This window comes from Onychostruthus taczanowskii, unplaced genomic scaffold (genome assembly GCF_017590055.1).
Source record: "Onychostruthus taczanowskii isolate IOZ18803 unplaced genomic scaffold, ASM1759005v1 scaffold59, whole genome shotgun sequence".
In the NCBI taxonomy this organism is placed as follows: Eukaryota; Metazoa; Chordata; class Aves; order Passeriformes; family Passeridae; genus Onychostruthus; species Onychostruthus taczanowskii.
Genome location: NW_024503568.1, coordinates 4,830,358 through 4,902,446, shown reverse-complemented (window position 1 = coordinate 4,902,446; position 72,089 = coordinate 4,830,358).

The following is a 72,089-nucleotide window of genomic DNA, read 5'->3' as shown; positions in this document are numbered from 1 at the left end:
TCCAGTGTTTTCTACTCCGTAGCTCGCCCACTGAAGCTTTGTGCTGTGCTGTTACTCCCTCACCTGCTCTTTCAGTTCATTGCAGGTTGATCATTTCTTAACACCTGGTTAAACAAAGGTCTGTCTACCAACAAAAGTCGAATGCATTCATGTTCCTGTAACCACAAAAAACAAGCCAAACTGCTTCGAAATGATACATGGACATTCTATTTGGAGTTTCAAAGGAAAACCAGGTTATTAATGAAGCTTTCAGAAGAATCATAAGCACGTTGAGCAGATGTCTGCTGCTTATATACAGATTTACATGTAAAGCTGCTTGAAAATATTTGATTTGCCTTAAGTAGATTTTAAAAATCCAGAAAGTATTTTTTAGATGTTCTTAGATTTCTAAGCAATAATGAAACATCAAAGAGAGTTTGGGTGCTTCATTGGGTTTCTTTGGAAACAAAAAAAAAAGAGCTTTAAAAAAGCAAAGAAAATTTCAAAGACTGTATTCTCCAGTTTTTGTCAACAAATTTAATGGAAATTAAAGTAATTTCTGAAATGTCTATTCATAAGAAACCAGGTGCTCACTTTTTTTTTTACATGTATATTTTTAATTATCATATGTATTACCAAATTACATTTATTCATAAAATCACTGCATGATCTGAGGAATTAAAGCTGCTTAGCCCTTTGAAGAGTTTCAAGCAATAAGATATTTAATGAAAAAGCAAAGTATCAGCAGTCTGACATTCAGTGCAAACACATACCAGACATATACTCTCCTCCAAGACATATTTGGGTAAAAGGGACCCTAAAATATTACAGCAGTTCTTTGCCAGTTACATTAGTACAAAGTAAGGTAATATTTATTTTGGATATCCCGCTCTATAAAGAAAAGTTTTGTGATTTTCATGAAATGGTGATTTACCAGTAGCATGGTAATACCACACCACTGAAAGCAGGAATGGCACTAGCTCAGACTTGCAAGTGTTATTAAAAGCTGCACTTTTGTTCCTTAATCCTGTATTCAGGGAATACTGCAAGTTCTGATAATCAGTCTGCTATTTCCTCTGACTTTGTTGTTATAAATGTATTAACTTTTTCATAAAGCAATCTGTATTTGCAATTAATCAAGTGAGTTGTCTCTTTAAGATAGTAGCCTAGCAACTTCCCTGAAGCCGGGGGAAGTCCCAGTTGGTGCCACAGACCAACAAAGTTATTATCACAAGGCTAATCTAACTCGTCAGAGAGTTTTAAAGCATCTCTCTGATTAAAAATGAGGAGAAATAAAAATGGTGAAAGCTCAAGAACAGTTACATGCAGGTGAGTATTCTCTATAAATGTGAGCTAAAGAATTTTTCAGTTGACAAGTAATATTTTTGTCTAGAAATTAATACAAATTTTTTTCTCAAAATTTAATACACATTTCCAAACAGGCCCAATGATGAAAAAGGTAGTATTTTCTTCATATTGTTTTGTTTCCTCTCCAAACTAACCACTTATTCAATGGGAGCAAGAGAAGGATTTTGGAAGCATCAAATTATACTTTCTAGGTGAGATGAACTGAGTGTGAACCCACCTAAATGGATTATACTGAATTCATCTCAAGGTGTCTAGATTACCAATTCCATGTCACACTAAAGACCTGATGATTTTGGTTTTGACTTAGCCTTTCACAAGTTTATGGCATAGAGTCTGGAAATACTGGGTTTCTGTGACTGCAAGGTTCCTCAATATTTTTCCTCAATCTGAGCTGCAGACTTTGGTTTTGTCTAAAAATGGCCACGAGGCCACCCTTGTATCAAGCATAGATAGATCTTTCAACAGGAGCAAAGGAAACCTCAGGGAAAGAACTTTATCACAATTTCACTTTTGCACACACGTGGTGCACAGGTATATTATTTTTAATGTCTTCTGTCAAATCTAAACCAAAATAATTTCTTTCCCTTTTGTAGCTACAGGAAATGTTGTATGGTAAAATAAGAAACAGTAAATATGCTTCTCTCTCCTGGGTAAACAATTCCTGCCAGCAGGCAATGGGCAACAGCTTACAAGACAGGTCTCTCTGCCTGTGCCTTCTCTGAGTGTGAGTCTAAAGCCTTTTGGCATGTTCAACAAGATGGACACAATTTATGTCTGTGCAGACAATTCAAAGGATCACAGTGCAAAGAAGTTTTTCTCATTGTTCTGTTTGCTTTCTCTGAGCATCTTACAATGATCAAAAGCCTCAAGATATGCAGGGCTAATTTCAAACTTTCAATTTAACTTCAGTTTACAGGGACTAACCTGAAGAAGAGTTCATCCCTCATGTAACATCATTGTGTTGTTCCCCTGAATATTCAATTGAGCAGCAGCTGTAACTCCTTTTCCAAAATCTTCTTGTATTCATTACCAGAGAAGCAGAACAGTTCTGATTCAAATTGCTGAAAGAATTTCATTTAAATCAATATATATTGTTTTGGGGCTTTCTGTATGGGATTGGGGATGAAGATTGTTGCAAGCAATAGTAACTCTCTACCAAAGACAGACTCACTGAATGTTGAGAAGCCTACACAACTGTTTTGTATAATCCCCTAAATTTGCATAGTTAATATTATGCTGAGTATGTTTTTCTTCTTTCAGTTCAACCTGATTATGAAATTGTCCTCCTACTACACAATCCTTTGAACTTAGTTTCAAAGGCAGTAAGTGACCAAGTGCTAACACCATTCTTGGAGGCTACAATTATTTAAAAAAAAAAAAAAAAAAAAAAAAAAACTACACCCTTTATTAACTTTTTGAAGGACTGCTTAAACTTTCAAATTTGTTTAATCCCAGTTTGACCATTTGTGGACCAGTTTGACCATTTGTATCATTGTTACATCTTTCTGCTTAATGCCTAGTATTTTCTCTCCACCTTCCAATGTGTTTTACTGCTAAAGACCAATGTCTCTGTTAACTGAGACAAAAAGGCAGATATTTTGTGTAATTTTTAATTATTTTTTTTTTTAGAAAATATGGATAAGACTCAGTGTTCCTTGCACAACAATCAGACAGTCCTCTCAAATTGCAAATAGCAGACAAGTGGTACAGATCCTAAAGCATGAAGTTTTATAAGGGGTAGGAAACAATAGGATGCAGTTGGAGTGGGAGTAATAAGTGAGTTAATAGACAGAGAGGGGGTGACGGAGGATATTTGCCTACCAGCTGTCTTCACTTGTGCAATTTACTTCTCAGCCTAGACCTAAAGAGTTCTACAGTCAAAAGTCTTTTGGGCTTGTATTCAGATGTATGGGAAGGCAGCAGAGAACTGCAGAGATGAGCATACATGATGTAGAAGAATCCAGCCCATCTTGCCATATTTAGATTCTTACCTGTTTATATGCTGTAGGAAAAGATAAAATTTATTCCATGGAATTAAACTAAATACTAAGAAAATCATAGTCTACTGAGTATAACCAAAAGAAAGGTGGACATTGGAACTGTAATATAAAAGTTCTATTAGTTCCTAAACATCACCCTAGTCTGGGAATCTCAGTGATGCCTACTAGAAGGCTACTGTGCTCCTGTGAGTAGCATAAGTTAAATATTCTTCATGGGTATGAACAGGGAAAAAAATTGTTTCATCAGTTTTGAGCACCTGTCATATAGCTGCACTATATGAACTGTTTACACTTTTGTTTTCTAAGACAGTTTTAAGAGAACAAAGGAAATCATCCCTGTGCTATGAATAGCACAGAACCTCTCACCTTTGAACTGAGTCATCTTGGAGGCAAGACAGCTGGTTTCTTTGCAAGCTGAGATATTCCAACAGTTTCTGCATAGTTGCTCTGTTTAATGGTAATTTTCTCCAGGAGACCAAGGGGCTGTGCGCTATCTTGGTATCATCTGCTGTGACATATGACACAAATTTTCTTATCTTTTTACACAAGGTGATAGGCTGTCAGTTTCCAGATATGTAGCAGGCCCACTGCCATGAGTCTGGAAATCCCAAACAAGTAAATAAGGTGGGTCAAATCATCACTAGTCTGTATCACAAGTTAACTGTCTTTACCAAAGTTTCTGAGGGATGTAATCTGAACAATGCTTCCGTAAGAAGATACTATCATTACAGGAACATAATTTTCATGGCTTGTATGTCTCCTTTCAGATGAGAATAGTAGAATATCACATACTGAAGAATAGCCCAGAATTGTAGGCTGTGTGGCCATTTACAAATTTGAAAAGAAATAGCATTTATTAATTTAGCTACTCATAGCTAATCATCAATAATTTAGCTACTCTGTTTCCCAAATTAATTAGAGAAACCAATGTTTAAAAGAATGTTAGGAATGCTTGGCTGGTTTGCAATGCTACTCTAAGTCCATGAATATCCACCTATAATACTCACAAATAAAATTTTTATGACCAAGAATTCACAACTCTTTCAAGGACTAGCAGTGAGCCATAGCTCCTCACCTGTAATTCACCACAATTCCAGTTGTGAAATCACTAGTTTGGAAACTGAGATAATCTGTGATGTAGAAATGCTACTTTTCAGATTAAGTTTAAAACTGAGAGGTCAGCTATTGTATGCTTTCACTCCCTATTCTATAGACAATTAGAAGAATTTCACCTGATAGCGGCTGAAATTTCAGCACCTTGTGAGAAAACCACGTTCTACAGATGTACTTCTAAAAAGCTGTCTTACATTTTAAGCACAGTGTTAAGAGCAAAACCTGTTCTTTGGGTTGTCAGGAGGGAAAATGTTCTAAACCAATGCATGGCAGGGCTAAAAAAGATTTTTTAAAAGTCTACAGTATCTGGATTTTTATTACTTCTTTTTTTCTTTTTCATTAAATTTCAGAAACAGACTACTGTTGAATCATAATGAAAATAAGCATACACTTGTGTTCTCACAAATACTGACTCAAGCAGTGATAATGGTTGTTTAATGGACTTGGTACTGGTATCGATTGCTCATTGCTTAAAAAGGAACTTGCAGGTTAATCAGATCTGCAAGTGTCTTTCTCATTATTTACATTGCTGAAGAGATTAAATATTAGGGGGAAAGACCAAGGTTTGCTTTGCCAGATAAATAAAAATCAATCTGTTGTCGTTAGCAAATGTGTTAAATGTAGCAAGGTAACAAATCCTGCAGCCCTCCAGAGGATTATTTTTCAAGACAGAATAGCCTTTAAAGGCAGTAAAGACATGGTAGTGAACATGGTACTATGTAGGAGGTACTGCTCACTCCCTCTTCTGGTTAATTCTTCTGTTAACCTCATTTCAAAATCTGATTTTTCATGTAATGTGTGATTTTAATCTCCACAGGGGATGGACAATTACACACAGCTGTTTCTTCTTTTAATCTTGTTTCCAATTCATAGCTTGAACATTTCTTATGCAAATTGTTTATGCTCATGACATTCAGGTACTCCAACAGATCTGGAGACAGCTAATGAGGCTGGAAGTAGATCTTGATGAGTTTCTATAATGCAGAACACCTTCATCACATATTGTTTTGCAGCTGTACTTGCAAGTTCCATATACTTGAGTATTTCCATCCCTCTGACTGCTTGCAACACAAGGTGTATTGCAGACAGCCAAGGTTCTTGTCAAGCTCTTTTGCTAAGTTCCAACAGATGTGGTACCAAGTACTTCATTCAGTAGTAATATCTGCATATTTGCATTAGGTTACAAATTACATGGAGTCATAGATTAAGGAGAGTTGAACTTGATGTGAGGCAAAGTTACAAGCAAAATTATTTTCAAGTTTAAGTCTGCTTTCTCTAAAATTGTCCTACTAGTTGTGCTGGAAATATTTTTCCTCTGAAAATGTGTGTTCCCAGCCTGGCAGGTCATGGATACACAAGATCTGTATGAGGGTATGTTGTTCTTCCTCACACAGTCGAGTCTAGTTCTGCAGCAAGTGCTGTACTGTGTGTAACAGTAGAACAGCTTCTTATCTCATTCAATTGCCTGACAGACAATGCAAGTCAGAGAGCATACCTTATCAGTGTTATGTTTGTTTACTTCTGTGTGTCCATATACTGTATAAATCTCTAAGCCATTTGGATGAGATTAGAATGGAAGAATTGACAAAGTGACATGGGTGAAATGCAGCTTACACTTTGATTGTGTGTGGAATAGGCTTCATTTTTAAGTATCTGAATAAACCAGATTGCAAACAGGAAAAAAAAAAAAAAAAAAGGTGCTTGTTCTGCAGTTTGTGAGCTCAATTTATTTCCCAAACTGGAAGCAGGTAGACGGTTTACCTTTTTGTAGTGGTAAAAATTAAGCAAAAACTGTAGGGCTACAGCACTGAGAAGGCTGAATTGAGTTGTAGCAAACAGCTTCATGCCATAGTGACAGAAGGATATACAGTACCATAGCTTGTCATCGCCCTTGGCATTCAACTCTCCTTTCCTTGGGGAGTAGCTGTTCCTGATGTTCTTGAATGTACCTTTAAGTACAGAAGGTTTTGAACAATCATTTTTAAATACTCTACAGCTAGAGCTGATTGAATGAACAGCTTTTGATTAAGTTTCTTTTAAGCATCTGTCTACTTCTAATTTCTGAATATTAATCCTTTTATCTTAAAAATTGACTAGTTAGCAACTTACCTATTACGCACACTATCATGAGATAACTGTGCAGATGAGCCTGCAGTATTGACAGCAAAGTCCCACCAAGAGTTGCTTTTAACATATCAGACCTATTTCCTTTGTTCAAATGCAAGAGAAAAACAATTCATCAGCAGTGGATATTTTGCTGAGATCTGATTTATGAAAATATATTGCACCTGTCTAGAAGAAATTAAATATACTTTAATTTTATGAATTCAATTAAAAGGCTTTGCAGTGTTTCACTGGTTTTGCACTGTAATCCTTTGTATAAAAATATGATGCTAACACTGCAGTTCCTCCTGCAAGCTTTCTCTGATGCCTCACTTTCATTCTGGGCAGGACATCAGTAATATCTGATCTTTTCAAACAAGTGTTTACTGTCTCAGCCCTTTTAACAGTTTCTCATTAAAATGGCTCCCATCACCTCTTACTTCCTGCAAGTTCTTTACCTCTGCCTAGAGCTTTCACAGGTCAAGGAAAGGGGAGGAGATATCTTATTGCTTCTAGGTACTTCTGAATGAACTGATTTGCATATTTGTTGTAATTACTTAGGGTAAACACAATGTCTCACTCATTCCCCTTGTAGTGCTAGAGCAGCCAGTGGGAAATCCACCTAGTTCTGGTCATCCTCACAAAGTCACAAGTCACAGAGTGCTGTTGTGACACTGAATGCTAACAGCATATTGACCTGCATTAATTGGTAAGAACAAAATCACCAGGATTAAGATATTATTTCCTTCAATTCAGCCCTCAGAAGATCACATCTGGAGCTTGTATCTGGATTTGGACCTTGTCAGAGGGATTGCAGAAGAGAGAAGAGAGTCAATCGAGAATCATTCCTACGATGGGAGTGCTGGAACTTGCAGAAATACAGGGCCAAGGCAGACAAGTTGTGCTCAGCCTCATGAGGGCACAAGAGAAGGTGAATTACTGCTGCTACACAGAAAAAAGAAAGAAGCTCAGGGAAACTCTCATCCTGAATCATTCTTTGCCAGAGAGAAGTAATAATCATGTAGTCTCTGTGGTTGCTTTATTTCATGAGTGGTGAAAAAACAGTTAAGGATTTAGCTTTGGTTTCCTGTTAGCACGAACAATTGTTGCTGTAGTTTACCTTCATACATAAACACTTTTTCTCACGCTTTATGTATGCTTCCAAGAAAAAGCAGTGAAGAGTGACTTTTTTGCTTCAAATAGTTAGTGGTAGAACTATTAGTGGTGGAACTGGGAGAAGATGCCAGCAAACAGTTGCAGGTTTTGAGAAAGTATGGCATTTACAAAAAATAAGGACTGCATAGAGCCTTTGTACATAGCGCAGTACAACAAAACTGAGAGTGACAATGGCTACTAAGTGCAGTGTCAGAAGCAGAAGAGTTACTTCAGCTCTGGACGGCAGAGCTCAGCCTGTGCAGATACAAGTACATTTTCTCAAATTAAAAATAAGATTTCCTGGTAAAAGTTTTCTTGATCCAGTGAGTATATTATTCATCATCACATACTCTGCTACTGTATATTTACACAGATAGATTTGCAAAAAGTTGTGCAGCAGAAATACAGAACATCCATATGGCCCCACGGAAATTTTTAGAATGAAGATCTATACCATATTAAAAAAAACAATAGCTACTCTTATATTGACATGAACCTGGAGTGATGCAACTGTTATTTTATTTTTAATCAGTTTGGAATTTGCATCCTCGAAATTATGATGAGCATTTTATTTATTTCCTTGATCTACCTGAAACCAATGAGCTTCATAGCAGCAGGTAAGACATTATATAGGATTGTAGCATAAGGGCATTTTCCCACAGAATATCACTATGCATGGCTTCTCCTAACAGAATTTGTAGGTGCAGATTCAAGACTAGCAGCAAAGAATCTGGACACAATACAGTAACCAAGGTTTTTCCTCATCCTTGGCAGCCTGTTGTGTTCCCTTTTCAGGTCTCTTCCAACCTAGTCATTCTGTGAAATGCTTGTTGCAGGTGACACATTTTCCTACTCTCCAGATCCTTCATGACTCTTGCTACAGCAACTCCTTTAGCATGCCTCAGAACTTTCCATAACACCTGGAAACTGAACAGGTTACAAAATGCATCCTGCCTGCTTCTGCACCTTAAGATTTTCTCACTTGAAAATAAAGATATTTCCCCCATCCAGTTGTGTCATTTCTGAAATGCTGAGAAGAGAAAATACAGAGGTTCTAATACTCCTACTGTTCTGTTAAAAATTTGGAGGCAAAAGGAGAGAATAAAAAACCACTCAATTTTGTAGATATACATGTCATAAAATTTTTTTGTGAGTCATGTTCAGCATGAAGGGGAAGGAACAGAGCGTGTTCTGTCCTGGACATGGGTCAGTGATTAAATGACTGGCTGTAAGCAGCAATTCCTGCTACTAAATTCCAGTCTTCCTGAGTAGGGCTTCTCTGCATTTTGGTTTATTTCCTTTTAATTCACAGCACATTTCTGTTCTGCCTCTGGTTCAAGGATACAATCACTGCAGGAATACTGTAGCACAGTAATTGTTGGGTAGACAAGCTGATTTATAGACCAGATTTCCTTTTCTTTTCTCTCTGCTTGTAAGGTAATATAAAAAGGAAATAAAAATGGAGTCATAAAATAATGGATTAACTGACATATACTAGCAAATGAACTCACAGTTCAAAAAGGCAGGGGAGCAGAACAGATGATTGTCACATCTAACAGTGACAAATGCCACTCAACAGTTATGAAATGAGGTTACTACTTAGTGTTACTTTCACAGCAGACAAAGAATAGGAGAATGCCAATGTGTTGCCTTCTTCTGAATGTGTTAATCCATTTCCCCGCCTCTTCGCTGACACTTTCTTTTGAGCTAATGGGCAAAAACTGATATTAAAGTTCTTATTTCATGGTGGTGGTGGTTTGGGTTTTTCTTAAACAAAGAAAGATCCCATTGATCATCTTCAGAGATTCAGCACTCCAGGTGCCTCTGTCATAATTTCAGTGCTTGCATAGCAGGAAGTGTCTTGAGAATCTGCATGCTGCAAAGAGTGCTGGATGGCTTTCATGTGGACTGGTTTACTCCACAGGATTATGTTTCATGGCACTGTCTCAGATTGGGGGCATAGAATGGTATTTAAACCAAATTATGAATAATTAACAATTTCTCAGAAGAAATTGATCAGACCACTGGATTTTGGGATCAGCAACAGCTTCCACTAGGTCCTTTATCATCTGAGTCAAATTGTCATAATAATTATTTTTTTAAATTTATACACATTTAGAGAGTTACTACAAATTTCTGTATAAAATTGCAGTAGAATTTGAATATTTTATTTCTTATGCACTGTTCCTCTGGTCAAACTCCATTTCTGAAATTCCGATCTTGAAAGCATGACCCAATATTTTTGACTTCTGATCTAGACCTTATTCTATTTATAACTGGGCAGATTTTTTTTCTCTGTTTATCCTAAGAATCTGTTGGTACTGTGATGTGTATAGTAGTTTCCAATCAAGATCCAAAATAATTTCTACTGATATGTTTTCATTAAGGTCAGTAGATGCAAAGGTAGATGGAGGTAGATATCGATAGATAGATACAGGTATAGATAGATATAGATACTTGGGGAATATCTTCTCTGATGTCATTTTTTGCTATCACACCTTTCTTACAGTTTCTAATTTTAGGAACTGCTACAGAGAATACTCACTAGGATATCTTAATGTTTTCAATACAAAACACTGAGACCAATTTCAAAATTCATCTAGATCCTTAAGATGTAAAATGTCAATAGCTAGAGATAAGACTTGACTTCTGGCCAACCTGCTCTGCAAACAGCATAGATTAGATGCAGGTCAATGTAAAATAAATGTCTCCTTGTCCTAATATGTAGTCAGTGCCCTCCCTGTTCACAAACCAAGGCCCTCTGTAAGTGTCCTGATCTCACTTGTTTCACTTTGGTCTTAATGAGAAAGTGAAATGTGTATGATACTACTCAAATTTTCATCATTTTTTCTCCTTCATAATATTTTCAGGTCTAAGCACATGACAAGGAATTGTGAAACAGACTTTCAAGGTTTCTTGAAACAGTATCCTTCAAAGTCTGGCCATCAGTTAATGGCTGGCAGCTCGATCAATACGAGATTGCATCAACAACCTATTTCCTGCAGGAGGTCACTAGAAATGTCTGCTCTGAATGGCTAACTAAAACCTTCTACTTATCTCATTACGTGTAGAAAGACACTAACTATGGCTTTATATTTTCTCTTGACTGGTGGAGTGATGATCAAAATACTAATTTTACAGGCTCAGGACTGCCAGTAGCACCTTATTTCTCCCTTACACGTGCACACTTTTTTTGGTTTTGCCTTCTGCCACAGAAGAGACAGAATAATGGCTTTTAAAGTTAGCATTTCATCTTCAGGTGATCACTGTCAGTTCATCCACATACTGGGCTAGTCAGGATTTAGCTAATGTAAAAGGACACTGATCCAGTTCTCCCAAAAAATCAATATGAGATTCACAAATCTCAATTGAAGATGGATCAAGCCTCATATGCACTGAGGGAGATATTTTCTGAAGCATAAAAGGATAGTGAGAAATAAAAGTCCCAATCCCTGTCCATTACCTAGAAAACCTCTTCTAATACTACTTTTCCCAATGTGAAATAAAAATATGGACCAGGAAATGTAAAAAACCTTTTACATCCCTGGACATAGAACATTGCCAGCTTGTTTTTCATCTTGAACTGAAGTTGCTATAAAAGTAATTTGAAAATTTCTACTGTCCTATTTAAGCTATCTGAAACTCAGACTTTCTTTTAATAGATTTGGCAGAAAAGACAAATTAGAGGTAAAGCAAAAAAATATGTGAAGGGCATTTTTTAAGACCTACCAAAGCAATATATTTTACTTGCATACCATCTTTTCCCAGCAGGTTCTCTCCAAATGTGTAAAGGTTTTATTTATATATAGATTGAGTAGATTTAGTTATTGAGAGAAAAAAAAAGAGAAAAAATATTTCTTATTATAATAAAATCACTTTTTCACCCTTTTTTGATGTTTTCCACACCTCTAATTACTGTTTGGAGTTATAGTAAGAGTGAAAATGCATCTTTGCCTTCAATGGACTGTGACACTGTAGCTTCATAATAAAAAGAAAGCTTTTTTTCTTAGCAGCTAAAGGTCTGGGTCTTTGTTTTGGAAGGTCATTTGTCTTCTCTACAGTACAAAGTAAAGAGGATAATCTCAGTTTGTTTAATTATGTTTACTGCTTCATCTTGCCTCTGAGCAAATATTTGTTAGAAAGGAGATATAGGCATTCATTGTGCCATCAAGGACCATAATTTTGAGCCATAGAATTATTAATCTGCAGAAAGTGAGCTTTCAAAGATATTTGTTCTTCAATTACATGCCTAGAGAAAAAAATCCACCAGACCAAATACTCTTATTCTATGGCCCCATAATGATCTCTGTTTCTTGGAGATTTTCTGTTTCTTGGAGAAATCTACATGTTTAAACAATTCTGAAATTTACTTGTTGATGTACAATCATAATGACCCTTAGGAATGTTCAATGTTCCAGTGGTTTTAGATGACAAGAAATGATCCAGAGGTATTGTAATTCTTATGAAACAATGGAGATGTCCATTGGCTATTGAGTCTAGAGATGATAAATGGATAGCAATTTCAAAATTTCAAGGCCATCTCTAGTAGGATAAGGGCTTAATCTTTAGTAGGATTCATCTTGCTGAACAGTAGACATTTACCATATAGATGTCTGCATCTGAATTACCTTGAGTCTCTACAGATAAATAATCAGTTCTCAGTATAATTAATATTGGACTCTTGTAGGCATCTAAAACCGTTCAAATTAACTGTGCTTTACAAGTGGCTATTCCTCTTGGCTGACTAGTTTAGCTACTGCCATACACATAATGCCTTATTAAAAATACCTAGGGACCCGAAAAAAGGATCTGATCTGTGACCCTCAGGATGTGATTTAAAAGGTGAACTTTTGGCCAGCTACATATTTTAGACTCTTCCAAGCTCCTCCTCAGGAAGGGAGAAATCAGCAGAGAACTGTTTGAAACTCCTCACCACTACAGGAACAATTTTGAGAGCTGCTGTGCAGCAATAGGACCCCCGTTCCCTTAGAATCCTATTTTGTTTGGAAGGTTTTCCTGCAGCTCAACTGCAGTTTTTCTGTCAAAGAATTAAACCTTTTCTGCCCTTTTTCCTTAGAGGCTAAAGATTTGGAATAACTTAGAAATGGCTAAATGTTATATACTTATGAATATACTAGCACAATACTAGTTGTCCTCTTAGAAAAACAGGCCGAATGGAATAAACAGTTTCTCTACCCAGCACTTACACTGATAGCATGCATTCATGGGTAGTATTAAAATGGAACATCTCAAACCTTTTGATTTATTAAATATTTCTGTCACAAAATTAAACATTTTTATGGCTAATCTTGAAGAAACATGACAAAATCAAGACTATATATATATACACAAATACTGTAAACACAAGTTATTTATCAGAATGGATTGTATACATGGGAATATTATTAAGGCTGCCCTAGATTATCCAGTCACACATCTTACTTTCAAAACCATAACTCCAAAGAAAACTCTAATGCAAGTTTCTTTGTCTCTATTGTTTTCATTCAGTATTCACAAATGACAGGAAAAATCTTGACTCCAGGAGAGAAATAAATGTTTTGCAATTGATATCTGTGGCAATAGCATTTTGCCTAATATATCTGCATTTCAGTAGCATACTAAGCATATATACCTTTTGCTAGGATAGAAAGGAAGTGCCATTATTCCTGGTCTTTTTCTTTCTCTCTCATGTCTTTTACTCATATTCTTCCTATTTAAGAAAACAAAAGTAAAGTATTTATTTCCAGTTTCTTTCTCTGATAATCTTCTATGTCATAATACATGAAGAACATATATGTAAATATTGTTCCCTTATGAGCACTTGAGGATAAACATCCGAGAATTAGTTTGTTGAAATAAAATTGTTTTGGAGGAATGTCTCATTTTGTACTTCATAAATATAAGTTAAAAAAAGATTCTTAGTCTATTCTAAGTCAAAACCTTTTTTATTTAATTGGTGAATATTTATTGCTATAATATGTAGGTGTCTTCTTGTACTATCTTTCTGCATGTAAACAGTAAATATAGTAACAGTAAACAGTGACAGTAAATATATATGACAATATGGTTGTAGGTAAACAGACAGCTGAGGGAGATTGGACTTTTAACAACTTGCCCAACACCTAGAATCAAAACACAAATCTCCAAAGTCCTAGTATACTGCTTTCATTTCCTTCCTTTACAAAAAAAAAAAAAAAAAACCAAAACAGAATTCCCAAACAAACCAGGAAATGACCATGAAACAAAAACTCCAACTAAAAGTAAACAAAAAATACCCAAAAGAATGTGCATTTACATGACACCTGATCATCTGACACATTAGGGCATAGACTTATAATTAGCAAAAAGTTAAATACTGTTTTGACAACTGACTGATTTTTAATAGTATTTTTTTTACTAAATTGTAATGATTAAATAATAATTAAATTATTAATTTAATAATTAATAAGGCCTTGAGAGGATATTTCTGAGCATGAGTCAGGTGTCAGGTGAAAAGGGGAGATTTCCTCCTTTAGTGTTTGACTAGTCTGTATAGTGAAAAGCTTGTGAAAGCTGAGACCCTGGTGCCTGACGAGTTTCCTCCTTTTCATCCCACTTAACATTTGCTTACAGTTGTAGATTGTATCCATGGGGAATCATTGTGGAATAGGTTTTGGACATGTACATTGCATTTCATCCAGGGAGTAGCATTTAGTCCTATAACTTCCATGCTGTTATAAGTTCTGCTAGTATGTGAAAATAATTTCCCAGTTTCCTCTTACTTTATCCCCAGCCATCTTTCCACTGTCAGGCTACAGGATATCTTCAGGTACAACAATCTTTTGCTAGGCAGCTATGATCTAATCAGTTTCCCTTAGTAGCAGGGAGTCACAAAATAAAGAGCAAGATCATAGCTGAGGCCATGAAAGTAAAAGAACAGGAGTTAGAAGCATGGATGCAAAATGATGAAGTACAGGTTACTGAGGCAATGCAGCATGAGACCTGAATAGGATTGGCTTTAGCTGACAACAAAGTGTAAATCTAACATGAAAATATCTCACATGTGGTGGAAAGACAAAGGAGACAGGAGCAAGATAAGGAAATCCCTACAAGAATGAGAATGAAAAGAGGAGTTTTGCCATACTGACACACCTGGACCTTCTGCAGACCGGTTGTCAGCTCAGCTCCACGTCTTACCCACAGTGAATCCCACTTCCCCTTCAGTGGAGAAAGGGAAATGCTTTAATTTACTTGCTATACATTAAAGGTAGCCATGGCAAGTTAGCAACTTCCAGCAATTCCTTCTTCAAGTAAATCCTTCACTCTATGGCAGAAAGTATTAAGGAAAAAATATTTTAAGTCCGAGGGACTCTTTTGAAAAGGTACCGTGGTTTCTAAGAACTCCCATGTGTTCACTGACCTAACTTCTATCAGTGTTAATATAATACATTCAACGAAGTGATATCTTTCTGCTTCATTAATGAAGCCATGACTGTGTGAACTCTGTTGTATAGGAATGGCAGTAATTCTGAGTAACATTTTTCAGGGAGTTATTCCATTTGGTATTTAAATTAAAGGAGAAATTCAGTGATTACGGTGCAGATGTAACAAAATGCACTTCATTTTACTCTCAATCAACCCTTAATTAACAGTGAATGCAGAAGATAGGAAATAATTGAAAACTTATTACTTTGCTTCTCTATTTTTCATTAATGTCATCATAATAATTCTATTAATGGAACAATTAAATTTTTTACTTTAAAAAATATCAAATATGCTGCTAAAATTCAAGCATAAAGTCTAGTCATTGCTGTATGAAAGATACTGTGGAGCAACAGGTCTATAATATGTTTTTGAGTTCATTCAGAAAAGCCTTCAAAACCAGTCCAAAATTCAGCCAGCAGAGAGCTTACATCCTGCATCTGTAAATGACACCTAGGAACTTTGCTCTGTGAAAAATCTGCTACCTGCCTGGGCTCTGTGAAAATAGAACTTTTCTTTTGTTAAAACAAGTTCTGGAAGTGAGGAAGGATCAAATCACAGCTGAGGAAATACAGATTTTGCACTGTACTATAACACATCAAGCCGTACAGTTCTGATCTGCCTTTCAGGACAGATATCTTCTGGATAACTAGCATGGAATCACAGCTTCTGAAAATGACACATTTTTCATACTGAATATGAATAGATGCAACCACACTGACTTCTGAACATTAGTTCTCCCCTTATATTTGTGGATGTCCTTTTTTTTGGAACAGTTTTTGACAATAGGAAGCTGCTACTCTTGACTTTAGGATCACTGATTTACCACAATTAAATTAACGTTACTCAATGTCTCAGTACAATAACAAGTTCCCAATAAAAATATCTTCCAATGCACAGTGTAGACAAGAGCTCTGAGCACAGTTTTTCCTTTTCATACCAGAGGTTTATACAATTATCAGCTTAAGCTTTAATTGGATTTAAATAATTGGTAAACAGGATTTTTATTCATTAGTTTTATACATGTATCAGTTCCTCATTTAAGGTTTAATTTAAATTCAATATAAGCAACTGGATGGCTGAGATATGTAAAAAAGAAAAAAAGAGTGAAAAACCTTGATGAGGCACAACAATTTCTTCACTTTGCTGCTCTTAAAGATGCCTGTTATTAAATCTGATCACTTTTTACATACATTTGTAATAACATTGTATGAAATACACACTTCTAAGAGGTCATGCTATGGGTTTTGACATCAACATGAAGAGAAATACAAAAGCCCTTTAGTTTAATTTTTATAAAATTTGACATATATTCCATACAAATCTGAGAAAAGAAATACAAATTTTAAAGTGTGTTTATATTTTAAAAATGAACATGTAAAAAAATATATTGTTTATTGGTATAAACTAGTTCCATGGTTTTACAACAGAATGTGGAAGAGTGTTTAAATACTGTAACAACTTAAAAATAGTAATTATTACTATGAATAAATAACCATTCACAAAGTCTCAGTTAATTTCTACAGAAGTACTGCTATTAGAGATATGGGATATTGAACTGTGAACTGAGCCCACAAATTTCCATAAAACCCACAGATAATGCTGCAGTGCTTTGGCATTTATTTATTTAACAGGCTTTTCAGGTTTGTCTTTATTGTATTTATAAAGACGGCTAGTGGAAAATAAAAGATGAAAGCATAGGTGGCACACTCTCTTTTATATATTCTAAGACCTTCCTATGTATTTTAGCAAGAATCTGGCTGTAATCACAGATGTTCTGATTGTACCCCTCTCAGTGCCTTTTGTTAAAGCACACATGCTTTAGCAGAAAAGATCTTTTGCTGTAATGGATTAACAGCAACATAAATTTTCCAGCCTTTCCCACTTGTCATTTTCCTGCAATAAAACAGTACAAAGAAATATTCCCCTTACAATAAATCTGTCTATAAGTGAACATGTTAAGAGTAGATACTGATTACATTCTACCATATGCACCTATGTGGTCAAGAAATCTCATGGCCACAACATAATGCTGGAAATAGGAAAATATAGAGATGTACATAAAAATTATGGAAAGACAAGAAAAAAAAAAAAAAAGGAGAAAAATGCACACATGAATATAGGATAAAAGGTTGGCCTAAAGTGTCTAAATTAAAGACAGGAGAGATACAACACATGTAAAGAAGGAAAGTTAACATAAACTGGTGGAAACACTGAAGAAAAACACAGAAAAACAGAAACACTCAAAAAACCTTGAAAACTCTATTTTTTTAAACCCATTCAATCATTTTAGGAACCATGTAGAAAATTTTCACTGGTGTCCTACAAGAATGAACACATTTTTCATTTGAAAGATGTCCAAATTTTTGTGTTCAGTCATATTTCTCCATTACAGATGTTTCCTGTAAGTGAAATGCTGAGAAGAGAAACAGATTATCTGCTTTAAGTTGTACTTTCCCTTAATTGTTGTCTTTGTGCAATGATATTGGCTATATGTTACCCGTAACTCAAAAAGTTCCTAAATGCTTTTCATAGTAATGAGAAATCTTTTAGACACCTACCCAGTCAATTTTACTGGGATATCAAGGGTGTAAGGGAAAGACCAGCACAAATGAACCTCAGATTTTCCATCTCCTTTATTTTTTAGGGTTTCATAACTAACTTGTCCCTCAGTCAATTGTTCCTAATCCTGAATTACATAGAAATTCATTCTTAGTGTTTTCTGATGGACTTCCTTGTTAAACACCACTTAATCCCTGTAAAATTCTTATGAATAATTAGGCTTCTATTCACAAGGTTTTTGCTGATGATGTCTTAGATTCTGCTCAAAGCCAGGTGTCTTCATCTTCACGTAGTTAATATAAAAATATTTCCAATTGCATATATTTTTAGCATTTCTTTGGCTTTCTCTGTTTTTATGTGATAGCCTTCTCTGCAGAGCAGACCTTTCAGGCAAGATATTTTAATATGGCCAAGACAGTGATAATGTTCATCTTTATCACTTGAAGGTTAAGTACATGAAAATTCTATGAGCTCATGTCATGTTCTCTTCTTGTGCAAGTCCATTGACAGTCATTTCGCTACCCAGGAATCCCTGCTATAAGTTAGAACTATGGTTTAAATAGGAAGGGACACATTCTGCTTAACTGTTACACTAGTTTAAATCCCACGTAATTCCACTGAAGTCACTGGATTTGCTCTGGATTTAATCCATCCTAACCAAAAGTAGAATTTGGCCCTTTGATTCCTGCTGCAACTCAATTGTTGGGAGATTTACTATATGGGTGTGCTCTGTCCAGCTAACACGCTGCAGCATAGCTGTTGATCTACTTACCAGCAGAGTAAGAGCTTTATAGCTGAAACTTCTGAGCAAAAATAAATTGCAGAAAATTCCCAGCTCAGCTCTAATATCAATTTTCAGGAAGAAAAAATACAGCATTCCACCAAGCTAGACTAGCTGAAATGGAGGTAGTCTAGTGCATGATGCTTTCTAATATACTGAATACTCTGTCTAGAGTGCTCTAAATGGATAGCATGACAATTTGCTAGCAAATCTAAAAATTACTTTTCTTAATGGGAAAATGGGTAAAAAATCTAAACATTGTTGGGTGCTGCAGAGCAGAAATTCACCAGCAGAATTGACAGCCAGCAGCCATTCTCATTGACTTCCCCAGGTTTTCATGGAACAAGAATTTGAAGGGGGATGAGAGGAGAAAGTACTTACCTAATTTTCTATTTTAAAAATGTATTAGATGTTGACAAATTACTTGACAGGCTTTATGAGTGAGTAAATAGTGAGACAAATGGGGATCTTATATGAAAAATAGAGCAGGACAGTATAAAACATTAGAACAGTAGAAAAGCTTGATAATCACAACAACAACAAAAAGACTGGTGAAAATCCATAAAGAAAATGAATTAACATAATCTGGGATTAAATTTTCTCCAGTCTAAACTGTTTTCATCAAGTTAGCATATGTATACCAGTCTTCAAACATAGAAAAGGGGGATTTATTTCAATTATAAGATTTTCTTTGTACAATATTAAAATATTCTAATCAGCAGAAAAGAAAATTCCATGAAAAATATTAAATATACTCTTGACTTTTCCTAATAAAAGCCACAGGAATTCACACAGGCTTCAGGAGACAACTGGGAAAGGTCTACTACTACATTAAAATAGAAACAAGTATATATCACATCTAGTTTTTCCTAACTTATAGTTTGGGTGTAGATCTCAACAGAAAAAAAAACAAAAAAAAAACAAGACAGAAATTCTGTAGTGAACTGTAAAATTTTGGAGCCTAAATGTGTGTGTCTATGTGTATACCTATGCACACATATATATTTGTATGTATACTCAATCTCCAGGCACTATTTTGTACTTACTATTATGCAAAATCTCCACTTTGCTCCCTCAGCAGTATTTATGCTCTTTAAAACCCTAACTCTGTTCTGAAGCTGTTTCATGTTTGTTTTCAAAGACTTCTTGTAAGATATTGGTGGGTTGTGGGGATATTTTTGACAGTAAAAATAAGAAACTACCTTTCCATTTGGGTTAGAACTGAGATGAAATGAGGAATGGCTGCCACCAAGCAGAAAATTTTCTCACTTTATGTGTGCCAGTTAATTACGACACTTCAGAGGCGCTTCTGAAAGGATAAGGCAAGCTGCATAAATTTAGCTGTAATCCAGGCAGGCAAAACTAATTTGCAGGGGATGGCCTTATCTAGCTGCTGCAGCTTTCTCAGAAAATTAACCTTGGATATTTGGGCCCAATTCAGAAAGTGTTTGATTTTTTTCCCCTTTCCTGCTCTGCATAAGAGAATTTTAAATTCAATACAATACCTGACTTTTAAGAGGCACTGTGAATGCTGTAGGCAGTTCAGAGTTATTACTGACAAGCAAAAAAATTATATTTATACATGTACATATATATGATTGTCCTTCAGGCCCATTATCCTGCCTTCTTGCCTGTGCATCAGAAGGTTTATCACCATATGTATGGGTGGGAGGGTCTTTGGATTAACAGAAGATGCAGCTCATTTTAATGTACTTAGAAAAATTCATCAAAGTTCATTGCAGAATAAGTCATGCATACTGACTTGTTCATTCCAGTGGAAATGAAGAAATCCCCATAAAAATAGGAGTTTAATGAAGTGTTTGAGCAGAGTCTTGCTTGTCATTCCAATTACCAATGATTTAGAATCTTTTCTTGATACACCACTATTAATTGCTCTTACTCAGCACAATCAAAAGTTTACCTTAGATTTCACAAGCTTCACCATTCATGGATGAAAGATTTAGTTAATAAATGTTGCCAAATCCACCTTAAAATCTTCAAACATAATACGAAGTGTTAATAATAAGAAGTGTTGCTGACTTCTTAGCATTTTGCAACTTACTTCATTAAGACTGCTTTTTATCTTACCTAACAGAACTGAGTTCACAGCCTGACCCCCACTCTGCCCAGGCAATATTCACTGTAGGAAAAACATGAAAGCATAACCCACATAACATTTTGCTTCTACAATTTAACTGATTTAAAGCCACTGGATGTTTTGTGGACAAAAAAAAAAAAGTGATTTGTTTGGTCAAATCTGATCATCCAAAAATTGGGAAAAGTTATTTTAGTATTTTTAGGTGGTTGAATCTTGCTTTCTCTATTTTCATAGAGGTAGATACCTCCTTTACAGAGACTCTTTCCCATAAGCTTGATGACTAAGAATAGGACCCCAGAAGGGTAATAAATACCTTTTAGGTCACTTCACTGCCTTCTGTCTTCACTGACAAGTCTTGCAAATTCAAGACAGCCAAATTCATACTGAGCTAACCGGCTAGTTAAAGCCCATTAACTCTTTTGATGTTCAGCAGCACATTAATCATGACAATATCTTTTAGATACACACTCACTTGTCACTCGACTTTGATTAGGGCCTTGAAAATACAGCTAGCTTTCAAAAGGATGTACAGATGTTAAGCATAGAATTCTGAATATTTCTATCCAATGTAGAAAATTGCATGGCAATGCAATCTTCATACTTGCTCTGAATTTTGCCAGATTTTAACAACCAAGGGTTATTTATGATCAGCGAAACACAGGCTAATTTAGCACTCTCCTTTTCATCCAGCTTCAGTATGCCCCAAGATACCTTTTATTCTTGTATCATGTCAGTACAATTTTATGCTAATGTCAAGATAATGAGTAGCTGTCAATTGATCCTGATTTTGGCCTTCAAATCTATAGTAAGACTTCATGCAAATATAAAAGACAACATAACCAGTATATAAGACAAGATTTTTCCTTTCATTATTGTAATTATCACTGTCATTATTATTTTTATTACTATTTAATCATTACCACTACAAAAATTTGCAATGCACTAACTACTACCCACTCAAAAGAAAAGTCCAATGCAGCTTGCATTGAAAGAGATATACACTGCATGAAAGACAGAAGGGGGACAGGTAAATACAGATCTTTTCTTAGGGAGAAGACTGATGTTCAAATCTAAATGTTCACTCTTCATGAACAAGTAAAAATGAAAAGTTATAAAGCTGAGGTATGAAAAAATGCTACAAAAAACTATCAACAGCAAGCATAAAATGAAAATTGACCGAGGTATCTGACAATCAAAGCACAGCCAACTTCCTCTTTCAAACAGACTTTTTACAATTGTATTCTTAAAGCAGATCTTAAATTGCTTCAATTTCTGAATGTATACCTCCTCTCTGAAGTTTTATGTTTTGTTAGTCAATACATCTCTTGAATGTACAGATGTTTCACTCAGGGAAAATAAAAATCAGGGCCAAGCTATAAGAGATAGAAAAATATTGATCTTCAGAATTTTGTTGCTTCAGTCTTTACCAGATGCTCAGTCAGACATCTTAATTTTCCAGGTTTTTTTTCTGTATTGGACACACAAAAATTGGAGCTAGGTATTCAGTTGAAGTGTAAATATTACTAGTAGCATACAGTGAAATTGTGTAGCTGGTTCATCACACATGCCTCAAAGTGTCAAGAGCATTGTCAGTGATTTCTTGTATTTTACCAATTTCCTTTGGTAAAATACAAGATATCACTGGATAGTCAGGGTTTGTAAAAGTCTTTTTAATATATAGTCAAGTGACTATTATGTATAGGAGCCCTAGGTAGGTATTTCTAGACTTTTGTAGACATTAAAATCAAAACCTACACAAATGTCTGTATTCGGCACTAATTTACATGAGCTTTCGTTATGTGGAAATTCCTATTCTGCATAATCTTGAAAAATTTTCTCATGTTGCTAAACATTACACTTAAAATTCAGTTAAATAGTTTCAGGTACCTCCTAAGTTACATATACAGTCTTACAAAACAGTCAAAGGAAAGAAAGAAGCATCTCCACTGATGTGTACTCACTGAGGCATAGATCTGACAGCAGGCTTATTCCATGATTTATATTTTCTTTCACCACTAAGAAAAAAATCTCAATTACAAATTTTTCATGTAAATAACTGAAATCAGTATTTTATCCATTATATTGTGTTATGCTGAATCATAGCCTAAATACTCTTGGCATTTTGTTATGTGTCAGTATCTGAAGTGTTATTTATTTTTCTGTTAGTTGAGGATCAGGGATAGAATCACTAAAAACCCTTATAATGATCAATACTCATGAAAGTGAATCCCAGATGAAAGAATTCTAACATGTATTTTGAATATTTACCTAATCTAGAATGATCACAACTGATTACGAGCCTTCGTAATGAGAATCTTCAAGACAGGACATGATAATACCATAGAGATCCACTGTGACTGGACTAGCATTAACATTAGTCACTCCCACAAAAGGGTCCAGCTGTGCTGATGAAAAATGCATGGTAGAGTCTGGAATCACCAACATAGCATCTATCATTCTCTGAGTGAGGAGATGAACTACAAAACCACATGTTTATGAATCTCTAGGCACTTGTTGGCATGTCATTTGGCAAATAAAAAATATTGTTAAAAACACCTTGAAGTGTACTTAATATGAGGAAAATTTGTCTTAGTGGTCACTGCACAGAGAACATTAGGCTTGGATATTTCCATTTTTTGGGGATTTTCACACTCTTGGGGTTGTAAACACCAGATTTGAATTCCAGTATTTCTTGCATTGTTTATACACGCTTACTCAAAAATCTAGGTGAAATGAGAATCTTTGTAAGTGGCTCCTATTTAATACATTCAGGGCCTTTCCAATGATCTAAAAGGTAGAACTGGGATGAAATTTAAAAAAAAAGAAAAAAAAAAACAAACAAAACAAAAAAAACCAAACAAACCAAAAAAAACCAAACAAACAAAAAACACAACAAAAAAAAAACAACAACAAAAAAAGGCCCTACTCAGGATCAAAGAGGAACTTCAGAAACATAACACTGGAAATGGGTTCAGGGTTGACAAACAAGTTCATACAAAGACTCCTTAGGAAGGGGAGAAAGGGAGAAACCCTGCAACATAGGTCTGAGGACCTGCTACTTGCTCATTCAGGTCAGGACAGAGATAGAGAATATAAGAATCTGTCCAAATGGTCAGAGTTAAAATATCAGAGTCAAAAAAGAAAACCTGATCAGCTGTGTAAGAATTAAATGAGTAGTAGCTGAAGGTATAGGTGGAGCACAGTCTATCACACTTGGCAACATAGTTAAATTAAATTTGATGTAAGACATCATTACAAATAACTCAAGATGCTTTTCCATGAAGAAGCCAGACCATGGAGACAAAAATTTTTGGAAATTAAGGACTGGTTCTCAGAAAAATCAAGTCTACATCTACAGCTTGTGCAAATAATTTTTATTGTACTGTTTGCATGTACACTTTTTTTTTTGTTCTCTTATGCAAATTTCCTGTCTGTGCATCTTGGTCATGTGGATTTGTCACAAGGTAAAGAGGATGTGAATTTGTGTCTTGCACATATTGAACCAATAAACCAGAAAATAATGATTTTATTCTTCATCTCTAAATTTTATGTCTAATGAAAAAAAGAAAAAAATACTGAATACATTTTCTTCTTCACTCAAATTTTCCTTCTTCCATTTCTTTTTCCACACTGCATTATTGAGAGCTGCCAATAGCATATTAATTTCCTGAATAAATAATCCATCAGTGTTTCTCAGAAAGAATATGAAAAACCATATTATTTTTCACTCCAGTAATTACAAATCTACCCATCTTTTCCAATTATTTTCCTTTCAGATTAGGTTTATTCTATCTTCCAATAAATCCTTTGCACTCACAGTTAGAATTCATTCTTTTCTATAATTCAAAATTGTCTGTAGTAAAGGCAGTTTTGCTAATGAAATGTCAAAACACCAAAAGGTTACTTTTTAATTTAGCCCAAGGTAGAACATTGTCCTTTAGAGCCAGTGACCCATTGCTAAATTCAATTTCCCAACTGTTTAATTAATTTATGTATACAATTTAATGATATTTAATTTGATATGCATGTTCAAGATATAGTGTGTATTTCTAAATCTTTAATTACTAGAAATTACTGAAACCATAGTTTTATTCTATTGAGTTATTCTATATTTTTTTAACTTTATCATTTTATCCATTAAACTGTGTTTCCCAGACAACTTAAATAAATATGCTATAATTTCTAAGAAAACTAGGAAACATAATAACCTTTAAACTTTTTTTTTTTTTTTTTTTTTTTTTTTTTTTTTTTTTTTTTTTTTTGGGTGGGACAGACGAGGAGGAGAATGGGGTTTTACTTTGTGTTGATATATTGCATGTTGTGGCCATGAAAGAGAATCATCAGGATGTTGGGAAAACAGCAGAAAGCAATCTGTGTGTTCATTGCATTAGGCAGAAAGGCATTCCAGGGATAAATGCTTTATCTATTACATCTCATGAAGAGCTTTGTCCTCTGCTCTAGGACCGTGAGGGAAAAGGCATGTTTTTCTATCACAAGTAAAATAGTAAACAATTTGCACTAATCTGTATATTAGAAAATAAAATTACATGAACTTGTAAAAGTGACAAAAGAATCAGAGAAGGTCTGGTTTTATAGGTAAACAATGTTTGTTACATCCTAGGAGTACCATGAAGTATACTTTGTTATAATAAAGGCTCTTCCCAAACTCATGACTCCAGTGTTGTGCATGCACCTTACAGTAGACAGTCTGTACAACAAAATTTACTTTTTGAGTAGATGCAGAGACCAGTGGAAGGAACAAACAAATCACGTTTCACCCTCTGACTATATTGAGAGGGAAGATTAAGCCTCAGCAAGGTTGCAGTCTAACACTTTACTAGATACTGCTTTCCCTTTTCCAGAAAAGGAGGCTAACATTCCAAGGGAGCAACCTGTAATTATGATTTTTATAGTCTCTCTGGATATATGATCAAGAATTGGAAACATCCAAAGAGGGAAATCCTGAATGACTTTGTCAGGTTCAGCTAGGGATGTAACATTGCAGACAGCAACAAAGTCAAATTCCAAACGTGGAGCACAGGCTATTTAATGTTAACCCAGGACTTCACAACACTTTAATAGTCATCAAGAAGAGCACATTTCATCCAGAAGCTCTCTTGTGAGGGGAATCTGAGGGGCTCTACAAGTCACAGAGTTTTGGGCAAGTTCTACACTAAAAACATTGGCTGAAGACATTAATTGCAGAGTCAATCTGCCGCATTATTCTTCGCTCCTTGGTCAGCACTGGGTATCTGCATTACATTCCTTAGGGATTTTTGGTTACTAATGGGCACTCCAGTGTTGAAAGCAGGAGCAATGTAAGATCTGAAGTGGGATTCATCTCACCTACCTTTAGACATTTAAAAGGTAGACATCTGAGTCTGAGCTGGAGAGAAACAGACACCTCTAGAGGGCAATTCATTTGACCTATCTCAGATGCCTATTTTAGTCAGAGATCAATCACCCTCTAGAGATGCCTAGATTTCTCTATTGGCTGTAAAGGAAGCCTAGGGCAAGCAGTTCACTGCTAGACTTCTGACTTTCAGACATGTAATTTAGAAGAGATATTTCCTGTTCACTGTACTGATAAGGTTCAGTTTCAACACTTAATCACTCATGCTGTTTCCAGTTTCATAAAATATCAGAGAACTCATCCCTAAGTATTCCACATCTGGTCTTTTTAAATGTGTTTGTTTGTTTGTTTGTTTCTTCCTAAGCACTTACTGTCTTTAATTTTCACTCATTTTCTCATTGAAAATATTAATTTATATCAAGTTTACTGTAACCTCTCTATATTTCACCTTCCAAAGCAGATGTCTCAGTGATAACAGACAGAGTGCATAATGAAATTACTATGTTTCATCCAGCTGTTATTCTTTCTTAAGATTTACTTTTTGCTTCCAAGGTGTCTGAAACCTTACTTTTCAGGTCTCTATAGTGGAAATAAACTATTGTCTTTCTCTATTTAGTCACTGACTTAATAAGATTATTTGTTCAGCATTGTATATGGTGTGAATTAAATCCTTGTAACTGATGCCAAGCATTTAGAAACCAGAACTAGTGCTTGAATTGGATTTAAATTTCTTCTAATCTAGAGGCCTGACATTCCCAAACCAATTTTCTACTCGTGCAACTCCATTGACTTCAGTAAAATCTTTACAAATGTAGCAAAAATGAGAGAAAAAGTAACCACAGGCTATTGCTAGACAGTAAATCATTGTAGTTGTTTCTATTAATTTTTTAACTTTATATTTCCCATTAGAAAATATTTATTTTATTAAAAAGCATTTATGTTTGGGTCAAATGAAGTAGATATTTCCACAGATTTGTAGTGGGTTTTTTCTTCGACTATTGGAAAAAGCCTTTGTTAGTCAACAGTATTGCAGAGCTGTTAATTGATATAAACAGCAGCTTATGTTTCCTCAGGATTTAAATTCAAGTATTTTAAAGACTTATCCAGCATGTTCTGTACTTTCATTACAATCAGGAGTTCTGTTAATAAAATATATTACCATATATTTTAACAACCCTTCAGTTACTTCAAACATTTAAACAGACGATTCTTAACGTCAAAGTTTTATAACACAGACTAAGTGCAATTAGCATAAAAATAATTTGACAGCCTTCCGCATTGGTGAGTAAATGAGGCGTAACCTTAAATATGAAACTTAGAGGCTGGTGATTTCTTTAGACTATATTAGAGAATTTATGACACTTCCTTTGGGAGAGGAATATTTTTCAGGAAAGTTTATTCCATCTCCCATAGGCACAGCAATTTCTTCCTAAGTATTCTTAGATTATCAGCATGAGCAGGTGTTTTTCATTCTTTGTAGGTGTCAGAACTGGAACAACAGAAGTAAATTTTGTGTGAGAGAGTAAATTCTGGAAATGTTTTGCAGTTGTTTTTTACATCTGCTACATGAACTTGACTGTGTCAATTAGTGCCTACTATTTTATGTCCTAATAGTTATATTGGAGACTTAATTCTGGAAATGCTGAACAGTCTCCAAGTACAGGTGAATTTTCCCACCAATGGACTTTTAAGACATGCAACAAAATTTTATCATCATTAATCATGGGAAATGGCATCACAACTTTTTTCAAACATGGAGTGCTTGAAATAAGCATCAGCTGGGAGAACATAGTTCTTATGACTTAGCAGGTAGATCTTAGGGCAGGGTCTGGCCCATTATTTTTGTCAGAGAAGTCTACTAGATTTACAACAGGATGCATAAATTTATTCAAAATGTATAAATGTATTCAAAATAATGTATATTTATGCATAGTACTATAATTTATAAATAACTATATTTATAAATAGTGCATATACTTAAAAAGATCTTGAAAAGTGTACATTTAGTAAAGTTTTCCAGATTTAAACCAAAGTAAGGCTTACATGGTAGAAACTCCAGTCTTGTTAAGGTATGGCAGATCAAGAAAAAATGCCACCAACAGCTGAAGCTTTGGTGGCCCATTTTAAAAGCACTCTCAGAACCATTGGTCAGTTGCTTGGCAAAGTGAAATTCAGAGCAGAACAACTTAGATCTGAGAGAATCTTGTGTCTTTAAGTAAAACAGACTAGTGCATAGTTTTCTTGTTATTTAAGGCATTCCAATAAAATTCATTAGACAGTGTGGATGAAAATTCCTGCAACCAGAAATCAGGGTGTTTCTTCTCAAATAAGTCTCCAGAGTACAGAATCAAAAATTACTTTCTCTCCCATATTATTGGTGTGCTACTCATTGGAATCATTTCAGCAAACAGGATGAGGATTAATTTCTGGCTCCAGAGATACCCTGATGATCTCCTAGGTATTTTAATGTAGAAGATTCTGGATTCTGCCTATTAGTTTGTGAATGAGTTCTTTAAGGACTAATAATCTTATTTAGGGATAGAAAGAGGCATGCATGTCCACTCTGGCCTCAGGCATGGTTTTAAAAAGCCTAATAACCTATTTTACATGGTAGAAAATTTTTACCCATTTTACATGGTAGAAGTTTTACCTAGATTTTTGGGTTTTAAAACAAATTCTTAAGTACAGTTCTAAATTAAGTGTACATATGAAAGAAACAGCAGGAGTTTAGGATAGAATAAAAATCACAAAGCCTTCACTCGGCCCTGTTAGGTTGTAGACATCCTCACCCCAGGAAGTTGTAGAAGTTGAAAGTTTTACATTCAAGTTTTTTTAGGCATATCTTTTGTCCAGCTTCACATAGATCCTGGGCAGTGTTGCAGTGTAGATATTTTATATAGTAAAATGCAACGTAGCTCACCTTTAGGCCTAGTCAATGAGATTTTAAATGTAAGGACACCACATATCTATAGTGACTAAAGTTAGAACTTTAAAATTATGTGTTTAGCAACAACTTAAACATTGCTAATCTTTCTGAACCTGTCTGCAGAAAAACTTAATCTGGTTGCAATAGCTCAGATCAGTTCTCTTAAACGTGACTATGCAGACAAAGGCCAAATATGAAACAGCTACAGATTTTCAGTTCAGGGAAAAAAGCATGAGGAAGCCACTCAAAAACATCAAAGAGAGCAGATGTAAAAATAATGTTGTGACAGAGACAAAATGAAGCAGTATTTTTGAACTATTGCATGTACACTTAGTAGAAGTGGAAAGAAAAATCTAAAAGAACTTGTCATTGCTTCAGCTTGCCATTTTAAACACGATAATTGCACTGTAATTTATCACTGTCTCACATTTTAAAGTAAATCAAAGTGAATTTATACTCTGAACACAAATATGTCATAACTTCACACCAAGCAATACCTTATTCATTACATGGAAGCACATGTTGACAGCCATCTCAGCAACAGAAAGCTACCTAAGACAAAAGCACTAAAAGGACCCAAAAATGTGAGATTACTATCACTAAATATATTATTTCTTTCAGTTTATCATTTTATGGCACTTCTTGTGTCTATTGTATCACAAAATTTTAAGTTTCATACGTCAGGGACAAAAATGCCTGGTTACAGCTCTATAATACCACTTTTATGAGGTTTCCAGATACATCTCAGGCTGGTGTTTATTACTTTATTGTTGACTTGCATGTTTTACAAACTATGTTATCATATCCCTTTGAATCCTAGAGGCCAATACCAAAGTGAAAAAATATGCCCAAAGTAGAAAAATTTAGAAAGGAAGGGAAACTTTTATTTATGTGTGTCTCTGGTTGTACACAAGTAGATTGTTCTTATTCTTTTTTGTGATTCTACACAAATCTGGTTAAAATTGTAGCACAATATTTACGTAGACATATATACATATATTTGTGACTGGGTAATTGAACCTATGCAGATATATTTTTAATGTTGATTCAGATTTTTCTAGTCTTTCCCTTTTTTTTAACATGATCTCAGCAAATGAATGTCTTTAGTTTCTGTATTTAGCAACTTTATGGTTGTTATAGGCAGACCAAATGACTAAAATAAAAACTTCAGCTGATATTTATATTTAGTATTTTACTAGATTAGGAAACAGATTAACAGATTAGGAAACTCAAACAGCTAAACCAGGTAATATTTTAAGGCAATAAAAAAAGATTCAGAATTTCCTTCCTGCAATTTCTCTCAGACTTCTCTTTCATATTAAGCACCTGTAGTCTCCAATGTAGAAGACAAAAAACATTCTTTCAGTTGCCTCCAGTTCTCATACTTACTGAAGGATGTAGAGGATCTATTTGGGGTGGATGAAAGGAGAAAAAACCATAAGGCTGGGATAGAAACTGGGTGGAGAAAACTAGGAAGCTATGGAGTAACATGGTGGAGGGAGATAGGGTTGGGATCTGCAGAAATATTATATACAGTGTCAGAGAATAAATAGCACAGAATAGGGAGGTGTAATGTGGCATTCAAGCATCCTGCTGCATGCACAAACAGTCCAGCGTAATTCTGAAAGCTGCTGCTGCTGCAGTCTCACAGCCAAAGTGACCCTGGAATTTCTTTTCAAGGTGTAGAAGAGGTTGAGTTGACTTTTGATGACATAGCATGGACTTAGGAGTGGTTCTAAGCCATGGCATATGAAGGCTGCACATAGTGTATAAGTTGGAAGGGACTATAAAGAGTCATACCAGTCCATCTTTGTGATGTGAATGAGCCTCTGTACTGAATAAACTGGGGGACTTTGGGGGAAAAAATGTGTAAAATCAGAACTAAAATATATATGAAACTTCTCGACCTGTTAAGTTAACTTTAATTCTGTTATTTCTAAATTCTTGCATGTCTAAACTGGCATTTTAATTACTTTTTCCTATATAGCCTTCAAAAAAATTCACTGTGCTATTGCCTATATCAAATAAACATAGTAATGCATTTTAGTTTGCTTTTAGTCATATGAAGATACATTGCAAAATGTCTGTCTGTGGGATAGACAAAATACAAATTTTAAACTCCTATGCTTTTTCATAGTTTTGTGAAAATATATGGTGGGGGAGCTGTATATAAAGTGAAAAAGAGAATGTTTTTCTTTTGTTCTGCATTGAAGGAAAAGAAGAAACATTTCCCAAACACAAGGCAACACAAATACTCTTTAAATCCCTAAAAATGGAAAGTAAGCATACTGAACACCTAAAAAAAAAAAAAAAAATAGTAGACAAACATCTATAAATGAAAAAGGGAAAAGAGTGAAATGAGATGTGACTACTTCTGAGCACAGGGATTTTTAGGCAATATATTCATTTTCAATAGTTGTCAGAGAAGCAAATGTTCCAGAAATACAGGAGCTGAAAAATTATCCATCATCTCTCTTGGTGAAGCAGGACCTAAATAAAGGATGAAATATAATGAAGCCATAAGTTGACAGTGTGGGCAAGGTCATAATTCTGTGCAGTTTCAATAGCCAAGATGAGCAGCTTGTCTTTACTTTTACCCAGCATCTTAAGGACTAATCATTCAAGTTCTCTTAAACTTCTCATTATGACTGTCTGGGACAGTTATAATAGAGAGAAGAAGGAAATTTCTATCAATGAACTACATTAATTTACATCATGCTTCCTTTTTTCTCCAGGAAAATGTGTAATCATATGTAGCCAAAATGGGACTAGCCAGAATAGGTTTTCATAGGTTTTTTGGGGTTTTTTGGTAGGATAACTTAACGAAAAAAAAAAAAAAAAAAAAAAGGAAGAAATTACAATTCTGAAAATGTTCTATAGTTACAATGGTTGGAATAAGGCCTTTTGACATGGTTGAAACTTTTAAATAAAAATACCTTGATCTTTCTAAAAGTATTTTTTCAACAGAAATTATTTACTTCAATACATTTATTTGAAGTTAAACATAAAATTTAAATATCAAAGCAAAAATTATAGTTATCATTAGTGTCTGAAGGGAAATATTTCTTTAAATTCCATTTAAAGAAAAAAATTAAATATCTCCACCCAATAAGATTTTGCATTTTTTCTCAAGAGTTTTTTTGTAGCATCAGGTCACAGCTCCAGCTTCCAGGCAGGTTTCAAGAATGTTATGCTACTTTATAACCTTTTCCACCAAACACAACCTGTATAGATAAAATTTTACCAATGAGCAGACAATAAATGTTAAAATGAGAAAATGATTAATTAATTTTCAGACTATAAAAATAGATTATTTGCTTTCCAAACAACAAATTCCTGTACCAGGTTTACAGTGTGTTAGGGAAGAGCTGCATGCTCAGTGTCCCTTTTTGTGGCAGCCCGCTAGAAGCACTCTGCTTGTCCTGCTGGTGCCTGCTGCTGCAGGGATAGCAGCTCTGCTGGCTCCTTAGCATAGTTTCCATGGAGAAGAGCTGAGATCAAAGGCATGGCAATCACAGGTACTTGTTGCATTTATTGATTCTTCAAGGGAAGGTTAGGACATGTAGCACCATAGTACAAGAGAGATGTGGAGCTCCTAGAGAGGGCTCAGCAGAGGGCTATGAAGTAGGCTGGGCCTGTCCAGCCGTGACAAGAGGTGACTGAGAGGGAACCTCCCCAATGTCTGTAAGTGTCTGAAGGCAGGATGCCAAGAGAATGGACCAAGCTCCACGTGGTGCCAAGCAATAGACAAGAGGGATTGAGCAGGAACCAATGCATGGGAAGTTCCACCTGAACATGAGGAAGAAATTCTTCACTGTGCAGGTGGCCATGCGCTGGAACAGGCTTCCCAGAGAGGCTGTGGAGTCTCCATCACTGCCAGTATTTAAGAACCTTCTGGACACTATTCTGTGGTATGTGCTCTGGGATGACCCTGCTTGAGCAAAGAGGCTGAACGGATGATCCACTGTGATCCCTTCCAACCTTCATGTCTAACTTGGCGTTTTTAGTTACTGTTTCCTTTATGGCATTCATAAAAATTCATTGTGCTATTGACTATAAAAAAACCAAACATAGTAATGCATTTTAGTTTTCTTTTAGTCATATAAAGATACATTACCAAATGTTTCTGTCTGGGATAGAGAATCCATTCAGTGATTCTGTGATAGTTTAACCAGCTGTTTAAATCCTCTTGCAATGGGTGCTTTTACAAATACAATTATACTCAACCAGTAGGTCTTTAAATTCTGATTTTTTTCAGTCTCGGATGATCCCAGTGCTGAACAAAATATACTTCAAACTTTACAGTCCTTATTGCTTGAATAAGTTTCAGTTACTTATTAGTTTATTGAGGTACTGAATCTCCGCATTTAACTCAGGTAATTGTACTTAGAATGAAGCTGTTGAAGCATTTGAGTATGGACTTCTCCCATGAGCAAGGATTACAGCATTCAATGTTGTAAAAATTAGCATATTTTTGGGCTTTTGCCTTTTCAGTGTTGAAATATAAATAGAAATTCTTCTCAGAAATATGAAAATAGACTTGCATGAACAGAGCTATATTGTTTTAACATGCATTTAATAGCTGTGAATAATAATAATTCTTGCTGGCAAAGCTAGGCAATGTATAAGACCTCCTGTGGTATCAAAAGTGATTTAAATAGGATCACCCAGAAGCTGATAACCTCATGGGTGAGATCAGCTGCTGTTAAACCTACAGCTAATACTCAAATTGCACTTTCTTTTAATGCCCTTGGAATAATAATGCTTCATTTGATTTTTTTCTGAATCAGAAATGACAAAGGAAATACATGGTCATAATCTCTTCCTTACAGTTGACTTTTTCACAAGGTGCAAGAATGTTTATACAAATACAAAAAATTATGAAATTATTTGAGCATTCACCCAAAAAATAGTGTATGGCATTTAACTAGGGAATTCCATAGGCTGATGCTAATGTATATACTAAACCATGAAGAGTAAATATTATGCCTTGGGGAAATTTTCCCTGATAATAAAATAAAATAGAAACTTTATTTAGATCAGGAAAATACAACAATGTAGGTAGGATATATGCAATCTGTGAGATCAAGTTCAATACTCAGAAAGAAATTTCATACAAACCTCATGCATTAGAGACTTGTTAACACAAAAAACAAGTTTCATGTTTCAAAGCAGCATTTTCTGGAAGGATAAATATTTATTATTCTTAAGATATTATTCTTTAATAGCCTCATCTCTAGCTGTTCTTTATTGCGTCACATGAAATATATATATTTTCCTGAATAAAATGTATATATTCCTCTTTTCAGTTACTGGGAATACCCTCTAAGTAAATGGCAATAGAGCCCTGCTCCTTGGCCTGCATCCTGCCTCTTTCAAATTTGTCAATCTACATCTCACTTCTACATGGAGATTACAGAAAACCTAATCTAATCTAATCTAATCTAATCTAATCTAATGTTGAATTTGAGCAATAATATGTTGTGGTTTTACCCAGACAGTAACTGTGTATGACGCAGCCACTCACTCACTCCCCCATCGTGCCTGTGGTGGGATGGGGAGGAGGATCACAGAAAGTAAATCCAGTGTGTTAAGAACAGTTGAATAATTGAAACTAAGTAAAATAATACTATAATAACAATAATAGTAATTGTCATGAAAAAAGGAGGCAACACAGAGACATAAATGCCAAGGAAGACAAGTGATTAAAAATATAGCTGCTCACCACCACCTGACCAATGCCCATCCCATTCCACCCCCAGCAGCAATTTGTCCCTCCTGGCAACCTCCTCCCAGTTTATATACTGTTTATAATATTCTATGACAGGGAATTTCCCTTTGGATGTTTGTGTCAGCTGTCCTGGCTATGCTACCTCACTGACAACTCCTTGTGCAACTCCTCATTGGCAAGGCAGGGGACACTGAAATTCCCTGACTGAGGGTAAGCACTACTTAGCAACACTGAAAACATCAGTGTGTTATCTACATTTCCCTCATACTAAATCCAAGAAACACAAGTGGAAGAAAATTATGGCAGATTTTACCAGGTACTAGAAGAGAATTAACTAGCTGAAACCATGACATGAAAGATTTCTTTATCCAACTTTCCCTTTGGAAGTTTTGGGCATTTAATGAAAAGGGATATGCAATTTGGAAAAGAAAAGGGTTGGTCATTAAAACCTACTACTACTGCCAGTTGTAGATTAATATATTTATACTCAAACATAATAAATTAGGGCCACTTTTTAAGCTTTGCTTAGAAGACTGCTGCAATTTCATAGTTTGTTATTTCCAGGCTTTAAAATTCTCATCCAACCGTGACAACATTTCCCTATGCCTTTAAATTATACTGGAAACACAAAAGAGTTTCCCATCCAGTTTGTTCTCAAACCTTCTTGAATAATCACAAGAGGTTTGTCTCAGTATAAACTGATATTGAGCCAGACTAACAGCTCCCATGCCAATTCTCATCTTTCTCTCTGCACAGATGGAGTGAAAGGACTTCCCTGTGGGTTTTTGGCAGCTAACATAATCAGATCACCTAACAATTGTTCCAATTTTTTATAAGAGGATGTTTTCTCCTCCTAATTATAATTACCCATTTAGAATTCCTCTGATTATTTCTTAAAAATGCCTATAATTTCCACTTTTTCAATGAAATACATCAAATATTGCAGCAGCAAATTGGTTAGTACCAGATCCAGTTGTGATTTAATTTCTTTCTGTTAAAAGATCTCACTTTAATTTCTTTGGAGACAAAGCATCAGATGGATAAACAGGGTAACAAAATATGCAATTTTTTCACTTAAATTAAGAGCTGGAAAGAAAAAAAAAAAAAAAAGCATGCAGAAACCCACAGATCTCACAGGTCCAGATCTGCAGCTGTGAAAGTACTACACTGTGTTTCTGAGGGTCTAAGCTGATATAGGCCAACTGAGAACTTGGCTTGGCTCAAAAAGATGTCAGTCTACTCTGAAAACTTTCCTTGAAAAGCAGATCATGTAATCTAGAGGGATATAGAAGAGCTTTCATTCAACTCCCTCATCTGTATAGTCTCTTACTACCTGAGAAATACTGATAGCAGATACACTTTTCACTTCATTTTCAACACATCTCAAAAGGAAGACATATATCCTTTCTTGCAATGTGCCAAAGGAACAGCAAATGCTCTTAGTCTGAAAAGACAGCCAAAACAAGCTGAATAAATGTTTAAATATAGAAGTCTGCTTAATTTTTTATTTACATTGAATGAGTGGATAGCTCTAAATCCCAATGATCAGTAATGCTTTGTCTTAATTCCCTGCTGTACTGCTTCAGCTGCTTTTCAGTGTACTTCCACTGAAGTCACAAGAAAGCTACATCACCATGAGCTAAACGAAACCATTCTTTATTCAAATCCTCTAATATCTACCATCTCTAATCTTTACATGCCTACTGAATTTTGATACATATTATGAACTTTTGTTTTATTATGCACACGTAGAAGCAGTCATATGCTGTGCCCTCCTCTGGGTCTGTGCACAGGCTCAATTATATATACCCTATCTGTGTACGCATACTGCAATAAGCTCACAGTGCTTGCTTCTTATCAGATAATTGCTCAAGTGTAAACTCTTTCCCATGTCATATTTTAGCAGGTTGCTAAGGATATTTAACATGCTCTGAAGCTGCCTATTTTTGGCTCCACATTGTGAGTCTATAATATAATTTTTTTAATATACTTAATGCTTTATATGGTATACTGAAAATAAGTATTTAATTTGCACTTCAGTTAACAGGCGTTTATTGTACAGTAAGAATCAATTGACTGCTACAAGGACCTTTTTATGATTTAATCCACTCAGAAAATTCAGTTGCTCTCACAATATCCTCAAAGCTGCATCAATAATAAATATAAAAGTAATATATTATTAGCAATGGGTATCTACATGACATGAAACAAGATATAAAGGGAAAGTTAGCCATCAATTAGCCTACGTTCTTAGTGTCAAAATGTATTTAAATTAATTTAGTTTTTCACTAATTAAATCAGATTTACTTTCTTGGCTTATGAGACAGCTAAGTTTCTAAAGAAAGCTTTTAGCTTTACTGTGCGAATAATGAAAGCATAGCTATACTCACAATATACATGCATCTCACTTTAGCAGCACTGGATCGTGATTTATAGCACCATCTCCTAAAACACATATACAAATAGCATACCAGGTTTGCCTTCAAAAAGCTACAGGATTCCCATAAACCTGCTAAAAAATCCCTATTGAAGTATCTACCTATTTTCAGTAGGTAAAAAATGCCTACTGAAGTAGGTAAAAATTTAATCATTGAAACATTTAAATCCTTTAAGTCACAAATATTTATCTAGTTGGATATTTAGTTGTACTGATGCTGCACTGACAGGGAAGAGTGACAGAGAGCTACATGCAGCTGTAAAATGAAGGTGAGGGATGCTGAAACTACTGTAAGGTGACCCCTCTAGCCTCCCCCCAGTTACTGGCTTCAATAAGTGTGGTGCAAATTAAGATGAAAAGTGGTGATAATCTGTGGTTGTTGAAGTAGAAACTTGGAGACATGAAAAAGCTTGAGAGAATACTGGAGAATTCAGAATTAACAAAATGGCTTTATTTTTTTAATTTATGTCAGCCTACCAAACATTAAGATGAAAGTCCTAGGGTCTAGTTGACTTTGACAAAGTAATTAGACTAAAGCCTAACAGAAGCACAAAAAGCAAATGAATGGGCATTTTCAAAAACACATTATCCACTTTCCCATCCACAAAGCTTATTTTGCCAGAGTTAAAATCCATTCCTGTGCCATGTCTTCACCTTAGCTTTTTTCCAACATCAGCTCAAATGCAGAGGCATCACATGCTGTCACAAAGGTCAGCATACATATGCTATTTCCTCTGCCAATCTTGAGAACAAAATCCAAAATCCATTTTTCAAATCAGCACGTCCTATTTTATGGCCTGAGAAATGTGAGGATGTTGCAGATGAAAACCAAATTCCTCAATCTACTGTCAGGAACCGCCAGGCAAAACCTGCAGAGTTAAAAGAACATACATCTCTCTTTGTAGCTCAGAAAGTAGCTCAGACATCATCTCTATACCAGTAGGAATATCCAGATAATTTAAGAGGCAGACTTAAAAACAGAGTACTGCAGCTGCTGAACCCTTAAGCAAGGACTGAATGACAGTTTTAAAAGACTGCGCCAAAAATGTACAGTTAAACAGAGACCTACAGGAAGGTTCTGCTGGTAATTGTTTAATATAATTATTTTAGACAGCTGATCATAGAATTATAGAATATCCTGAGCTGGAAGGGATCCACAAGGATCATTGAGTCCAATCCCATCCCTGCACAGTACCATACACAAGAGTCACCACGGACCCAAGAATATTGTCCACACATGAACTCTGCCAGGCTTGGTGCTGTGACCACTTCCCTGCAGAGCCTGTTCCAGAGCCCAACCGCCCTCTGGGTGAAGAAACTACTCCTGATATCCAACGTAAACCACCCCGGCACAAGTTCTCGCCATTCCCTTGGGTCGTCTTATTGGTCACCATAGGGAAGAGATCAGCGCCTGCCCCTCCCCTTCCTTTTGAGAGGAAGGTGTAGAGTGCAATGAAGTCCCCCCTCAGTCTCCCCTTCTATAGGCTGAACAGACCGTGTGACCTCAGCCACTCCTCATTAGGCTTCCCCTCCAGATCCTTGTGGCCCTCCTTTGGTCACTCCCTAATAGTTTCCTATTTTTTATATTGTGGCACCCAAAACTGTCCCCAGCACTCGAGGTGAGGCCAACCCAGCTCAGAGCAGATTGGGACAATCTTCTCCCTTGCTGGCCTGGCTATGCTGTGTCTGATGCTCCCGGGACACAGGTGGCCCTCCTGGCTGCCAGGGCACTGCTGAGTCGTGTTCAACTTGCCATTGACCAGGACCCCCAGGTCCCTTTCTGTGACACTGCTCTCAGCCTCTCATTCCTCAGTCTGCCTGTGCCTCCAGGGTTGCTTCACCCCAGGTGCAGAATCTGACATTTCTCTGTGTTAAAGTTGATATTGTTGGTGATGGCTAAGCCCTTTAATTTTTCAAGGTCTCTCTGCAAGGCCTCTCTGCCCTCGAGGGAGTCAACAGGTCCTCCCCCAAGTATCCCTTCCAGTTCTGCATCCAAGTAGTTTATGAAGATGCTAAAGAGCACAAGCCCTAAAATTGTGTTAGCTTTAGCCATAACCTGAACTGATGGGACACAAACCAGCTCATGCTCATGTTAAAGTACATTGGTGAGAACTGTACCTGCTCTGGTACCTACCACTCAGCCTCAAAGGTAGCTCCTCTGTCAACTGAGTGAAAAGTGGCAATCCACACCCCTGATCTCTCATCTTGTTCTTTACCTGTTTTCCCAGGTTACATTAATCATGCTACTCAGCTTTGTAGACAGCTAATTCTCTACAACATCTCCTATTTCAGTTAGTGTTAAGCAGAAAGAAATACCTTCCTCTGTGCTCTCTTTGTTAGCCAAAAAGAAAGAGTGGGAATGAAGTATTTTGCATATTGAAATTACATCTGAAGCACTAGAGACTTTTGTACCAGTCACAAGGAAATGGACAGCTTAGGCAGTTTGCCCATGGTCCAACATCTGGTATAGCAGCCACCTGACTGAAGGCAGTGACTCCCAGATACCATCACTATTCTGGTAACTAACAATTACTCCAAATTTCAGCACTGACTTCCTCTTTTCTGCAAATGCTTGCAACATAAAGTTAAAATCTTTACCAACTGTAGCTATGAACTTTCATCTCTCACATATTTTTGAGCTGTTACAGTCAGTTGTGCTGACTCTTCATATGTCCAAGAAAAGCAAGATGGAGGAGAACAGTTATCTTATGTTCACATCTTATCAAACTATGAACTTAAAATGCAGCAATGGCCGTGTCATGAACCTGAAACCAAGATGACAGGTCTCCAAAAACTAGGAAAAGTCTTCATTAAAACTTTCATGCCTTTTATCCAGCTTGATAACAAAGCTAGTTTGTGACTTATAAATTGCTTCAACACAACCAGGAGAGATTGTTGCCTCACTTTTAAAGTTATTGAAAATAGGTTTATGTAGTTCTTTAGTCACAGTCTTAGCAAAAAACCTGGTTCTAGTTCTTCAAAGTCAGCTAAACCTTGCAATAAAAGCTAAGCAAAAAGTTCTTTTAGGGCTGCAGGTGGTAAAATTTTCTAATTCACCCAGTCTTTAATAGGAGGCTTTAAAGCAGCTTTTTTTATTTCCCAAGGTTTCTTTAAAAGTATTTAATAAACACTTTTCTGTTGTGAATCCTTTCATCTATCTTATGTCTTTAGAAATTATCAACCTTAACTTCTCTCAAAAATCTTCATTAAGTCTCACTATTATTTCTAGCTTGGACCTCTCTTTCCCATTTAGTGTTTTTAATCTTTGATTCCACAGAGACTAGCTTTGAGGATTTCTTTTTTCTCCATTTTGGGTCACAACAGGACTACTTCTGTGAAATTCAATTAGAACCTTATAACAAGTCCCTATAAATTTCATCACTTCAAAAAACAAACAGTAAGATCTTGAAAGAAGCACTCTGTGACTGCCAGAAGGCGTTTATTAGCACTTTGTCAGAAAAGCATATTTGTTTTGGGTAGATCAATCAATTCGACTTCAAATGACAAGTCCTTGAGCTCTGAATAGTGTGGATCTAATATTCAGATTTTATTAAGAAAAAAAAAAATACCACACTCCATCTTAGCATGAAAGACTAGAGAATGAGCTGACTATTAAGTACAAAATTATTGCTTCAGAACATTTACTTTTACCTTCAACTTTAGGTAAAGTCTTGTACTCAGAACATTTACTTTGTCACCTTGATCTGGGCCACCAGAATAGCCATTAAGGCTTAGCAAATGATTGCTTTTCCTGTCTCAAGTCATCATTTCCCAAGCATGTCTTTTCAAGCTACAAAAATCACTGACTGATTTGACACATTTAAGGCATGTCTGCATTAGGAGAATCTACAATACAATAATCATACCAATGTCATTTAGATTTAAAGGATCTGAAGACCCACATTACAACTGCACAGAGCATCTGCTCTGAGAGATTTCAATGATGTTGCTAATTGTACTGGTAAAAATTTCACCTCAACATGCTATCAAGTAGGTCATCCTGAGTTTTTTTTCCTTGATGTCCAAACTGCCCAAAAGTGAGAAAGAGACAATCAGAAAGAAACATTTTTAAACAGGATCAACAATATAAATTAGTTGTGAGAAAAAAGCAGCAAAGTAGCAGTGAAAAAAGGAATCTATTTGCCAGCAAGTTTCAAAATAATAAGAAGCAAATATAATATTTTTACCATTTGGGCTAGACATTTCCCTTAGCTTCAGATGGCTTTTGGGTAATTGTATTTTTTTCACACAAATTGTAAAGCATGAACAGTTTTAGGAAACAAGACCATATTGTCTTGATAGTTGTTAAGGCATTTATTTGGGTTATAGCAAAAGTTTTCCTGCAAATTAGAACAGAGTTGAATCCAAGTTGCCTGAAACACAGCCATTCTGCAGAATGTCTTACATCTTGTCCCTTGTGTACTTTATGCGCAGTATTAAACACTCAAGAGAAAAATAATTTCAATACTATTTACTACTGTATTGGGTTACCATGGTTTTGGTAGTGGGGGGCTACAGGGGTGGCTTCTGTGAGAAACCGACAGAAGCTTCTTCCATGTCCAAGAGAGCCAGTTCCTGGCAGCTGCAAAGATGGATTGTGCTGCTGGTCAAGGCTATTCAAGGCTGCTAATGCCTCTGTGATTATATATTTAAGGAGGAAAAAAAAAAATATTGTGCATATGTAATTGTGGCCAGAGTGGAGTAAGAACCGGTGAGAGGAACAGCCCTGCAAACACCAAGGTCGGTGGAGAAGGAGGGGCAGAAGATGCTTCAGGTACTGGAGCTGGGATTCCTCTGTAGCCCATGGTGCATCCCATGGTGAGGAAACTGTGTTCCACAGCCTGTGGGGATGCAGAGATCCACCCACAGCCCCTAGAGGAGCCCAAGACAGAGGCTGTGAACCCAAGCGAGGCTTGTGCTGGAATAGGCTCCTGGCAGGGACCTGCAGACCTGTGCAGATGAGGAGCCCATGCTGGAGCAGGTCTCCTGGTAGGACTTGTGATCCTGTGGGGGACCCATCCTGGAACAGCTGTGCCTGAAGGAAAGCACTGTGTGGAAGAGGGACCCATGGTGGAGCAGTGCATGGAGATCTGTTGTCTATGAGATGAACTCACATTGGAGAAGTTCATGGAGAATTATCTCCCATGGGAGGGACCCCACTCTGGAGCAGGGGAATGACTCCTCCCTGAGCAGCAACAGGAACACTACGTGATGGGCTGTCCATAACCACCATTCCTCATCTCCCTGCTCTGATTTGGTTAGTGATAAATTCAACTAATATCCACAGCTGGAGTCTGTTTTGCCTGTGATGGTATTTGATGAGTGATCTCTCCCAGTCTGTGTCTCAACCCACGAAACATTCATTACATTTTGTCCTCTGTTCAGTTTCAGAGGGGAGTAATAGAATGGCTTTTGCAAGTGCCTGGCCTCCAGGAAATCCAACAGCAGTATATATATATATATATATATATGATTAAGACAATCATTCATTCCATGGGAGACCCAATTAAACTTTTTGCCTGTTTAACATATGACAAAAGGAAGAGTAGAATTTAGGATTTTAACATCCAATAATAGCTTTTAAATAGTTATCACTATCATATGTGGTAATTAGTAAAGATAAGAAGATTTTTATAAAGGTGGGAAACCAGGCCTTAGAAACAAAAAGAACAGAAAATTTAGAGCTAGCTGCAACTGCAAAGTCTGAAAGTAGAAAAAGTGACAATGGTATAGAAACCAAGGACATTAAACAATATCTTGAGTCTTAGACTTGGCTAAGATAGACCTTAAGACTGCAGGAAAATATGCATAGCAAGATAGTAGAAGGTTTTAAGCTTAATAATGGAGTATTGTGTATAGTTAATAGAAAGAAGATAAGCAAGAATTGTGTGAAGCAGGTGTATGTGTGCTTTTGGCAAAACAATTGTCTGTAAGCTTTAGCAATATGCTATTTGCTAAAAAGTTTTTAAGATGCGCTGTAACAAAGAAATCTTTGGCTGCTGCTGGCTGTACGTGAGCTTTGCCATCTTCCTATTCTCTCAACCATGTAATGAGGCTGATGAAAATAAAGCTCAAAAAATGCACACCAGAAGTCCCGTCCTGTTCGTGAAAGAGAAAAGTAACCATGCAACACAAGCATGTATGTGGGTTTGACCAGAAAATACATTTTGTCCAGAAAACACATTTTGGCCTGAACACCTCATTAAGTGAAAATTGCTTTGAAACTTTTAGGCTAGTATACAAAAAAACCTTCAAAAAACAAAAAGCAACCCCCAAAATCTACAAACAGTCCATTTCAATAAAATTCCATTTAAGATAAGGAGAACCTGTCCAAAAATTTCCAAGGAATTTTGTCTTCTGAACTGTTTTATGCCAGTGCAATTCTCGGTTCTCATTTTTACTTTTAGGCTCTAAGTCAGCTGAAATCACTGTACTCTGGTGACTGAGGACATGAGATAGATTGGGTGTTGTAATCTTCATTCAAGAGTTCTGACTACATGTAAGTGTTTTAAAGTGGGGTCGATAGAGGTAGAGGGACCATAATTATTGAGCCCTGCCATCCAATGTATGTTTAACATTTTCAGTAATATTCAAAGAACACATGTTTTCTAATCAAGTGTCTTTTACTAAATATTTTCAGGCTCATGCATATAAGGACCCAATGTTTACTGAAATTAATAAGAGTTTATAACTTGCCTAAAAACTCAATAACTGGTACTCTGGCTTATATTCCATAACGATTTTCCTAAGATAAGTGCAAACTAGTAGGAGAGAAATTTTAAACTTTCAAAAAAAAAACAGTCTCCCTCTCATCATTCATCTATAATCTTTCACATTAAAATTCTCAAATTCCCTATTGTGTGGAAAACTGCAGAGAAATTTGTCAAGAGTTACTTCATAAAATATCTAGAGTTATTCTAGAGAGCTCTGTTGAAGGCAAATAAAATTAATCTTTACTGGAAGGACACAAGAGTCTTACAGTTCACATATCTCTGCTTCAGCATTCATTTCCTTTTTCTATTGAGGTGCATTTGACTTTTTAATTATTTGTATTTGTTTTCATTTTTATCACTGATAACATTACATTTGTATTGGTTTCCTAAGTACAGCATAAAATATGAATTGCTTACACAGTCATTGTTCAGATTGTCATTACTTTCACCTTAAAGTCATCGCAGACATCTCACCTTCCTTGCTAACCTGATGTTGATTTAATTACTTGACCTGTTCACTACAATAATGTCTCTTATCTTTCAAGCTGCTTAATTTAATTGTGTTAAGAATAACTAAAGTGACTGTGCAAAACAATTAGAATTACTGCAAGAAATTTTGTGGTAAAAAATTATTACAGAATGCTAAATTAATGAAGAATTTAAATATTTTGTGTAGCCCCAAAATCACAAGTAGTTTTGTTAAATAGAGCAGCTAAGAATTAACTTTCTTTGACTGTGGTTTTCATAGGGCTTCAACTGAAAATTCACAAAATAATTCCAAACCTCTGATGCAAACGCCAGAATACACATTGCAAACTCATCAATTCAATTAGAGACCTTTCTGAGGACAATGACCTGTAAGGAAAAAAGATTCTGACATTTTAACCAAAATAAGCAAACTGACTGTCATCCTGGCTAATGGTAACAGAAAATGTCTCAAACCCAGACTGAATTTCCCAAGGACATCTATCATAACTTTCTTCTGTTCAGCCCTGTCACCCTCATCTCCACTTTTACTAATGAACTAAAAGCTCCTTGACACCCCCCATATCCCAGCAAGAACTCAGATCTCTCCAACACACATAAATTTATGGTACAATAGAAACATTAATTAGTCAAGAAACTGAAATGGAGATTTACAGGCAGTATCCATCTATCCATTCCTAAGGTGCATATATTTATGACACAGACAGAGAAGATGTAAATGTTTTGTTTCCCAAATTAACCTGTTAAGATTCAGCCACCTCCCTTCACTGCTTAAGTAAACATTCTACACAGTAATGTATACATGCTTAATGAGTCCAGGAACAATTCTAAGAGTAATGAAGTTACTCCCATGTTTAAAATCAAGTAAATGTATAACACCAGGTGTTATAGTCAAATATGAGAAAAATATAAGCCCACAGTAAATGACATTTATTCTCTATGAGTACGTACCTAGAATTTCATTGTAAGCAGACATTTCTAAATTCTTTGTGTTGTACAATAAGAGGAGAACTCTTCTTTGAGTTACTCTTTTTTCTGGCATTGTATATTTAAAAAGGATCTAAAAAAAAGTCTCTCAAATATATTTGTAGACTGCTAAAATATCATTGTTTTATTGTGACTGATTATGTCTGGTTCTCCATGTAATGCTTACCACCCATAGGTTTACTTCTTGCACTTGAAGAAGAAAATTTATTTTGCCATTAGCTTGATCTACCACAAAAACATGTTTATGACTGCTGCAAAAAACATTTGAAAACCTGAGATACCAGGTCAAGTACAGCATAAGACTGATGCTATTTCCATACCAGTTTGCACCATCTTGGCTAATGGTAGATATCAACCTAAGTGAAGCCTGTTTCCTGTTACCATATACCTATGCCAAAATTTACAGAACTGACAGCCTGAAAGGTAGGAAAAAGGATGAACAAAAAGGGTATAAAATTAATGTGTAGGAGTTAATGTGTATATACTATTAACAGTCACTTGTTCTTGGGCAGTATTTTTTGACTTTCCTTCCAATTCATTAATCATTATGTTAACAATGCTACATTGTCATAGGGGAGTGCTTGAATGGTGAGAACATAGGGAAAAGGACAATATAAAAATAGAAATAATAGAGTCATTTAAAGAAGTTAAATTCAAAGAAAAACTTTTCTATGATCTTGTGTCATTATTTGTTTAAAATTCTTATGAGGAAGTCTGAGACATCTGTATTCAGATAATCCACATTGCAAGTGAAGTCAGGAAAACAAAGATGACTAAAACATTTAAATGCAGAGCTACTTCCTATAAGACATGAAAATCACATTCTGATTCCATAAAAATTTCCTGTCCCTCAGCCTTCATTGTGCCATTACTAAAAACAATACTCATGCACACAAAAGCACACTTAAAGTTCCTCACATATTTGGATAAAAAGGGCTAAGCTCTTTAGTTTACAGAGGAAAATAGCAAAGTTGGGTGTTCTTGGTTACTGAATCTGAAATGCCTCTTTTGCAACAAAAGGGAACAGAGCAAAACACCTAATCAAGATTCCAGAAGTAAGCATAATACATAGCATATGCATATTTTAAAAGCTGAATTCTATTTCAAGATTATGTAACATATTAGATTTTAGAGTTTTAGACCTAAGTCTTATCTCTCCTCTATGCCTGCAATCCTATCTACAACAGAGCTAATGTGGCTGAATTAGTGCACTTGAAAAAATGCCTCCCTTTGCTGTTATAACTGCAGTGTATCAAGATCCAAGCATGTACAGAAAACTTGCAATGTTTTAATGATGCAAGTGAACCTTCCTAGTTACTTCAACCAAGTGAACATGGAAGGATTTTGCCTTAGTGTCCCTTACACATAAAACTACAACAGAATATAGGAAGACCTAATCTAATTTTGGATTCTGGGAAGGCTGTGGTTACTTGGTGCCAGCTAGGAGCCAAGAACCCACAGGGCTACTTACTCCTTCTCCTCCCCTAAGGGGAGCAGAGGAGAAAATAAAAGTAACAACAGACAGAAAACTCATGAGTTTGGAAAAAAATACATGGAAATCACAAACCAGGTATTGTTACAGGCAAAACAGACTTGGAAAATTTAACTTAATTTTAAACATTTAGTTATTGTCTTGGGTATTTGGAAAAAAAATAGCAAACATTTAAACTTGGGGAAAGTACCTTTCTTCTCCATTTTCCAGGCTCAGTTTCACCACAGTCACCTAGTCTCTTCCCCACTTACTCGTCCTCCAAGTTACTGCCACAGGGTACATTTTGTGAGGCAACATGCACCTCAGGAGGGTGGGGTGAGTGTGTAGGGATTTCCTTCAGCCTCCTCTGTTTCTCACCCTTCTCTTCCATTGCCACTCACAAGTAATTTCCTTTGCTCTGGCATGGGCTGTCCAGGAGGCAAGTTCCTTCTGGGATGTACCTCTTCCACCATGAAGCACTTCCTACTGCTCTGTCCTGTCAGTACTTTTTTTTTCCAGTGTCCTGACTGGAGGAAGGGGAGGGGGAAGTAGTCTTTTTTACCATTCATAACCTTTTGTAAATAGAAACTGAGAAATTTATTACGTGCTACAGATTCATTATTCACTTTTCTGAGCAGAAATATGTCCCTGACTCTCTACAGGTGTGCTATATCTACTTATATTTTGAATTCCTTCAGGGACAATGACTTCCTTGGCAGACTATTCCAATGCTTGACAACCCTCTCAGTGAAGAAATTTTTTTCTAGTATCTATCTAACCCTCCTTTGGTGCAAGTTGAAGCCATTTCTTCTCATCCTGTCATTTGTTATGTGGGAGAAGAGACTGACTCCCAACTTGCTACAACCTCCCTTCAGGTAGTTTTAGAGAGTGATAAGGTTTCTCCTGAGCTGTCTTTTCTCCAGGCTGAACTCCAGATCCCTCAGACACTACACATGACATGTGCTCTAAGTCCTTTACATATCTCAAGTGTGTCCTCTTAACAGCATTCTAATGGTGACACACCAACTCAAATATCTCTTTGTTTTGTTAGGGTTTTTTCAGAAAACTAGCAAAGATAATGCCATAGCTCTGAATTTCAAGGTTGACCAAATGCGAGTTGAAAGAAAAATGAAAGCCAAATGGGAGGAATACAAAAGAAATAAATACAGCAAGAGCATAAATCTTTATGGAATATTTTGTTGCTTTTTAAATTTTACTCCTCATTAAATACAATAACAAACTTTCATATATATATTTTTATATAGGTATATATGTTTAAAAAAATTGCTATCCAGTTGAATATATTCATATAATGGATTAGAAAACAGTAATAAATTAGAATACATTTTTTCATATTGCAATGAGCATAGGCCATAGCCCCGACTGGGGGCTATGACATAAAGTGGTGATTGCAGAGGGAGTATAAGGAAGAATTCCCACTAAATCTCCAGTGCTTGTATCTTTGAACAATATAGACTGCAGGTAGCATTTCCTACCCCTTTTATTTATTTTTTTTCCATGTCTTTAATTTTTCTTTGGGTTAGATGGTACCGTTATTTGCATCAGGCAGGAACTTGAGTCTGCAGGCACTGTGCCCAAGTTCTGTTTATGTATAACATTGAAAGTTTCTCTCTTTTGTGCATGTATGATGGTTAATCTTTGCCTGTTTTAAAATACACTCAGCAGACTGCAGGTTTGATTCCATGCACAGCTACAATTTATGTGAAATGTCTAGTTATATACAGCTGTAACTATAATTTAAACATAACTTTTGTTTATTCAATCTCTCAAATTTATATTGGGAAATAGGTATTTTCCTACACAATATACTACTACAAAACAGTTTCAGTACCTTCACTTAGTCACAGAATTATGTATTTCTATGTGTTGCATCCCAGCGTTACATGAACATTGACCATCCATTTTGAACCTTAGTCCCTCTCACAGAGACTTAGAACAACAGAAATGGTCAGAAGTTTGAGAAGCACTAAACAGTCATCACCAAAATTTGCAGCAGTTCACAGAACAAGAGAAGGTGGCCTCTGAATTTTTAGCAGATTCACTTGGTCTTTTCATGCAGCACCATATACTCTGCTAGTTGTCCATTGCTTCCAATCAGGTGTTGAACAGAAACTGCAGAAGTCCTCCACAATATTTAACCCTTCAACTCATAAATATGCTTTCAAGTTTAGATCCGCTTCTTTTCAGGATGACAAAATACGAAAACCAGTCAATTTTAGACTAAGTAGATGAGCACAAATACTTTTACATCACAGCATCAAATCTTTTAACCAATAAAACAAAAACTAATGACTCTTCAAATGGACCTCCTATGATTGCTAAACTGCAAAAATGGAAAACAAGCTTCTGATGTAACTAGTGCAATACTCATTATTTTTCTTCTCCCAGCTGAAATCACTATGAAGAAATTATATCCACATCTGGAGTGAAGCCATTCTTGGAGTAGAATGCAGTGGTCATCATTAGTTCAGTAGCATAGTACAGTAACCTTTTAAGGATTTTTAAAGGGATATTACCTTGTTGAAAATACACTATTAAATGGATAACAGTGCAGTTTACAAGCTGGAATCTGTCCAGGCCACATATTTTGTTGTTCAGAGTGCACTGGGATCATTAATGACCCAAAGTAGATTTCTCCTTGGTTCTCTCTCAAAAGCACTTCAACTATTCTGTTAGAATCCTGAACCCTAGATAACCCACAAGTGAAGAGCGAAAGGAAAATGAAAAGGGCAAAATGTCAGTAGTATGTATTGTCTTAGTAGAAAGAATCCCGAGAAGCTTGGGAAACATGCCTTTTTAACAAGAAACTACAGTATGTGGCCAGCTGTCCCTCATCATTATGAAAATGTTAACTCTAGCAAGATGTACAATAGGGACTATAAACACAGTATATTGTAAATAAAACCTGTGTGGATAACTCTACTTATTAATATAAAAGGCACTGAGAAGAGGTAGACTGAGCTCATATACTGACTGACAATTTAGGGCAAAACATACTGTTTTTCTTCACCATCTCCATGATAATTTAGATATAACCCGGGTCCAACAACAACTGAGCCTCCTTAATGTGTTTACTAAAATGCAAATTGAAATACTGAGGGGAACCACAGTGTTGCATATGAATCTGATGGACACTCTTTTGAGTTCTTTCATTCTACCAGACTTTACACAGAGTAGGATCATGCATTGGACTGCTTTTCAAAGCACAGCATAAGTGTGGATTTATGGAGTTTTCTTAAAGCTATTGTGGAAAATATACAAGTGCAGGCAAACTATCACAAACCTCAGAAAATTTTCTTAATAATAACAGGGATTAGCCAGAGTTGCAGTGGGTGTTTCAGCATTTTCTGTCCTGTGATTAAAAACTGTCTACTCCTGTCTAGTATTAGATGTTTAGAATTTATCTGACAACAAAACAACTGAAAAAAATCAATGAGTTTTCCATGAGTTTTCCATAGCAATTTGCTCTGCAGCATTTCCTTTTATTTTAAATATTTCAATAATAAACCAGGGGAACAAAAAAAAATTCAAATTCACTGTATAGGCTATTTTTCCATACACCTATATTCATGCAAATTAGACTGAATTACTTTTCCCAGTTATAATTGGGTTGAAACGAGGTGGAAGGAATAGAAAGACAATTAACTTCAGGTGGGGGGTTCCTTCCATTTTCCTTTCCCTTTTTCCCTTTCCTTTCCTTTCCTTTCCTTTCCTTTCCTTTCCTTTCCTTTCCTTTCCTTTCCTTTCCTTTCCTTTCCTTTCCTTTTCTCTCCAGTGATTTGCAGTAGATTTAGTGCTCGATGATAGTAGATTGTCACTGCTACCAGGCAAAATTATTCTGAGACTTTCAAGGGGTTTTCTTTATCACATTTTTCAGTTAAGCTCTGCATTTTAACTTCATCATAATACCTGTGTCAATTCACACCAAAGAACAAACAAAAATCCTTATATCCTGTCATTATTTCATAACTTCATAAAATCAAGGGGCTTGGGTATTTTTCCCTTTTCTCCTTCTTATTTAACACAGGGAGAAAAAAGACACAAATTTCTGACTAAAAAAGACTACAAGAAGGTGCAAAGGGTTTGATATAAATTACTTTTCTACATTAACCTTTTTTCTTTCTTTTTCTGCTTTTGAATTGAGAAAAGTGATTTCCATACAGAAAGTATGTTTTCTAAGTTTTACAGTTTAACTTGAGGAACCTGAATTAATATGCAAGGTCCAATACTACACTAAACTCATGTTTTAGAAATGCAGTCACAAAGAGAAAATCATAATTTTATAGCTCTAAACCACTTTGCATGGCAAGAGAAGCACTAGATGTCTAAGAATTCTGGCACTGCATTCAGAGCAGCCATAATTTTAAGCAACATTAGATAAACAAGTCCAGTTGTAAAATATTACTGAGATCTCATAGCTACAACTCAGATATGTTTAACTGCATGGAATAATGCTTCTTTTTTTCTGCTTTGTCCCCTTCTTTACCTCTTCCCAAATTGGTGCTGACCATCCAAATATAGAACAGAAAAGAATGTAACCATGTGCCCAAACTCAAGCAGTTTGCATTGCTTATGTAATATTTTCTGCCTAAACTGGTCAGTCATCCTTCAAATAGAATAGGCCTGTTTGTAATAACATCTCAGATATTTTTCCACATCTGTTAAACAATGCAATTTGTGTGGGATGGGGCTCAAATAATTTAATACTTGATATCTGTCTGCTTACATGGAAGCTTGGGAGCTAGTCCCCCTTGGCTCCTTCTCATCTCAGTGGAGAGTAATGAGCACTTTCAAGGTGTGATTCATTTCACTTCTCTTAGACAGCTGCTTTAAGATAAAACAAATTGCACTTCAGACTCTACTCGCTATATTGACTACATCTCCACTGACTCTGAATGGAGCCCAGGGCACAAATATTACCCTTGATGAATCCAATCCTTTTTGTTTTTTCCATAACCTGGTCCAGGTACACCAAGTAACAGATCACTGACTATGTTCAGGAAGTTGGTGATAATTAAACATGCATTAAAAAGGGTAGACAATAAGCAAATTTTAAAGGAAGATGACTGAGGTCACTATTTGGAATGGAATTTGGGGGACTGCACTGAACTTCAGCACACTGATTTTTATTTTTTCCCACTTGCTAGCACCTCCCTATGATGAGTTCTGAGAGCCAAATAAATTGTTAATTCTCAATAGCTTTTTTTTCTTTCCAAGCTACAGGTATATGAATTCTCTGCTATTCACTAATAACAAATCATTTTAAAATCTGTGAGTTTTTCACTGCATGGTCAGGCACAAAGCAGGAGCTAAGCATGACTGATACTGAGGGACACTGTTGTCCAGTATTTAATCTGGGTAGCAGCTGCATGAAAAACTGATTAAATTTGAAATAGGCCTATATCAAACTGAGAATAGGATGGGAGGTTGAACTAGTGTTAGCCTCATCAATTCAAGTATATTTACATGGTCTCCAAAACCAGGAGAGAACTTGCCTTTCTTTAGTCTTTAAAGGATACAGCAAATACTAGGATCTGGACAACTGGAAACTTAAGTCCAGGCTCAGAATTTAAAGTATAAAGAAGACTAGGACAAGGCATGTATTTTAGACCACATTAGTATGTAGTGCTTGTGTGTGCATCACTAGGCAGGAGAGCTGGCTGACAGTCAAGACTTAGTAGTTTGGTTGCAGTTCTTTATTAAAATAAATATCTCACCAAGAACATACAAGTATCTCTGACCCACTCTGTACACCAGCTGTGCTTGAACTCCTCCAGGTACTATACCTAGAAATTTTTTGTTTATCAACTCAGCACCTGTATAAAGCTAGATGTCCGTCCTTTTCAAGAACCACAACTATGAACCATCTCCTGAGATTATTAGATGAAATCAGGTCAGACCTTTCAAGAAAGCAGAAAAAAGTAAACAGCATCACATCATCATTTTCTTGCCTCTTTAATTACTCAATAAATACCCCTAAGTTAGTACAGTCTTTGGGGATTTGAGAGACCCAGACTTAAACCACTTTTTGTCTCCACTGAATAGAAATCAGATCCCTTGTCTAGCAGCCCAAGTGTGCCCTAACCATAGAAGTACAGATTATTCTGAGGTGACAACTCTGTTTCTCTCCTGTGAGGTAGATTAAATACCAATATATGTCTTGGCATAGAATAGGCTGCAAGTGTTTTTATAACCTGCTCATTAGAGTGTTGTCCTTCTCTCAAAGCAGATGTGGAACCTGCTCCACATATTAGATAAGAGCAGAGGTTCCATCAAACAGCAATTAAAGTCTGAAGAGAATGCTGACATAAAGCATATTGCAAGTCATTAAATTCCTTGTAGTAAAAACAAGAGTACAGCTCTATTAAATAATTCAGGCCTCAAAAATAAATTTATAGCAAAGGTAAAATTAGAAATCTTTATGTAAAGTAGTGTTCCATCAACACAGAAGGTAGAAAGGCAGTTCCTTCAACTTCACAGGCAAATGCAAATGTGCCTCTCCTAAAAACCTGCAAGTTCAGATTGCATGAGAGCTTAAAAGCTTTAGTAAAGTGTAATCTTCACAGTGTACATATTAAGTAAATGATTTTGACAAGAATTGACTGAAAGATTTCTCCTGGCAGCATCTCTATTCATATATTCCTTGAATGTAGCAAATCCAAAGTGCTTGAAAATTCTGGTAGGACAAAGTTTTCAGCTAGTAGTGAAAGATCTATAATCTCTACTTTTTAGATTGTATCAACTTGACTGGAAGAAAAAGAACCACAGCTAGCAGATCTAAAAACAAAGGTACTACCCATGGACTGGTGATCAAACAGGAGGAAAAAATACATAAAGGACAATGGAAAATTCTCATATGCAACAAGAAATTTACATCAAAGTTTAGAAACTTGAATGAGTGGATTCATTCAGATATCTCAGAATTACCATCACAAAGGAAAGTCTGGAGCAGATATCAAAAGTAGAATTGCTTTTGTAATACCAGTATTTGCAAAAATTCAACATAACCTGACAAGACAAGGATATCTCAAGTGCATCAAAGATGAAACTCAGAATAAGAGAGAATGCCAAAGGCTTAAAAACACATGAAAACTGGACTCCAGCAGTATGGATCAAATGCCACATTTAGACATTTACATTCAAATGCTTCCAAATAAACATACACTGTATAGGAATAACAAGTCTATTAAAATGAACATTTCTGAAATAATTGCATCCCTTGAGTCTGTGGAAGCAACTGAAAAAAGAGACAGCTGCTGGGCTGTGAGGAAAGCAGCAGGCCTTGCAAACACCACAGACCAGACAGAAATCAAAAAGCAGAGAACAAAAAGACTCCCAATGGCCACATAAAGAGATGCCAGCATGAAAAATGCCCATTTGGACAAGGAAATTAGAGACAATCAGAGAGTTTTTCCACTAATAACAATTACCGCAAAGTCCAATAAGGACTTTAAAATAATAAATCGATAATAACATAAGTCACAAAAAAGGGCTGCATTTTTTTTTTCCACTGGACTGAGAGGAACAGCTTCATGCGTAAATTCCTCTGATTTTACATTTGTTTTAACTCTTTGAAACTAGTATGGACATCTAGTATATAAGGAGTGTACACTCTAGGTGGCTTCATTAGTACTTTGTGGTGTGGCAGTGTTAGATTCTGCCTAGAAATGGGTTTAACATTTCATCAGTAATGGTTTTTTAGGTCATATTTTTAAATTAAACAGGATCAATTATTACTCAAACACATTTGTTACACAAATATACACTTATGTATTAGTTTATACATACATTGTAGCTTAACTTGCTGCACCTAAATACATATTTCCTCTATAAGTATTAAGGACTGAGGGTCAATTCAGTTTAAGCAGAACAGTGAGTTGTGCATTATCTCAGTTTCCTAAGTCATGGAATTTTGCTTTTCCCTTGAGTTTCTGTAGGGAAGAGAGGTTGGATCAGATGTCCCTACCTTTTTCCCTTCCAACCTACCCACTGCTGAGTAATCATCTGTCCTGAAAAAGGTGGAACACTTTGGAAAACTGCAGCTGTTAAAAATATGGTTTGTTTATTTTCTGCCAAAGGTGTTAATAGAAAAGCTTATTGCAAAAGCATTAAGCACAAAGATAACAGACAGAAGAAAGACACTTTGCAAAAGCCAAACTTCACAGGTCCTTTTCACAGTGTTCCTATTAATTTCCCTCAGAACTTTATAAGTAACTGTTGAGTATTTTAAGCACAGACACATCTAGTGTTGAATCATATGTGCTTCTCAGGACAGAGTGGGCCATAAATCATGCATTAGAAACCAGTGGAGAAATGTCTTTTCTGAACTAAATGTGTAATCCACATAATCACTCACAGAAGAAGGCATAGGCATGTTGAACATCAGTCAAATTAGACTCATTTGGGGTATGATTTTTCCCATGGCTTAAGTTTGCATAAATCTTGTCAGACAAATTGAATGGAAAGCATATGTATGGCTTCAGGGTAAAATCCAAAAATTGCAAAGTTTACCAGAGACAGAAAAAGATCTAGCCTATAGTTGAATAAATTCATTTGGAAATTGTGAGAATAAAGGAACATATATCTTTTTCATTCTATATTTTGGCAGTCTTCTTTCCTTCAATGAAAAAGAACCAAAACCTGAATGAATGGTAGAAAATATGTTTATTTTTAAAAAATAAAAACACTTTAAAAACTTTTAAAACATTTTGGTTACATACTTAAGGTATTTTTTGAGTATAAATATTAATGGTATAAATTTTATAAATACAATTATTGTATAAATTTAATTCAAATTATGTTGTTTGTATATAGACAAATTCTTGCTGTTTTTAAGCTTTTTTAATACTTTTTAAGGTCTTGACAAAGATGCTAGTATTTCATCTGTTTGTTGAGAAACCTCTGTAAATAAGAAGATAACCAGATTTTTGTGACACAGATCTACCTTTCAGTGTGAATATATGGACTAAATTCTGTGCTGCTGATGCAAATGATGTCAAAGAAAGTCTACCTACCTTCCCTGTGTGTAGGCTTTTGGATGATTACAGCAATAGACTCAACATAACTATGATAATTTCTTTGTGTTTTGATTGTAGCACAAAAATTAAATCCTAGTGAATTATTCACTCAGTTCATAATGGAATAATTCCACTCAAATCAATGGAACTAAACAATATAACCCAACTGGGAATCTATCCAATGGTGTTCCCAGAGTCATTTTAACTTGTTTTACTTAAATAGCATGCAACCTAATTTTCCTTTTTTTCTGTTAATGCAATATTATCATTCTGTTTTATATAATATTAATTCCAAATGTTAGTTTTACAAAATCTTCTTTCCACTGGGGCTTAGTGCCAGATTTTTTTCTTTTAAGTTAATGCATTTTCTATGAATACAGACTAGTGTGTGTGTGTATTTTCCATGTCTGTGAATCCATCTGGTAATCTACAGGGTCATAACAAGTGAAGCTCCATGGGCTTTTCAGGAAAGATGCTGCACAACAGCAAGATACAACCACCACAACAATTTATCTAGTATGGCCCTTCTCCCCCCAGCTTCAGAGGAGAGTCTGGAAGGTTCTGTGCATTGATTTGGTTGCATGAGGCAGCCTATGCCTCCTTTGCCAAGGCATCCCACCGACCTTCAGGCAGAACCCAGGGACAGGAATGGGTTTTGTGTGTGTACACCTACAGTGAAGTATGTGATCAGGGCAGGTACAGCAAATCCAACAATGACAGCAAGCACTGGACTTGATACATCTGTGTTTTGGGGTTGTACTGCAGGGCAAACACCATTCAGACACTAGGTAATGCATTATGGTATTTTCAAACAGTGCATGAGATGCCTGGTCTGCTCTCACTGGCTCCCTACTGAGAGCAGCATTTGATAAAGGAAGAAAGATTTATTTCAACAGTGAAAATGGTTTCCCAGACTGCTCTTGCTCTGTCTGAATTTCTGATGCTCTGCAAGGAGTACTATGAATCTACATAAAGCATTGAAAGAACAACTCTGCCCACCGACATTTCCCACATAAATATCCTGGGTAAGTTATTTATGGCCTCACAGGCTCCTGTCGTGGATAATGTCAGTGATTAGCTAAGATGATCCCTTGGTACTCTAGCAACAGGTCTGACTGCTTAATAGGAAAGCATTCAAATCTGTGTCATGGACATTGATTCTGTCACTTCAGAACAAGCTTTCACAGCTTCAAAGTATTCCCTATTGCCAGAACACTGCCACTTTGTCTGGAAAATTAACTATCTGATGATTTACTCTTCTCAACAATGATCATCTCCTTTGGGGCTGACCTGCAGTGCCATACATATCTGAAGAATATTAAAGATCATGTTATGGAGAAATAAGGACACAGACGCAGAAGCTACAGTGTTCTTTTTAGCCTTCAGCAGGCATTCCATGCTGGGCAGATGAAAATCTCTGCAACATTGGTTCCAAAGGTTTGAGACTCAGCACTAAGGTCTTGTACCACATTGTCTCACAACATCTCACATACAATCTATGTGTAAGTCACAAGGGTGGAAGCTTATAGGACTGTAGCCATCAGTGCATAGAAAATCTGAAGAGGAAAACATAGCTTTAAATAAACAAGAAATAAGCAATGGAAAACAAAGATTGCATTCCCCATTTTTGCCACTGTCACCTGGATGCAAATATAAAGGCAAGGGATTTTCATGAAAAATGCTAATGAATTTCCTAGGAACCTAGCTTCAACAAAGATGAAAAGCATCTGTTCCATTTCAGTGAGGCTTGAATACACTGGGTAACCTCTTGAGAATTCCTGATACATCTTTGGTATGGCTAAAAGAGAACAAAAGCAAACCTCAAGAAGTCAGCTAGACTACAAAATATTTTTATGCACCTGTTTTAAAATCCCAAATCCTTGCTGAGTTGTGAAAAAGACAGTCTGTTAGTCTGATCTGCACTGAATTGATAATTTTAGAGCTCAGTGATATAAACATTCTCAAGAGTTAATTGGCATCCACATTGGACCTATTCAGTAACTAGGGAATGCTGCATCATAGGACAATTAGCCCATGCCTAATTTTTTACAAATCAAACCACAGCTAAGTAAAAAAAAAAAAAAAATCAGACAGCTACACTGGGTAAAAGAACTTACATTTCTCCATTCCCAGAGAAAAAAAAGTAACATTTTCTTTAGAGACAGACTACACAAAGAAAAAATACTGCCAGAAAGTCATAAAATAGAGCAGTGTATGCTCTCGAAGGACCTTGAGCTACCAAGGTTTTTGACAATATAAGAGCAGTCAGGTGCCAAGGCTCAGCAGGACTAGTCATATCTTGGATAAGTTCCATCTGGCTCCAAGCAAAAAGGCACTAAGACTCAAACATCTGTATGCATGAAAAACGAAACAAAGCATTTGGCAAAACTGAGACCATATCCAGTATAAAAATTGATTTAATTAATTTCTAGACAAGACAATGAAAGCGTACGCATAAGTCAGAAGACCAAAGATATTTCTGTACCTTCCTGTTAATAATTCATGGCAAGGTACAACCACCTGACCCAAGGAAAAGCCTTTTTTAGATTCTCTTGTTCCATTGAAGGGCAGACTGAGACATCTTCTTCTCTGCATTATGAGATCAGTTACTTTATCAAAGGAAGTCCAAAGCAGCTCAACTATGTCCTATATCTTTCTCTAGGAGAATTTTCGTATGTGCAGAACATTAACATTGTTCCAACTATTGAAAAAATGGGAGTCTGTGCCAGTTATTGTGACACAGACTACAATTCTTTAGGGAAATGCTGGAGTGCTCTTTTTCTCTATTTTCTTTTTTTTTTTTTTTTTTTTTTTTTTTTTTTTTTTTTGGTCTTTTGACAGGGGACAACAGACAGTAAAAAAAACAGTGACCCCTTACTTGCTTAACTTAATTAGAATTGTACTACACAGAAAAGAGGAGGAAGAATAGTATTGGTTATAGTCACAGGTTAAGGTATCATCCTTCATTTTAGACAAACACAAGAAGCCATTTTCTGACATAAAGCATAATATAGCAAATAAAATATCTGTTTATGTGACATGAACTTGTAGCAAAAGACGGGAAAGGCAGTTTTCCTCTTCATACCCTTACCAAATAACACACCTGACATTAACTAAGCCATTCAGTTACATTATATGACTTCTGCCAATATTTTTCCAGGGATTCAGAACATATCAAAATATCAAGTGACCACTCATGCAGAAACAAAGTACACCTAAGTATAAACAAAAATCTCTGTTGTTTGTGGTCTGTTTGCCCAGTAGGACTGACAGGAACCCCAAAAACAGAGCACATGGCTTCCCAAGGAACAATGAAAGGCAGTTACATTTGTATCCCAAAACCTATCTCCAAAGGAGCCTCCCTAAGAAATGCCAGAAAAAATTAGTCAGAGCACAGGGCAGTGGTAAGAAGATGTTTTGTGAGAAATGGTGGTTCAAAGGAAAGTATGGGGATTTAAACAAGAAGTTAAATAACTGAAAAGGTACCCAGCTACTAAGTATTTAAATTTTTGTTTCTAAACTTCTTTTTGGGTTTTTACACACTTTGCTGGTATATAAACTTTTGTTTTGTTTCACTGGTAAAACTAGATGATGCTAGAGCAAAATAATCATGGGGCAGTAAGTTAAGCTCTAGATACACTAACTAGGCATATATAAAATTATATGTTTAGAGTCCAGCAGTACAGAATAAAGCAGCATTATCCAAAAATCAGAAACTGGAGTCTCCTTCCTATTAAGCTGAAAGAAGGAAAATATGATACCAGGACCCAGTTTTTTTAGAAAGGGGATCTTTACAGCAACATTAACTAGTGCCTCTCCTGTAAAAAAAAAAAAGTCAGTAAAGAGATATCCTCAGGATTCAGGCAATCCCCCAAGCATCAGAGATAAGGGCTATATTTGCACAAGTTTCTATAAGAGAAACAGTAGGAAGGCAGGAAAAAAAAAAGAAAAAAAGAAAAAAAAAAGAAAAATAGTCCAAGAAAGACAAAAAAAGCACATAAAAAAATCACTAGAACAAAACTTTATAGAAAAATGCAATAGTTTCCTGTTTGAAACTTTCAAGTTCAGAGAAACAAAAGACTGGTTAAAAAGCTCCTGTACCAATTTCTCTGCCTAACTGAGCTATCAAGATGCCAGATTAACCAACTATCACAGGACAGAATGGGCAGCTAAACAACACTAATTTTACTTGCAATACTGCCAATGCTGCCCAGTCATGATTCTGATTCATACATGCTGTGAAAGAGACAGTTTCTGATCCCAAGAAATCAACATCTAAGTTATCTCCAACCTTCTGCTGGATGGCTGCACGGGTCTGTGGAAATATTTTCCAAACCTCATTTCCATTCTGTTTCCTCATCAATAATGATGCCAACAATCAATGTTTCCACAACATCTGAGCCAGCTTTCATCTACTACTAGAAGATGTTTCAGCAACGTGATGGAATAAATACAAATAAACATTTTGTATTTATCTTCAATGAAATTACAATTAATTTCTGAAAGGAAGGATACATTTAATAGTGTACTCACACAGGCTTATAGCCACACAAATAATTTTAATAATTTTATTAAGAAAGAACAACACTGAGATGCATAATTTCTCTCTTTCCATAGATGTTCAACACATATACTTACAGTTATCTTCCACAAGTTTTGCTCCCTCAGACAATCTTTTATCATCACACAAAGCACTTCTAAACATTAGCAGGGACTACATCCTAGTACCTGCCAGAACCTTCCTCACTCCATGGACACACATGAGAACACCTCAGCTACCCCCATTATTGCACTTTTATCCACTGACCATTCATTATCTGATTAAAAATGGGCAATAGAACACTTGAAAATAATCTGCAGTGCTCCTCTCCAAGTGTAGAAGAACAGACTGCAGCATCTTTAATTCCTGCATCTGTGGGTGCAAGACCATGCAGACGACTAGAGGATTAAACACAGTAACACCTCTTTCAGGAAGCACTAAATGGAGATGGCATTTTGGTAGCCATGCATTAAAATCTCTATTTGTTACAGAAATAGAAATTAGTTCTTGATTTCTATGCTGCAGAGGAATGGGTAACACATGATCTCTGCAGCAGTTCAACCACTTTAAATGAAAAAAGGCATCAACTTGCTGTGACCCCTGTGAGATGCAGTGTATCCTTCTGAAATATGTCTTAGACCAATATGTCCAGACTACTCATAATTAAAATATCCACTATGCCTCATTAAAAAATGTGTTTTCACATCCATAATAAATAATCCACACTAAATAATAATAATTAACCAAATATTTAGATTGAATTTAAACATCTTTAGTAAGAATCATTATGTCTGCAAATAGTCACTAGCAGTCATTTTCAAACAAAACAAAAAAAAAAGAAAACAGTATAAAATAATGAAAATGAAGACCTAAAGGAACTGCATGATCTTAAGATGTTATCCTTACTTTGACATCTTTTGTATATAAAATTTTTACAATTTTGTTGTATCTCATCTGTTACCAAAGCAAAGTAAACATGACAGGAAAACATTCTGGTTATTGCTGTTATTACAATTACAGTCACACCAAGGATGAGCTCTAACTGAACACTTGGTGTGTATCACTTCTTAAGGAATTCAAACAACTGCGAGTCATTCTACAAGCTGGTAAAAATTGAAACACATTGCTGATGTTATTTTGCAACACAGTATTTTACTGTTATCCTTAACATCTCTCAGTACATCCACTGACTATAGAAAAAAAAAATAAAAACCTTTTTCTGTATTTGGTATTTATTAGCACTGAGACATATGCAGTATACAATACTGAAGTCCCTACAGCGTTAATACTTGTTTCTTGAAGCAATGGAGTTTCTATCAGGGAAAAAAAAATCAACTAACCCATAATACTTTTGATTAGAACAGTTTAATCCTAATCCCTTTTCTCTGATCTTGGCAGAGAATTTTAAGCAAGTAACTATATTTAAATAACTACCCAGAATTAATCCTTTTGGTTGCTCAAGGCATGAAGGGAAAGCAGTCAGAAACAAAGAATTCAGAAACATGTTGCAGCTGTTTCTTAGAATTCACTATTAATAATTGAAAACATTCTTTTTCTTTTCTTTTCTTTTCTTTTCTTTTCTTTTCTTTTCTTTTCTTTTCTTTTCTTTTCTTTTCTTTTCTTTTCTTTTCGTGTGTGAGTTTGTCTGTATGTGTGCAGGTGGTGTCAAGATAAGTTTTAACTGCCTTACTCATCCTTTCCTTTTCACAATAGCAAATACCAAGAAAGGGACAGAGTAGGTATAGAACATTTCAGCATAAGGTTCAGTGTTTCTGACAGTTTGCAGCATTCTGCACAAGGCTGTATCTAAAAACAAGGTTCTTTATTCTATATAGCTTGGGTGGATTTAATAATACCGGTGAAAAATTCCCATTTTTAGTCTCAGCAATAATTGGTTGAAATCATCAAGCTTATTCCTAGTTTTCAAAACAAGGAATTGTATGAAATCCTGAAAAGGAATTTGATGTGTAGCTGTAGTACCTCTGATCCTACCTTCCTCTCTTAATATTTGGTCCTTCCCAGTGGCAATGGACCAATTTAACGCAAGAACCCCATCTAATGTGTAAGTCAATATTTTTAGACCTATCTTTAATAGCAAAAATTGAGCCAAAAAGTACATAATGCACATTAATCAATTTTACAATTAAATACTGTTATACTGAGCATCCACTTTTTAGCACATGAGCATTTATGCTTTGCTCAAGGACTGGATTCTTATAGGACATTTGGTCTTACAGTAGACAGAGAGCTAGGAAGTGAGTCTCTCTCAATCTGCAGCAAATGTTTTAAAACATACAGATGTGCAATTCAAAATATAAAAAATAGAGTGAGGAGTGTTGGGAGGATGGAATATTTGGGCCCTCCAACAATACCATTGCCTTCTGTGAATGACAATCTGCCAATTTGTAGGTAGAAGAAAGAAGCTCTTTTTGTTTGGGATTTTTTAGAGGGGTTACCTTTCCAAGACTGCATTAACAAAGATGGTTAAAGAACGGGAAGAACTAAAACACTGCAGAAATTAACTTTCATTGTTAAAAATGTTAAAATTTTTAACAATAGTTAAATAGCATTTATTCTTCCAACATGTGAGCTGTATTGACACATGTAACCCATTATTTTAGCATTTCAACAAATCACCAACAATCTTTACCTTACCACTAAGGATGTGCCCCTTAGACTTAGGAATCAGAATCTTAAATCCAGAAAAAATTAAATTGTTCAAGGTCACACAAGTAGCTGGGGACAACAGTAGACTTTTTTCCTAGCCATAGTTCTGAAACTCTGCTTCTTGAACCAATATAAAAAGTATTAGCTTAGTTAAGAATTGATGAAATAGAAAGGTTTTAAAAATTATTCTAAAATAGTTAAGTTTCCTTGTTTAAAAGAAATACAGGTTTTTATAGCAAGTTCCTATATATAGGTGATTTATCAGACTTCAATAATTTTTTTTCTACTGTGTTTTCTCATTATTCCTGAAATGGATCTCTTTTACTAGTCCTCATTTTCCTTTCCTTGAACACTTATGTAAATGTCTAAGATGTCAATAATACAAACCCCTTTATGAGAGATTCCATTATAAATCTTTCATCAGATCACTTTCATAGTCCTTGGGCCATAGTTCTTACATTTACATTGTACATTCATATTTCTCTAAATGACAGATTTTCTATTTTGTACAGTTTTATATCCTTTATCCTGATTACATTAGAAAAACTCCACATCCAATTATAAAGCATTTCTTTAATTCAGAAGTAGGTCATTTTCTCAAATTTCCAAAGCACCTTCTACAAATGCTTGGACAGAGAAGATCAGAATTCTTTAATTCTTTTCTATTTTGAAGCAGGATATACAGTGAATTTGAGAATATGGTAATGTCAGCTAGGAGACCAGTCTCAGTTTTACCTTGTGGGTTAACAGTCTAGATGAAAAATATCATTAAAAATAATAACACTGTTGTTCAGAGAAAAAAACACTCACTTTTGATATGCACAGAATGCAAATTTTCAAATATTTTCAGTGTTATCAGCATACTTCCACTCTTCTGCTTACTATTTTGATGTAGAACCTGAAAGATCTTCCATCCCCGGTATTAATTTATATGACTTTTATATCATTAGTAAGACTTCCAGTAGGTGGCTAAAAGAAGTCAAAGAAGCACAGCTTCAGCAAACACATGAAGAGTATCCATGGAAAAATCATGCTCTTCCCAAACCAAGCAATTACCTTTATCTTGTACTGTTAAACATAAATATTTTGCCAGATCAATTGTCACTGCAGAGAAGTCACACAATTTGTTTCACATGTCATATAATCTGTGGGTCCCACAAACTTGGCACAGAGAGACCAATATTGCCAATAGCACACAAGTAAACTTATACTTATGGTAAAGGGTTATAAAAAATTGTAAAAAAGCCCCAACTAATAATTGCTAATACAAAGCTCTAACCGCTTTGTCTGCCTGCATTATTTCTGCAGAATATGCCATGAGTTTTAATCCATTGTAGTTATAATAAAATATTGTCTCTATATAGTTAAAAATGACACTCAGAAATAGATCTCTTTTATCTTTTTTTTGCCTTCTGTAATCATGTGACATTGCTAATGCAGAGAAGAAATAAAATTCTGATACCAAAGTCGTGCTTTGTAGTCTATTAAAGCCCAGCTGTTGGCCAGAGTTAAGAAAATGATTGTGCTGTTTGTGCCATTTCTAATTAATAATAACAAAGGATTAATAAAGCAATTTGGAAAAAGAATGTACCAGGTAAGGATTTATAGGTAGATGAAAGTAATTTTATTGTAAATAATCATGGATAAAATTAAATGCGAGCTAAGACATTTTATGGGGAAGCAAAAAAAAAATGTTTCACATACTTCTCAAGCTCTGATTCTCTTAAAAGCGTATTAATGGAGGTGGAGGTAATGAAAAGTCACAATTTCATCCCTGACAAATAGTTCAGAGACATCTGCAATGTTTAACACATCTCTGCATTGTTGCAAAAAGCATGAAAACTGATCTTAAAGGGGGAATTCTCTCTGCTTATTGTGTATTAAGGGTCTTAGAGGCTTCACGGCTTAATGGGTGACTCTGACCACACTGCTGAAAGAGAAAATTTTATGCTTTACAGGAGCCAACCCCAGGAGCTGCTCTCAGGAGCTGCACTTAACCTACTGCAGGAGGTTTATTAGGCTTTCTAGAAGAAAAAATAATAATAAAGTCCAGTTGCATTGGTCATTACTTTTTCCGCCCATAAACGAAGGAAAGAGCAATTGACCATCCACTGTCCAAGGCAGCTCAGCATGCACAAGTACAAAAATATTCAGTTCTAATGTGGTGTGTGCCACTGCCTCCTGAAGCCCATCCCACTCCACAGACCCGCTGCAGGCTGCTCTTTCTAACATCCATACTCTAATATCCACAGTCTTAGCCCACCCTCGATCCAGAGGCCTGGGTGACTTGTCCTTATGGCTGACACAGCACCAGCACTTGTCACCTGTGGATCCTGCAGCTCCTCTCTGGGAGGGGAGCTGCTTCCAAACCCGCTGGGAATGGAGACTGTCCTCCCACAGCTCTGGCACCCTAGCAGGCCATGGTGGGGCTGGGGGAGAGGAGGGGAGGCCATGAACTGCCCTGGCTACTGGGGGGAGCAGCAGTGGAGCTAGGAGTCACCGCCCTGGTGTGAGAACCAGGGTGCAGAGACTGAGGGCTTTGGGGCTGTGGGAGATCAACACCTGCATGTCAGGTACATCAGGAGCCTACACCGATGATGAGTGCAACACTTGGAGCCCAGCCATGGGCACAGTCTGGGCTAGGAACAAAGAGCACTAGGTAACATCCTTAGACCTTGCTCTTAAATTCCCTTCAGTCTCAGACCAGAGAGAGCCCAAGTCTGCAGCCCCTGTCACACCCCAGTTTCTTCTCTTGATCTGCCAGATGGTCTCTGGCTCTCCAAAATAGGTATGAGACAGTGAAGGAGTCAGAACTTTCTTTGTAATCACTGAAAAACTTGTAAAATTTGATGGCGATAATACATACTGATCAGGGCTAATGTAGCCTAATAGTGCCCTCAGGAGCCTGACAGGTATATTGTGGCAGGAGTTCAGGCTGCAAGAATATCTCTATTACAACTCTTACTTGCAGTAATTTATTAGATATTGTCTTCTTTCCTGATATATACTGCCTTAATCATCTATTGCCTTAGTAGAAAAAATCAGGCATATATTGATGGAAAAAAATGCAAAACAAGCACAGCTTATAGAATAGAGTGCACGACAATATGGAGCTACTTCTACTCAAAACCTTGCTAGTCTGTCTGCACTAGGGCCCTAATTTCCTTCTGGATGTACAGTTCTATACCTTTCACTGGTACACAGACAATTTACAACAGTATCTGAGTGCCTAAAAATAGGTGTTACAAGCAGCTATGCATTTCTCTGCCACACCTTGGAAATGGGATCATATTCTCCAGACAATGAGAATTGTTTGTTTTTAAACATCTCATTTCTTTAAAAAAACAACAAAAACCACAATAACAAAAAAAATTTAAAGAACACACATCTGGTCTGCTGACTGCCAAGCAGTTTTGGAACATTTAGTCTTTGGAACGGTGAGCCCTAGTTTCTTCTGTGGTTTATTTATATATTTACATCCATACACAAACATAAACATATGCACAGAATAATAGACTCTTTTGCCTAGGAGACTGCACAGTTCCAGTTTGAATAATAAATATATAATGCCTCAGGAAGGATTAAGAGGAGAGTTCAGATTGACTTTATCAGTATCTATTCACAAGTCCACCATGCAGAAGTATTCATTGCTACTGCTGTCAGGTTTCTGGAATTATTTTCACTGTGAAGGGAAGTTTTACATAATTTAAAGGTGAATGTTTACATGTGAGAAATCTTAGTGATGAAAAAAGTTATAAAGAGCATTAATAAGTCTGCTGAGATATAATTTTTTCGTTTTATTTTTAAACCTTGAATCCTGAGGAAACACATTGCTCCTTAGGCTACTCCATTTTTCAGGGACAGTTGCAGTTGTGCTATGATTTTTGTCTTTTTCCTTGATTTCCCCATTTACAAAGTAAATGCTCAGAGTGTCAGCTGCTTGCATTAATTCTTTACAGGACAGCAGGATAAGAATCAAAGCAAACAGTTTCTTTCTTTGATTAGCCATATCCCAAACACAGCTGTAGTTCTACTTTCTGATTATCTCCCTGCTTCAATTTCATTTGGAGGATAACTTGTGTTAAAAACAGAATAGATCACTTTGTCTAGATGCTGCAGATTATGGATGTATTTTTGACTTTTAGAAAGAGCTGCTAATTCTCAGCATAAAACCACCCAAATATCAAATACAGGATTAGAGGATAATTTGGAAGGGAATAGTGTGGACAGTTCAAGTAAGATTGATATTTGTCTTTTTAAATTTATTCTGCATGCATCTTGAGTATATTTCAAAAATTAGGTCAAGTAAATTGTTTCTAATTTTTATGTATCAGTTCACAGAATCTCAGAATTGTAGAATCAAAGAATGACTGAGGTTGGAAGGGACCTCTGGAGGTCATCCTATCTAATACCACTGCTTAAACAGGACACATAGACACTGTCTAGACTCCTTTTGAATATCTTCAACAACGCAGATATTAGTTTTCTCAGAGCAACTTGTTGCAGTGCCCAATCACCCTGACAGGACTTGCAGGTTAGCTTTGAATATGAACCAACTTTCTTGGGCCCCTCCTTCCTCCACAGCATTATACCATGGAGCTCCCCCAAGCAGATCCTTAAAGAGGCCAAGGATTTGGCCTCTGCCTTCTGAACTCTAGGGTTGTGAGCTTGTTTTTTGCTCTACTCCCTCTTCTCTGAATCCCAAACTCCAACATCTCATGGTCACTGCAGCCAAGGCTGCCTCCAACATTTGCAATTATAATGAGTCCTTTTTTCTGTGCATAAGATCCAGAAGAAAATCTCAACTCGGCTTCTTTATCACCTGGGTCAGGAAGCTGCCATGGCTCCTCTCCAGAAGATTCTCATTGTTTTTCTCTCATAATTTAAACAAAATCTCTCCAGCCCTTTAAAGTGTGAACAAAGTCCAATTGACACAGGCCAATTTCCAGTTTTGGGATGATTCTTCAAGCAGCTGTAACAGGTAAAATGGAAAGGATTCAGTAGGACTTCATGGTAATTTCAACTCAGGACACAGGCTAACAAAATTCAGAATTTAAAACAGAAAATATATAAGAGTATTATCATTTTGTCCCTCCTCCATTGTGTAAATGTGAATACATTTCCATTTACCAGTAGATTTATTCTCCTACCTAGAGGACCTAAAAGAAAGATAGAGAGGGGCTTTTTACAAGGGCTTGTAGTGATAGAACAAAGGGGAATGGCTTTAAACTGAAAGAGGGTAGATTTAGATTAGATATTAGGAGGAAATTCTTTACTGTGGAGGTGATCAGATGCTGGAACAGGTTGCCAGAGAAATTGTGGATGCACCACCCCTGGAAGCATTCAAGGCATGGTTGGATGGGGCTTTGAGCAACCCGTTCTAGAGGAAAGCTTGTGACTGCAGGGTTGGCACTAGATGATCTTTAATCTTTAATGTCTCTACCCGTGGAAACCATTCCATAATTTTTATTCTGTAAATTCCATATGTGCAATGAGGAAACATTTCACTTGGAATAAGAAATAAACAAAAAAAAATATAAAAAAACCAGGATATTAGGTTTTCGTAATTTTCATTCTAAACTTGTCAGAACTTCTGTATGATTAATATGTTAAACAGATACACTAGTCACTGTAGAAAAGCAACATTTCTGCAAGAATTCACCTGAATTGCAAATGACACTACAACAAGCTAAATTTTTTAGCAGTAGAGAAGACATTTTGATGAAGAGCAAAGGAGGAAGCCAAATACAAATCACATTTTTCTGTAAGGGATCTGATTTCAACTCATACAAAGGTAAATAAGGAGCTAATAATAACTGTCTTCATTTGGGATTTTTTAAATGTTCTTGTTGTTAATTGCTACATTGTTAAATTGAACAAGAACTTTAGTGTGAAGAAGGTAGAGTAGTGTTTGCTACAAGACACAAGGGAAGAGGGAGCAGAAATTAGGAATTTGAACTTTAAGAATCTGTACTTGAAGAAAACTGTAAAATTAGGTCTCTATGAACGTTCCAGTCTTTCCTACATTCAAGTATCCAGCTCATCTGAAAAACAACTATAGTTGAATAACAACTTTAATGTTTGTTGAAATGGTTTTCTATATAAATCTACTTCATGTGACCAAAGGGAGCAAAATCATCTTCATAATTTGCAAAGTACTGGAAAATTTTCTTTATTACTAAATATAATTCTACAAAAAGTGTAATTCAAATTGTTAAAAATTAATTATTTTGTAGCATAAATAAATTTCCCCAGAGCATCCTTTCACATCATACTGTTAGACTAGAAGTGGTATACCAAGAAAATTAATCCTTCCAGGTATTTCATGGCTTGTCTGGGGCAGGCAGTATGCTTTCAAGATAAGCATTTTTCTTATAAAGCATTAGCAGTAAGGTCTGTGCTAAATTTATGCTGTTGGCCCAATTTCCACAAAGGTTTATTTTACAAAAACTAGAACTTAGGTGCTGCTGCTCTACAACGCTTCTGTAACATTAATGTGGGTCACTGACATGATGACAGAAAACTATGATTTCATGTCAGTAGGGTTAAAATTTCAGACTTGAATAAAATGTTTCAGTCAGAAGGGACAATACTGTCAATGAACAAAAAGACATTTCCATTTATCTTATCTGATGATAGAAAATATACAGAATAAGTACTACAGGAGCACTTGCTAGCACCATTACAGCTAAAGAGAACTCTCACACCAGGGAATGCTTTAAGTATTTTACTTCTTACATGGATTCATTTCTCTTGCAATTACCTTGAGGTGTTCTATTATTTGGGCTGCTTCCAGTAGCTACTTCTACTAATGCATGCCCTCTGCTACACTTAGTCTACCTTGCAATTAAATTAAAATATGTGTTTTAATGGCATCAGAGGCGTTACTTGATGCACTCTTGTGTTGAATTTAAGCCTTTGCTCTATAAAAAAAAAAAAGGAGCATATAAATAAAAATTACTTGAATAGGTTTTCCATTCTGAAATATTTTTTAAAGTAGTTAATAATATGACATATCTTTGCTGGAGATCCAAAACAGAAAGAAATGAGATCCATAGGTATGATATCTATACCAGGTAAAATATACATCACTTTTAACCTTTGCTCAGTGAAATTATTCACAAATACATCTTTGTATACTCACCCTTAGCAACAAAATGACAATTTGTTTTTTACTGTATTACTTCTTCCCCAGCCTGATGGACATTTTTATAGACTACCCAATTGCTTCCGGTTAAAATTTGATCTAAAGCTCAACTTTCTACTTTGTTACTCCTTATTTGCAGTCATAGACGCACAATCAGAAAAAGAAAAAAACTCATAAAACTTTGCAGGGGAGAATTATACAGAAAAAAAATTCTGGTAAAATCTAGGAATGCAAACCTTAAAGCACTTTCAGGTTTTCCAGTGTAAAATATGGATGAAAAAGTTTCTTGCAGAGTCAAGTGTAGAAGTCATATTTTTGTCTCTCATGTATGTATTGTAAGCTGCTATTTCACCTAAAACAATTTATTTAGATGCATGTCTATCCTTAATTAGAATGTTAGCAGGAGCTGCTAAAATGCTAATAGCATTGCAAATCAAAATCTTTACATATCGTATACAATTTGGCCTAAAAATTGCTGTGTTTAAAAAGTATTCTGTGTGAATACACATTCGTTGTTGGGTTTTGAGAATTAGTATAACTTTCCAAATATTAGTTATATTTTGTCAGTTTATCTTTGCTGTGCTGTGCTTACTATGTCCTCTCCCACCAGAGAAAGTGTTCTTGGCTTATGTGCAGACTCTAAATCTGCAACAGGGGAGGGACAGCCTGCTAAGACTAGACATTCTGTATTCCCAGGTTTGGCAGGAGACAACAGTGCAATTTGCTTTACTGCCTTAGGAAAAAGCTTAGATTTGAACCTGACCTTCTGAAAAGCTGCAGTGATGATAATATTAATACTGGTATTGGTACTGGAATTGATGACAATGGAAGGCAGAAGTCACTTTTGTCATTTTTAACAGACAGATGACCATGGCAGGTGTGTAAATTGTCTTGTCTGGAGTGGAATCTGGCATATGCTACATTCTGTGGCACACCTTTTTGGTAGTGGTAAACCACTCATGAGAAGGAATGTTCTTGCAGGTGGGAGAGGAAAAGCTGCAAAAATAGGCAAAGACAAGTTTTCAGCAGGACAGATTTTTGCTGGAAAATTCTTGATCCTGCTGTCACCTACACTCAGGATGTGTCAGTGGAGCTACCAGAGTATGACTGAAAGAGAGTCACAATTTGGAACAAGTTCATTTTTGATACTTATGGTAGGTTACAAGAAATGCTGGGAATGGTTATTAACAGATCTGTCTGATAGTTGACAGTGACACCATTAAAACTCTCTTGTACAAATGAAAAATTTGGTCTTAATTGCAGCAAGCTCAGGTAAGAGTGGCAGTGAAGCCATTCAAGCTTGGCTTTAAGCCATGGCAGTTTGGGATTCAGCTGCTGGGTAAGTACAAGAAACATCTTGTGCCAATTCCACTGCAAATTCACTGATTAAAGGAGAAATGCTGTTGAACAATTCCAAAATAGCTCCTGAAAAATTAGAACATTTCCTTGTGAAATGTTCTCAATTCAGCTGTCCTCAATTTTCTATTAAACAGAATGTTTCTAAATTTAAAATTACTAAGTTCAATACAGAGTTCTGGTTATCTTCAGATTACCAGTCTTTTCAGGCCTTCAGATGTATCATTAAAGACTTTAAAAATTCTTTAAAATACCACCTCCAAGGTCAGTTCTCTATGGTGATTTTTATTGCATTGGAGTAACACTTTAACAAACTCTCACTTTGTGAAAACAGTCTTTGGCACATCCCACAGAGCAGGTAAGAGACATGCTCCAGCTGTTCTGACAAGGTTATGTATTCATGAATTGCTGAATCACAAAGATAAACCACCATTCCCTGAAATCTGTAATTGAAAAGCTAACATGAGATCCATAGCAAGTGAGAAAAGACCAGTCTGAACAAAGAGATAGGCTGCAAACCTAATGCCACTAAATGCAGCATAAATACACAGATAATTTAGGACAGGTAAACCATCTTCTGTATCTATTATAAAATATATACCTGGAAAAGTTAAAGG